The sequence below is a fragment of the Melanerpes formicivorus genome, unplaced genomic scaffold (assembly GCF_026170545.1).
Source record: "Melanerpes formicivorus ecotype bairdi unplaced genomic scaffold, bMelFor1.0.p_v2 SCAF_6, whole genome shotgun sequence".
NCBI classification, from domain to species: domain Eukaryota; kingdom Metazoa; phylum Chordata; class Aves; order Piciformes; family Picidae; genus Melanerpes; species Melanerpes formicivorus.
In genome coordinates, this window is record NW_027142358.1 from 22,908,219 (window position 1) to 22,980,307 (window position 72,089).

The 72,089-nt window shown below is 40.5% G+C and overlaps 2 protein-coding genes across 5 annotated transcripts; both read right to left on the minus strand.

Moving 5' to 3' along the window:
• Positions 1-1,948: 1,948 nt before the first annotated feature.
• RHOBTB1 (Rho related BTB domain containing 1) lies at positions 1,949-55,086 on the minus strand. 4 transcript variants are annotated; one of them, XM_068140090.1, is made up of 12 exons: positions 54,884-55,086; positions 50,278-50,373; positions 26,630-26,831; positions 26,184-26,287; positions 13,185-13,370; positions 10,506-11,473; positions 10,004-10,122; positions 7,130-7,280; positions 6,089-6,177; positions 4,692-4,797; positions 4,036-4,218; positions 1,949-2,550 (listed from the first exon to the last, which is right to left on the minus strand). In XM_068140090.1, exons 3-11 carry the CDS (start codon positions 26,819-26,821, stop codon positions 4,049-4,051), a joined length of 2,085 nt encoding a protein of 694 aa, XP_067996191.1. In that variant the 5' UTR covers positions 26,822-26,831; positions 50,278-50,373; positions 54,884-55,086; the 3' UTR covers positions 1,949-2,550; positions 4,036-4,048. The 4 variants fall into 4 exon arrangements, with proteins under 4 accessions (XP_067996191.1, XP_067996190.1, XP_067996193.1 ...); XM_068140089.1 differs by having other exon boundaries at positions 1,949-4,218; XM_068140092.1 differs by lacking the exon at positions 13,185-13,370 and having other exon boundaries at positions 1,949-4,218.
• A 3,204-nt stretch (positions 55,087-58,290) lies between these two features.
• On the minus strand, positions 58,291-60,323 carry LOC137442139 (ribosome-binding protein 1-like). Its single transcript, XM_068140487.1, is given in 3 exon segments — positions 58,291-58,996; positions 59,088-59,119; positions 59,121-60,323. Coding segments are annotated over 3 exon segments (1,941 nt in total).
• Between the last annotated feature and the right edge of the window lie 11,766 nt (positions 60,324-72,089).

Here is a 72,089-nt window from a genome sequence, read left to right on the forward strand (position 1 = left end):
ATGGCTTCAGCTGGTCTTCCAGTTCTTGTTACTGGAACACAGTAAAAAAATCCCTGCTTTTACAAATCAAACACTTTTAGGCATAAGTTAATCTTGAGGGATATTTGTGGGTAAGTCTCTGAAGAATTAGGGCAATAAAGCACTGTGCTGCTCTTGCCTTACTTGCCTTGCAATCCCACTTTCAGTGCTCAGAAGGGATGTCCGGATTAGTCTCTTTTACTAGGCAACCTTTCTAAGTACCCAATACTTAGTACTACCTAGCTTACCTTTGCACACTGAGGCCTGATCTGACTAAAACAGTGACAAGTAGGTCTTCAGTGAATGAAATTAGTGAGTTGAGGCTGAAGTCTGGCCAATCCCATCTTACTCAAAAAAACATTTCTATTTCTGGCTTTGGTGTGCTATGATTGGGTGGGAAGCCACAGAAACTGGTTTGTGTTGTGATGCAGAAATTCTGTCTTAAAGAACAAATAGAAAAACACTGTTTCTGAGAAATAAGCTGAATGAGACTCCCCAGAAACAAACAACAATCCCCAACCATACAACTTCAACTAAATGGTCACAACACTTAAAGAATGCCGTGAAAAGCAATTCTTCTGATTTGCTCCTTCCATGCTTCTGGTTTTATCATAATCAAGAGAAACATTTTACACCACCACTTTTCCTGCTGAGCCTGTTACCTTTTTTAATGGTAAGATCGAAGAAATAAAATTTTGTTTCCATAGATAAATCACTGAGTTATGTTATTCTCCTAAATGAGGATGTTAAAAAAATGTACACTGTGTGCTGAGTGTGCTTGCTTTCAACCACCTTGGCATTGCTTAAGAGCTTTAAAAAACAAACCCAGCACAAAGATGGCACTCTTTGCAAGACATCTTGCAGAAATGCATTTGAAGAGCACCAGCTTCCTAGCTCTATCAATTAAACAACCTCTATTCTCAGGGTGGTAGTTGCTGAGAGTCCACTAAGAGATAATGAGAGATTCTGTATAATGGTAGACAACTAAGGCAGTGAGAAAGCAAGGAAAACAGCATCTGTACAAAGGTTAGAGCATTCAGAAAACCTTATGGACTTCCTGCTGTTTACCTGTTTTTCTTACTCCCCATGTCCATCATGACTAATTAGTTTCATGTCCCTTGGGTAATATCATGGTAATTAAATATCAGAAACCATGGGGGAAAGAGGCAGATTTTTTTGCTATGAAGTTAACATTAAGTGACAAATACCAACCTCCTCCTATGTGTGTCAGGCTCTGGAGTCCACAACACAGGAACAACATGGACCTGCTGGCATTGGTCCAGAGAATGCCACAAAGATGATCAGAGGGCTGAAGCACCTCTGCTATGAGGACAGGTTGAGGGAGTTGGATTGTTCAGCCTGGAGAAGAGAAAGCTCCAGGGAGACTTTAGAGCAGCATTACAGTACCTGAAGGGGGCTACAGGAGAGCTGGGGAGGGACAAGGGCTTGCAGTGACAGAATGAGCAGCAATGAAGAGGGAAGATTTACGCTGGAGATTATGAAGACATTCTTTACAATGAAGGTTGTGAGATACTGGAACAGGTTGCCCAGGGAGGTTGTGGACACCTCATCCCTGGAACGGTTCAAGACCAGGCTGGATGAGGCCTTGGGCAACCTGGTCTAGTGGAAAGTGTCCCTGCCCATGGCAGGGGGCTGGAACTAGATGGATCTTTAAGGTCCTGTGGTGGGTTGAAAACTACCACAGATCCCTTCCAACCCAACCCCCTCTATGACTCTATGACAATATATATATGCTGTAGGATTTCCTTGTAATGTTCCCAACCATAAATCCTAACATGCCATGTGAGTATAGGCTCAGCAAAATTTCATGAATGATACCACAATTGGATGTTCATAAGCAGCACTATAAAGGGTGACACCTACTACATAATACAGGAAGCTTCTTCAAAGAGGTGGGAGACAATTTGTAACTAAACAGTTTTATTGACTTTTGCAAAATAAAAAAACACAAAATAACCACCAAGATTAAAGGCCATAGGCAGCATTAACCAAATGAACCAGCCACTTGGTTATAGTAGCTGATAACTAGCACAACTGGATATTATTGCATATACCTCAGGTTCATTTATATATCCATTACAGTTTGGCAAGATTACAATCATACAGCTTTGGTTGTGTAAAACCTAGTAGCAATACTTAAAATGTGACTGGTTAACATCTTATGCCAAAAGGTATTTATCTCACCTTAGTCTTGACATGTCTTCCATTATTCATTCTTCTCTACCACAATACACATTATCTCTGACCAAGAATTAAGATGTATTTGCAACCATCACTTATAGCCCTTCTTTATCACCATATGGTGATGAATCTTATGGGGGTGAGAATATGTCTCTTGCCTTATAAAAGTTTGTAAAGCAGCATCTCTTTCCATGCTGGCTGGTTTCTACCATCCTGTGGTAGCATCTGCCAAGAACAAGTCCATTCAGAATGCAAATATGTAGAAGTGTATATGGCTTTCAGTCCAAAGCCTTTCTTACAGTGCAGGGGTTTGACTGTACTACCTTGCATCTGAATACAGAAAAGAAAACAAACACAAACAAACAGTTTTTCACATTGTATGCCGAGCTGCCAGCACAAAACAGTATTAATGAACCTAACACACAATACTACCTTGGTTACAGAATTCTGCCTGAGACAGTACAGGATTGCATGTGTAAGTCCTACAGTCTACATTTTACTTTTGGTCTTAAAAAAAAATGCTCTCATGTAGTCTAGTGAAACACTGCAGCTTTAGAGTAATGGCTGATAAAAAGACAAACACACAGGCTACTTGAAAACACTGGAGGCTTTCCATTTTCTTCTTGCACTACTTGTGCAAAATTCCTGCCTTCTGCCATCACTTTGCCCCCAGCTTTCTGGGAATACCTACTTCCAGGAGAAATACTTAAAAATAATCTAACATTCTGAGTTTTACCTGGGAAAATCTTTAAAACAATTTTGAGCTAAATGAAGTGATCTTTTGTGTGAAGACCCTTCTTCATTTACAAAATGCTGTAACACTGGATAGCTCCTAGTTGGTTTTGCAGCCCTTTCATTTGCTTGCAGTGAAGCAAAAAGGAATTGAGCATGAGGAATGGCTGCATGCTTAAGATCTCAAAGAAGGTAACTGCCATACAGTAATTCAAATGCAAGCAGTGTAACTGCTTTTTGTATTCAGATCCGTACTTGTGTAAGGATATAAATTAATAAGCCCTTCTAAATGATTTTAGAAATATTCTCTTTGATCTAGACATATAAAACCTCTGAATACTTAGAATAACTAGATTTCACATGGCTCACATAGTCATAATTATTTGCACTGACATGGCAAATATTAGAAATACATTTGCCTGCAGTTGAACAGGTAATTATACTGTCTATTATTCAGCTGAGCAAAGATCAAGCACTCCTATATCTTGCAGTTATTGGATCTTATTCTAACCCTTTACTTTAGGAAGGGGAAATAACCATCTAATTACATTACCAGTGCACAGTACTTAGTTTAAAAAAGACAATCTATACTATGCAACTAGATTTTTTTCCTTAGATGACTTTTTATGAGGTACTCTAAAAGCTGTCTCTTATGACTGAAGATTGTCTATTTCACCGTACTCGCAGAGTAAAAAGAGTTAAAATCTAATTAGAAAGCTGCTACATGGTTATTTTGTGGTCTGTAAAATAAAAAGGTATCCAGAATTTCATCTGAACAAAATATACCACAGTATAAAAATATTTCCCAATTGGAGACTGAAATATTAATGCTGGATTTTTATTATTATTTTTTTCATTTTGTATAAAAAGAAATGTGATAATGGTAGATGCTTATCTGCTTACTAGACAAAAATATATATATATAACTTCAAGGACCTGTTCCAGGCTCACTTTTAGTGAGCTTGTGCTTTTGACCCTAGCAATAATAAATGCACACGTGGAACAAAGTTTCCTGAACACCTGAACTACATCTTTTGTTTCTAACAATAAGAGCAATTTCTGACACCGCCTATGGATTTCCACCTCGTCACTTTGTTCAGGCAACTACAGCAGAGGAATTCCAGAAGCACCACTTCCGCTTTGAATGGTGTTTGTTCAGTGCAACATCCTCCTTTTCTCTTTCTTTTTTAACTCGTTGGTAGTGATCTTCTTCTTTTAAATACCACACAGGTGGCCAGCGATGTCTCTCAAAATATTCTTGATTATCTGATTAAAAAGAAAATCACAAAGCCCCCAAACAAGCCAATAAGATACACAAATCCCAGAAATGTCGGAAAAAAAATATGCCACTTTTCAGTTATCCAGATTCTATGTTAGGTGGCCTATCAAGGATTCCCCCACTTTCCACATATACCTTACAGGGAGAAAAGACTATAGAAGAAGTTGCTCTTAGGACCTCAGTCCCCCAAAGAGTGTTAAAAAACAAGCACTTTGCAAAGTCTATTTTTCATTGTCAAACCTTTGGCATCACTGAAATAGGTATAGAATGCCCAGGAAACAGGCTAATGATTATGAACTTTCTTTACAGACAAAGAAAAATTTATGAATGCTAGTTGAGAAAGCACAGAAGTTCAATCTCATGGCTTAGCTACCTTAGCTCGTCTTTGCTTTCATGTTTAATCAACTGGAGAGAAGGAAAGGGAAACTTCATGAAAATTGGGCAGGAAAGTTGCCCATACCTGAAGACTTAGCTTTGATTTCCTTGCGAAATTTGGAGCAAACGCTGTTGTAATTGGTGCAAATGTAGTGCAAGCACCAAGCTGCCAGCTGGTTAGCATTGTGAAACTGCAAAGAAAAAAAGGGCTTATTTTATTTTCTGACTCTATTATTCATTTTGCACCCCCAAACAACAACTAAAGTCAGAGTGATCCCCAGCCAATTGCATTCAGCAGTACTCTCACAAGCATACAGGGGAGCTTTTGAGACTGAAGTAGCTTCTAGACGCCCTAGACCTTGCTGCACAATTCTGCTGGAACAACCAGTAGCCCAAAAGGCTCATAAATAGGTGTTTAGCATGCACAGCAGCTGGCAAACTGCATTCCGATATGATTGCACCAGTCATATATTGATATCTGTTACTGGCAAACCCTGCACTGAAGTAACTCCCTGGAAAACTGCTTGCTAACAGAATTCAAGCATTACTGAAAGCTACAAAATCTTGCATCTGTATCTGTTCTGGTATTCTGACCATCTACTGTGATCTTCTTGGGTTAGAAACACATCATATTTCTGTAGGTACTGGGCACAGATGGTATTCTAACAGCAGAGGGAAAAAAGGAAAGAAAAATTATCCTTAATAAAATTAATTTTTCCTGGAAGGGACTCAGGTCTGGTTTTGCAACAGCATTGAAGGTATTGCTAGACAGGGACTTGAAAGCAGCTGCAGGAAATCTTACTTGGTGGCCACATTATGTCATATTTCAGTTCTACTTAAACTCTAGACTTCAGGCCAAGCTGCAGCCAGACTTATCAGTAGTGTGAAGTCAAGAATAAGTCAACTGTATCTGGGAGACCGCTGTAGCACTTCTTTTAGAAAGCAGTGGTATGCAGTTTAACTGTGATCTGGAGGTCTCTTTTCACGGCTTCTGAGACTCAAGAAATATTCAAATGTGTTTGAACTTGAAGTAGTAGGATTTGATCAGATGACTGGCTCTGAGTAGCTAGCCTAAATGTCAAGTCTAAGAATACCTAAAAAAAAAATAATTACCTCTGCAATACAGGTCTAAATACATCTAAAAATACTGAATTGAAAGGAACCCAAGAATCAGTCAATACCACGAAGCTGAACAGCTTCATTACACTACATTTCACATTACTGAAACATGACCATGAGAACATGGTGCTTTAAAGTTCCACAATCAAGAAAAGCAAATATGTAGGTGAAAGCACCTCCCAGATCAAATAAAAGATGAAGCATCTATATAAGTAAATATCTTCACAATAGAAAACTAAATTCTATCATCAGTCACTCTCAAACCTACAGATGTCAAGCCACTTAGATGAATCAAAACCAGTCAGGTGCTAAAACCAAGTCCAGCAGCTGGCCAGAACCTCTTTAAAAGGAGCACTCACTGACCTGAGCCAGTTCCAGATAAGATAGGACTTCTCCATCTATTGCAACACCACTCATTGAGGCTTTGGTCAGCTCTTGTACTGCATGCTGTTCTGTTTGAGAAGAAATAGCAATACTCAGGGAAACAGGCAAAGGTCAGATCATCCACAAGTAACAGAAACGAGGAGGCATGATCTCCCTTCTCCTACTGTTAATTCTAGCCTACACTAGTAAGTGGCACATTCACCCAGACACCCTGAGCAACTTCAGATTTGGTGAAGTCAAATTCTGGCATTTAGAGTTGTAGCTAGAGATTCTACATCACAGATATAAACCATCTTGCTCCACGGGAGTCCAGTCCACATGAAGATTTGATCCTTTGCCCCAACCCAGACTATTTACTTCTGGTTTCATGCCAAATTCTTATATCTTTCTTGCAGAAATAAAACCTGCAATTAATACCCATCTATAGATGGCAAAGTTCAGAAGCCACTAGCCTCTTTCTGGCAGAATGGATGGGTGCAATATTCAACATAAATTAGAAACATGGATCAGCTCTCTCTTTTTAGACAATATAAAAGCAACAGTGAAGTTTTTAAGCAGTGGCGTACTTGTCATTGCATTGGGGCTTTATTGATAACTATAACCGCAGCACTAATAGAGAAAAATTCACTTCAGGCCCTCATCAGTTTCTCAGATTAGCTGCTCCTAGAATTCAGATGAAAGCTAACTAGTTACCCCAAAAGTAATTTCGGTTCAAGACCCTCTTTAACCCTTTCCCAGAATCATAAATATTGTGAAAGTTTGAGTGTTTCTTGAGAAATGTTGTCAGCTGATTTGATTCTTTCGGCTCTGGCTGTTGGTGGTAGCCTTTGGACTCAGCAAATTTTCAACAAGAACTAAATGGAATGAATGTCAATGCTAAAGACAAGGTTTGCTCTTTCTGACTTTAAAGCATAGAATACTTCAGTGTTGTAAGCTGTTTTAGCACAAAACTAAAAACCATCAAAACATGTTTCAGCCATTACAGAAGACATTGAATTGGACAAGGCCGGAAATTCTTACCTGCTAGCGCAACCAGGTGAGGAAGGCAAAACCTATTTGCCAAAGCAATTAACTCAAGTGTGTCCAGTTCCTGACTGGAGGACAGTTGCTTGGTATACAAGTAATCTAAAACTGCTTGCATGGAAGTCTTGTTTATGTTGGGAAGAACTACCTGGAAAAGAGATTTAAGAGAAGAAACTCTAGTAATTAAGAAATTTTCATACAGAGGCCATATTTCACTTCTGTGGCTTTGCTGGACTATGTCTTTTCAAGCCATTTTAGAAATATAGGGAAAGTATTTTTCAAAACATAAATTTCCCATTAGAGTTCAAGAAAACAGTTAACAGCAAAGCTCCAAACCTATTCCTCACCAGTTTACACACTAGCAATTTGGTACCGAGTTCCTAGAACTGGTTCTCTGTCAAACAGTGAGTTAGTTCCATGCTTTCTAGTGTGCAAGTGGACAGCTCTATGCAATACATAAAAGCCCCTGAGCCCTTCACATGCCTTTGGTAGATTTCCTGAGGAATTCACTCTATCTGCTCTTGGCAAAGGGATATTCTGAAGATTCTGAGAATAACAGAAACTTAAAGATAACAAAACCCCCACCTCCCTCAGTCTGTCTATAAACAATGAAATTATCCAAGTAAATGTTGGTTGGGACAGGACCAAGAATTGAAGAAATGAGGCAAAGAAAATGCAAACCATTTCTGTCACACATATAATCAGTGTAACCAGCATATAATGAAACTACCAAGACTAGGATAAAAGCTGTCTAATTTCTCACCAGCACAACCCCAACTCCATTTTGCTGTAAAGAAACCTAACAGAGAGGAAAGAGTCAGAAGACCTCACTGTAACCTATCACTGTAGCATCTCAACTACAGTTTGCACACTATCAGCCCTCCAAAGACAAGGTGAAATTGATTTTTGCAGAGTGCAAAGCTGTGACAGGTAAGTCTGTTTCCAATACCTAGACTAGTTAAGCAGCAGTTTGTTGTGCACGTAGAATCCTAGAATGGCTTAGGTTGGAGGGGTTCTTGGAGATCATCTACTGCAACCTCCCCACCATGGACAGGGACACCTCTCAACTAGACTCAGCTGCTCAAGGCCTCATCCAACCTGGCCTCGAACACTCCCAGGGAGGAGGCACCAACAACCTGCCTGGGCAACCTATTCCATCATCCCACCACCCTTGTACTGGAATTCTTCCTCCTAAAATCCAGTCTAAACCTACTCTTCCTCAGCTTAAAACCATTCCCTCTTGTCTCTATTGTTAAGACACCCTTATGAAAAGTCCCCCTTCAGCCTTCCCATAGGATCCCTTCAGGTACTGGCAGCTTAGGTCCTCCTGGAGTCTTCTCTTCTCTAGGCTGAACAACCCCAGCTCCCTCAGCCTGTCCTCACAGGAAAGGTGTTCCAGCCTTTGGATCATCTTTGTGGCCCTCCTCTGGACTCACTTCAACAGTTCTATGTCCATCTTCATAACTCAACAGATGATGAAACTTCAGAATGCATTGTGGTATTGTGAAGAACTTGCATTAAAAAAAACAGAAGTTGCAGAGCAGAATAATAAAGTCATGATAAGAACCTAGAGGACATGCAACTCAATCTGGCTGCTTTCAGGCAGTCATCACGGACGTCTTGTTAGATGAGGGTTAACTGTTATCACAAAGTGGGTTGCTAACCTCAGGGGCTTGTGAATCTTACTTTCAGCTCTGCTTGGATGGGTGCGATTCAGACCCAGATTTTAGAGTGCAAAGTATGAACCCACTTACAGGTATCAGCCACTCTGGGAACTAGCTCAGTTCTCCAAGTAAGAGGAACTAGTTGTGAAACTTTTAAATACATTTTAGCTGGTGCAGAGAACAGTAAATTTCAGTGAATAGGTTTTAAAAAAAATATTGTGTTTCAAATACATACTAAAACCAAGTAAAAAAATGGATGATTTGATTTTTTGGTGAGCCAGTCAAAGGTAACAATTCAGTTCATATCTACCTACATTTAAAACTTCCAAAAGCTTTAGTGAATGCTTTAAACTCTACAAAATGGAAGCTATTTTAAAGTGGAAAGATGAGCTAAGACTGTTAAGTTAATCATTAAAAATGGGCTGGTAGAAAATAAATATACTTTTCACTGTCAAATGTTGCTTACTAGACCCAAACAATGTATTTTTAATGAACCACTTGTTGAGTATGCCTCTGGGAAAGGAATTATATTTACAGCTGTAGAAGAAGCAAGAACAAAATAAATCTAAGTAGAACACAATCTTCCAGTATTAGTAGAGCATTTAGAACTTGAAAAACAGATTGAAAAGGCACCTGAAAATAACAAGGCTTGTGCTGCAAAATCTTAATTCAAAGCACTGAAATATTTTATAGTGCACTTCATGCCTGCTTTTTGCAAAAGGACAAGCAGATTCACTAGAGAATTTGAGCTTAGTTTCCACTGAAGTACTGTCAAGCCAGCTCCCTTTTCTAGTGTAACACTATGTTCTTGAAACCTTTCTTCCCTTCAGTTCTTTCAACAATACCCCTGCCCCAAGAATTCTTTGCAATTCTTCTGACATATATTCATACAACTTTAAAATTTGTATTAAAGAAATTTACAAATCCCTTTTTAATTCCCACCACCCTTTGCCCCTTAGGAGTTTAAACCCATGTTCCAGCATTGGAGGAAGTCTCATGCCTTCAGAAAATGTTATCCTCCTAGGCATTCTAACTTCCTAATTTAATGCCATAAGAAGAAAAGCATCCCAGGTCTGCAAAGGAAGAATGAAGAAGCACAATCATCCCAGGGATTATTGCAACCCTTCCAATAGATACAGAATGATGCTTCCCATCATCCTGAATCCATCAGATGTTACAAGCACAATGGACAAAAATGGACAAATACCTCACTGTTTGAGCTTTCAATAAATGATCCTCCAAACATAGCTGACATCCATTCACAGCTACAAATCAGCAGTGGCTTGTGGGCATTTATGGTTCCGTCATCCAATTTAAATGTCACATCTGCCATGGGAACAAAGGAACAAGCACACTGCAAGTTTGCACTTAAAAGTCAAACCGTCTCAAGAATGTACATTTCACTTGCACATTGCTAAGCAAGGACTTTCCCACAGCCCACTCTGAAGAGAACTCTCTAGTTTTACACAGCTAAATAAAAGGCCTCATTTAAAAAGTAGACATTAGATGCTCAGCACCTTGGTTACTTATTTAAAAGCTTCTGTGTAGATTTTGAAATTACAGTTAGCCTCAAGTAACACTATAAATTTGAGCTCATCCCTCCTCTCAGAACAATGTAAGATGTCCCAGTTGTTGAAATCTCTGAAGTGACAGGAACATGAATGAGAGCAGAATTAGTGCTCTTCCTGTTAAAGCACGTATTTACTCACCAGAAAATGTCCCTTTGCAAAGGCACTCTTTTATCCGATTAGCTTTCCTGACATGAAATGCTTTAGTAATCTCTTGATTCATGAAGGCTTCTTTATTCATAATATTCTCCACCATCATTCGCAAATCAAATACTTCCAAGATTTCAGCAATCTGAGCCAGTCTTGCAAGATCTTTTTCATTTTCATCCAGTTGTCCTGTGTATAAGAACTGCAAAACAGTTTTAAAAGGTCCAGCCTGCACAGATGAATCCATTTTTACCACAGTTACAGGACACATCCTATTGGAGACAGGATTCACTTGCATTTCCTTATGCACACTAACAAACCCCTTACCCCATGATGACAGGGACCTTGATACAGAATTTGTTTCACCGAGCTCAGGCTCTAGCATATTTAAAGAGTCAGTACTTTCTGGTGGGGGAATTTTAACATCAGCAGCTTTCAAGGACATCTCATCACTGTCACTAGTTGTCTCAAGGTGACTTGGCAGAACATCCATGGTTTTATTTTCTTTATTACACTGTGTTTCATCCAAGTCTGGACTGTCCTCACATTCCATTGAGAAAAGGTCATAAAACTTAGAAGAGGAGGTAGCTAGGTATATCTTGTGAGCAAAAATATAGTCCTGCTCCTGGAGAACAAACATAACATCTGCACACAGTGGGCTGTCCAATAAATATCCAGCTTCATTCATGCTTGGTAGGGGACACTCGGGAATTTTGATGACTGGAGGAGGAGCTTTTGGAGGTAGGAATGGAGCCTGAAGCAAAGGTTTTTGGACCTTCTTCAAGTGGGATTTCCAGAACTGCAGGTGCCTTCTGGAGATCAGGGCAGCTCTAATTGCATTGTCAAACACATCTTTAATCCCAAACTGATCAAATACACTGGTTTCATAGTACGGTATCCCAAGTTCCTTGGCAACCTCTCTGCCTCTTTCTGGTGGCAAAATGTCTCCTCTTTTTATTGGCCTAAGATTAAACAAACAGAAAACAACCTCAAACACAACAATCATCACAAAGTTTCTTTGGGAAGCATGGAATTTTACAAAATATCTCTGCAACAATTCTGAGATAACTATCATTCAGATGAAACACAATATAAAATTAAGCCCACAAAGCCCTTTGGAAGTCATGACACCATAGAGTTTTAGAATAATTAAGTCTGACAGTGTCTTTGCAATGTTACTTAAATTATCTAGAAATTATTTGCACAAAATGAAGCACTCCTCCTCTCTGTTCAAGAGAAATTTGCTGTAAAAGAAGTTGATGAGATGCTTGATAGACCTCCTAGTGTCCTCTTCAACTCAGGTATTTTATCAGTATCTTTCTTTGTATTCATCATTTAAACTCAAATGGAGATTCCCAGGACATGGAAATACCACAATCATAGCTAAAAATGAAATTAAAAGTATGTCTTAAGCTTATGTTTTTTTAAGTAAATCTTAGCAGCCTATGACAAAATCATAACTGAACACACACTTCAGGAGCTAGGCCTGCATTTTGGCTGTAGAAGCATTATGTGGGAAATCATGAATTTCCAGAGCAGCTCTAGGGTAAACAAACCAGAAAAAGAGTCTGGGCTAGAATCCATTTTGCCAAAAAAAAATTATTTCACCAGAAGACATGATCCAACAGTGCATTCTCTGAGAATGCCATATTGGACAGACACAAGCTGGCACAGATTAAAACACACTCCAGACAACAGCTTGCTCTAGTTGCCAGATAATAATCAGATCAGGTGGCAGAAGTCTGTGCGAGACAGGCAGAATACTGATTCAGACTGGTGAAATCAGAAAGGAGTATTAGGGCAGAAGAAGAGTTTTGAAAATACATTTCCTTTTAAAGAGTAAACCAAAAAAAGCCCACCCCACTTACACAACAAAGAAATATTTAAGAAACAAACAATCATATGAAAATCCCTCTTGCTGAGTCAAATGGAATGCAGTGCAATTTCTAAGAGCCCATGAAACAGTAATTCAAACCCTTTATGGAAGTCTGTTACAATACAGCCTTTAATTAAACAGGCATGGATACTATTTGCATGAATCTGGTCTCATTCAAATTCACATGACAGGAAGAAATTAGAAGTGAGCAGGCAACTGTGACACTGTTTTGGCCAAACACGTGAATGCTTATTTTCTGAACTAGGAGAAAAACAAAGTTTATCCAGAATGACCTCAAACTCTATTTTAATCTCAGAATTTTTTCAAAAATTAATTTGCAATCACTTTATTGTCTTCCATGATTTAGGATTACATTCACACACACACACACACACAAGAAAAGAGCATTACGAAAAATTGAGTAGAATCTGTCAGTTTCAAACAGTACCTGACAGAAGTGACAGGGTAGGATGAGACACGTGTTCAGACCAAAAAGGACATACATGAAAACTCCTGGTGATCATTATTATCTCTATATTATCATAATGTTCAGGCACCTAAACAAGTTCAGATGTCCAATGTGCAAAATGACTGTGGGAAACATAATACCCTCTGTGTGTGTATGTGTGTGTTAAAGAACTAAGACAACAGAGTTGAAAAGATAGTACACAGATTCTCAATTAACAACAAAAAATTAATAAAAGAAATGAAGCTCTACCATGTCTCTTCTGAAAGCACTATACCTGATTACCAAGGTGGGTTTTTTTTTTCCATTTTTATTTTTGTTTAAACTTTACCTTGCCAAAGGGCGTCTGGCTCTGTTAACAGCCTCAAGATCTGCATAGCGGAGATCTAGTTGGCAGCCCACCAGAATGACAGGTGTGCGAGGACAGAAGTGCTTGATTTCTTGATACCACATTGTTTTCACATGATTCAGTGAATTAGGATTAGCAATTGAAAAGCACAGAACAACTACATCAGACCTAGAAAGGTAACAGGAAAATATCCAATTAAAACTTGACAAATAGGCGTTTCTGCTTCAGCTTAACCTATTTTCATCACTCCATTTTAAAGCACTCCACTCTATAGTTTGAAAAATGCACTGACACCCAGATGTCAGAATACATGTTTTTCATGCAGCGGTTTGATAGAAGCTACACATCTGGCCACAGAAGCATGGGAACACAAAGCCACACACCTAGGAAGCACTGCCCCTCCCTCCATGCCAAGATGATCCCTGCAGGTACAAACAGAGCACTGAGAAGAGAGGTAGGGGCTGCCACTCTCTGCTTTTACACTACAGTTATTCACAGGCTGTCATTGCTCAAGAAATAGTTCTGCTGACTGGACACCTAAATTACAATTCAAAGATCACTGGTGCTTAGGAATTGGACAGGAGTTACTCAAAACTTTAGAACAGCTACACAGGCAAACACAGATCCCTTCTGAACTTCTCATGGAGAAGTATCTTTACTGCGCCATTTTAGATACTGGGGTGCTCTTCTTTGCAATGCACTTTGCACAGCACTTTTCTAACATCTTTAATAAATAACCTGTTAAAAGGGCAAATTATTGCAGACTGACCACTTCTACAATATTAGCAAAAATAAACATTACAATAAAAATAAGGTCAGGAAAGTGTAGAACAGGACAGTGATTTAATTCAGAGGAAGTATGACGTTATTTGCAGGCTTTTAAAGGTTTTAAGGATACAAAAAGTACTTCACTAAATAAACTTGCTTTATCATTTATTAGTATGAGAATTAAAGTTGACAGTTCATCCAGTAAACCCCCACATAACTCTTGTCAGAGCTAGCTCCCTAAAGCAGAGAAGTACTTGAATATTTGTCTCAGGGCATTCCTAATTTGAGGCAATTTCATTATTTATAAATTGGGATGGGATGCTACAAGGCAGTTTCAAGCTCTTAGGCCTCTCATGGGAGAAGATAAAACAAAAAAAAGAAAACAAGTTAAATTGAAATTCTTACAAAAGACTAAGAGGAAAGGACATTTAGAGGCAGCAGCTTATTGCTGCAGAATTGTCAGCCAGATAAACTCAGCAACACCATGTCTATCTCACATCTATTATTCTTTAATTTAGCACAAATCTGTTGTGTCTGCAGTTTGTGTAATGTATAGAGCAGCAGCAGTGAATCCTAACATTCACCTCTTAAATAATGAAATAGCTCCACGGTACTGCTGCTTTCTACATTTCACAGAGGGCAGAGACATATCCAGCATGACTGTTTCTAAAGATAGCTTCATACAGTGCAGGTACTGCTGTGAGCATAAAATTTAACACAAGAGAAATGATCCCGCTCCAAGTTTGTATCTTATATAAACTGCAACATATCTATAATACCTAGAAACAAGGCTTTTTCAAACTGGAGTTATCTGCTAAATCATGAAGTGGTAAGCAGCTAATACACTGGTCTTGCACATAACTGAGGCAAACATCCTTTAAACTCAAACTTGCTTTATTCAAAGGTCATGTAAGAGCAAAACCTGGGCCCCAGCAGACATTCACTTAGCTCCCAGAAAGGAAAAACCAATGCACAGCTAAGATAAAAAAACCAATTGCATTACACATATTGTAATCTGGTCAGTCATTTAATTCAGGATCATCAGGACAGGCAGAAAGGCAAGTGTTCCCTGGCTGGCTGCTCCCAACTACAACTAAACATCTTAGAGAGACAGATTGTCTTGTGTCATTCAGAAATTAATACCTAAGCCAAGTAATTGCAGTCATGAATATCCAACCCTCCTGACTCTACAAACCACAAGACACACATCATGTCTCTCAGAAAACCAAATAGAAACACAGCTCCTCCAGGGTTTCACAGGCAGGAGATGCAAACAGCTCCCCCAGGGTGCTGCTGCTGCTGCTGAACATCAGTGCTGGGCTGGCTCCTCAGAAGCACCACTGATGGTCTGTTTCCTTGGAAAGGACAGGCATAGACTGGACCCAGAATAGCCTTGGCATGCACTACAGCCCTTGCCAAGGAAGTCTCCCACTTTTGCCACAGAGATGCATGTGGTTCTTAGCAGTTAATCACCTCTAATCTTTCCTGGGCAACCATAAAACTGATCTGGGGAAAGCTGGTTTATATTTCTGTAACTCACAACACACATAACAATGCACTAACAGGACATTTCCATCTTCCAAATGAAGTGAAAAACAGAATTAAGAGGTAAAACATATTGCATATTACTCAGCCTGTGTCAAAATGTAGACTTCCCCATCCTGAGACTTCTGTACTGAACAGGGAGGGGAAAAATGGTCCTGTGCCATAAACAGGACAGATGGGAAATCACTGGGTAGTGAGAGAGTTCACATGCTGACCCAATACCACAGCTGAATCCGCGAGCTCACAAAATACATCCACCTTATCATAATAAATTAAGTTTTCATCCAAGTCATAACCATGATTTGTACTATGAGTACAAACTGGAGACAGTAATATATAAAGATAATTAACTGTCTACACAGAACTGTGAATATTTGGAGAAAACTGTCCTTTGGAAACTTTAATTAAAATACCTACGATTCCTTTCCATGTCAAAAGGCTTTTACAACCTGCTAACACCTCAGTATAAAGTTTAGTTTGACATTTGTTCATAAATGCCAGAACCTGTCAAGTTAAAAGAATGCATTAATATTTCCTAAACATTAAAAATTTACCAGTGCTATTTTAAGATTCTCAGGGAACATAAAAAGATAGGATGAAAAAAAAAAGTCTAATTTATTCCCATCTTCGTGTGATTTGATTACTTGAAGAGTGAGAAAGGATGAATCAAGTTTACTTCTGCTTTCCTCTTTCTGCAGCAACACATTTAATAAATACATTCTGGTTTGTTTGTTGTTTTTCTTTCTGAAAAGAAATTTCATTATGATTCAAGGGACATTTCCATAGCCAGCAGAAAGTTGTTTAGAACTTCTCCATCACATTCCTCTTAGAGCACCATCCAAATGGCATGGGCAATACATAAGGTACCGTGTACATCACCTTTTGCTAAATACAACTAAAGCAAATGATCACCCTTACTCAAATACTAATGCTTGATAGTGAAGTATCACAAGAAACAAAGAGAGCAATTACAAATAATCTCATAGATTCAGTGGGACATGTTGGAAATGCATAACTGATTTATTTTCACATTCTGCTTTTTTAGGTTTCTCAAAAGAAACTGCTAATCGTATACTCTTATTTGAAACAACTGAACATACTAATAATTTGTGTGACTTGCTATAGTGGGTGATCAACCTGAAACACTATATCAACAATATAAGAAAGCAGGTTTCTTTCTACTCACTGGGGCTCCAAGCAGAGGAGAAGACAATGTACATGTATGAAACTTGGCCGATGGAAAAGATGAGCAGATTCTCTCAACTGTAGAAAACTCCACATCTTAAGCCCAGCTTGATCTAAATATAGTTATGGAGGCTCCTGTGGCCAAAGACCTAACCTTACCACCATTTCAAGCAACACATCTACCTAATGTAGGTACTACCTCAGTGCATTCATAGAATCACAGAATGTTAGGGACTGAAAGGGACGTCCAGAGATCACCTATACAAGATCACAGAGGAATTCATCCAGGCAGGTCTTGAATATCTCCAGAGAGAGAGACTCCACAACCTCCCTGGGCAGCCCATTCCAGTGTTCTGTCACCCTCATAGTGAAATAATTCTTCCTCCTGTTTCCATGGAACTTCCTATGCCTCAATTTCCACCCATTGCTCCTTGTCCTGTCATTGGGCATCGCCAAGAAGAGCCTGGTTCCATCCTCTTGGCACTCACCCTTCACGTATTTATAAACATAAAGTCACCCCTTAGTCTCCTCTTCTCCAAGCTGAAGAGACCCAGTCCCTCAGTCTCTCCTCATAAGGAGGACGTTCCACTCCCTTAATCATTTTTGTGGCTCCACACTGGATTCTTTCAATCAGTTCCCTCTCCTTCTTGAACTGAGAGGCCCAGAACTGGACACAATATTCCAGATATGGCCTCACCAGGGCAAAATGGAGAGCAAGAAGAACCTCTCTCAACCTACTGACCACACCCCTTCTAATACAACCCAGGATACCATTGGCCTTCTTGGCTACAAGAGCACATTGCTGACTCATGGTCAACCTTCCATCCTCTAGGACCCCAAGGTCCTTTTCCCCTTCACTGCTCTCCAGCAGGTCAGTCCCCAGTTCAACAATATTTCCCCAAACTTGGATATTGCATAAGAACTTTTCATGGAAACAATTATCCCTTTTCAGAGTTCAGAGAAAGAAGGGAAACTCTAGACAGCCAAATCTCTGGCAGGAATCAGCACACTGTGTGCTCCTAGGGTGTGTTATGAACTGCATCAAATGTAAGGAGAGCAATCCAAGTCACTGCTGATAGGCAAGCAGTATAGCACTGACAAAGACAAGACAACACTGAAATATCAACCTCCAGCTTTAGCAGTAGTCAAGCTACAGATTAACTATTGTAACCACCTGGATGTTGCTCTGCAATCACTACAATTGAGAATCTTGTAAGGTGGGGGAGAAAAAGCAATATATTACCTATGTAACAAGCTTTTCTGCTGGAGCAGTCAAAAGCAGGAGACAAGTTAATGTTTTCTAACTAGGGCTGTTTTGTGTAACATTGGGACAGATTCTGAAAGACTTGCTTGCTTACACGTTCTGTGTGTTCCAGAGCTGGTGTAACAAGCTGCACTGCAGATGCGCCTACATATGACATCGCTGATCTCTCAAGGAGAAACCCCTATATATTTTTCATCTTCACTAATGCCCTTACAAGGAAACAGCAATATTAAATGATAGCTCACATATTCTATGGCAAGTGTGTTTTTATGTTTCATAGTCTGAATCTAGAGCTATAAACTGGCTGCAGATATGCTAACACAACTTTATGTCTCATTAAAGAAACAGGGTGTCTTCTGAAATGTACATGCTACATTATCTAGGAAGAAGTTGTTCCATCTAGTTTATAATTCATAAGTTACTGAGAAAAACTGCTGCATGAAAGAATTGCTGGTCATGTGTAAGTGGCATCATGGAGTAATACTGTTAGATTCATAATGGGGAAGAAATAAAGCTGTGAATAACACAGAATGTGAAAAGACATGTCTCTTCTAGAAATCAATGCAGGGAATGGGAAAGAGGAAAAGGAGGAAGAGTGAATTGTATTGCTGTGCTATCTTCTCACCTGTCTAGAATTAGAAGTACATATTTTGTTTGAGAGAGCTAAACGAGATACAAGAGTTAAACCTGACAGAATCAGTTTAAGGATAGACAAATTATATCTTGGTCTGTTGCACATATTTAATCAAATGAAACTTGCAAGAATAGACTTGAGAGGGAAAAAAACCAAACAAAAACCAAACCACCAAAACCAACAGCAGATTTCTCCTATTAGAGTCTTTATTTCTCCCTATTTTCAGACAGAAGCTTTTCTCAGAAGTAAGGTTGAAGTAAAGGAGGCTATTAGGCTATTTTACAGAGCAAACAATCTGGTAGAGGTACATCCAAATTGTTAGACTCTCTTGGCTTTATCAGAACAGCTAACTCTTAGACATTTATTTAGCAATATATAGTTGGTTTGCTTTTTCTCTTTCTTCCTTCATTATTTTTCCCTTCACATTTTCCATAATTTTCCCAAGATTCCTCAGAGATCTGCACCACAGCTGAACTTATCACACTGGAGACCAAGACCTGCACATTCCTTCGACCACTTGGAAGACTGTGTGAGGCAGCAGCCTGACCATAAATCCCAGTTCCCAAGGTCACAAAAACAGTAGGTTCAGGCAGGAGAAGGCCATCTGAGAATTGTGAATCTCATTTATGGCTAAGCAAAAACCCTGCTATATCTCCATGTCCACCTAGACACATTTTGAAGGGATTCACTCAGTTATACAACATTTTTCATGCATGCATCTTGCTGAGCTAAAAAAAAAATAATTTAAAAATTGTGCAGATAAGCAAGGCTGATAATGTTTTAAATGGACACAGTTTTTAGTAAATGCAGTTGCAGCCATCACATGAAATGAGAAGAAATTCATTAAGTGACAGGTCAGCATAACAAAATGACCTGAAGACACAGAACTTATGTGCACACACTCAAAACAGATGAGAAGCTAGGAAAACTAAAATGCAGGGGGTGCCTGGCATGTGAAGAACTGAAGATACCCAGATAAGGCAGGGCAAGTCCATGCAGTGCCCTGGATGTGAGCACGAGAATCAATTAGTTCTATACTTTACCGAGAGCAGTGAAGCTTCTTAAGTACTGCTGTAATGTGCGAAACTGTCAAAATGCCCTGAAATATATTCAGATGTTGTGGTGAGTAGCATGCACATCTGTAACATCATCTTTAGTAGGAAACAGTAGTAATAAAAAGAAGATAAAGCTACATTTAAGGAAACTGCGAATTTCAAGACTGTGCTTCCAAAGTGGGAAAAGTTTTCCCATCCATTCCTTACAAAATACATAATTCTTAAATGTTAGGCATTTTTAAACCTCTTCTATTTCCTCCAAGGTACTCATGGGAAAACAGTGGTGCATTTACAGAGAGTGACAAAAAATGTTTTGATATCACAAAGAATGATTAAAATATTTCATTTCCATTGCAGCAATCTGTAAGAGCTACCCTTAGTGTACAAGTGCCTGACCAGTAATAGCGCTAAACTGAATGGCAAAGTCATGTGGAATAAACTAACACAAGGAAAACAATTTTACTGTTAAAGGACTGCTTACAGAAATTTGAATTTGGTTCATCTTACTGCTGGCTATCAGAATTAAATTCATCCATAACTCTGCTTCAGTATTTACTTATGAAAAATTCCATCTTAGTGCTACACACAGCTTTGCAGTTGAAACAGGATTCCTGTAAGGTACCCTAGCATGATTCTAGGCTAAATTTTGCCAGTAGTGTCAGTAAAACTCTCTTTGGAATCAGGTAGTTTGCAGTATACACATCCACCATAACATACCAATACAGGCCTTTTTTCCTTCCCTGGAGCTGAGATCTCAGTTCCAGAATTTCTAACACAGGAACAAAAATTATATTATGAAGAGAATTCCTAGAGTTAGTTAATTGAGACTAAAACATTGAAATATTCTGCATATTTCTGAGACATAAGAAAATAAAATTCATGAGAAATATACTGAGAAACAACAGAGAAACAAGAAACATAGGGAAAGGTGGGCTTTTGGAGCTTATTTGCCATTATTGTAGGGATGGTAAGGATGCAGCTCACAGATGAGAACAATATGCTGTCTCTACAAACTAACTTTCAAAGGCACTGCAAAAGAATAAATGACAGGAGAAATGAATCCTCTCTTTACTCCTGCCCCCATTCTCTGAAAAACCTCAGAACCAATGATCAATCAGAAAAACATTGAGCTTAAAAGAACATCATTTGAAAGAACATGTTTAGAAAAAAGAAATTATTTCAAGTAGAGGAGGGATGTAAGGACAGAAAAGTGGGGGAAAAAGACAAGAAAAAGGAAGATCCAAGCAAGGTCCCAAAATTCAGTAAGAGCATGATTCCGTATAAGTACTGATGAAGAATAGACAGGAAGCCACAGGAAAAAGCAGCAGGTAAAAATCCAGAAGAAATGGAAGAATGATAGGGTTTGTTTTGCATCCAAAAGAAGTCACTATGAGAGTGACTTCTGAAGCCACAGAAGACATAAAACTGAACATCAACAGATGCTAGAAGCATCCTTTTCTCTGAGGAGAAAATACAGACTTCCATGTTTTCTGCTTTCTTTGGGCTATCACTGAAACCAATCTCTCCTCCTCTTTTTTTTTTATTAAAAAGTCCAGAAATTTTAACTGGCATTTAAAGTGATTTCACAAAAGTATTGATAAGAACTCCATTTTACAATACATGTATTTCGTCGGTGAGAGTGGTTTCCATATTCTATTGTATGTATGAAGAAATCTAGACTGAGATCCTGAGACCCTCAGAGTAGAAAGCAGCATAAAAAAATCGACCTAGTACCTATTCAGATAAATAGTTCACTAAGATCAAGATTTTGATGGAAAGTCACTTTCCAGGTTTAGCATTTCCAAATATTTTGATGTTGCACTGCAGCAGAGACCCCAAATGCCCTCTTTCCACCCAGCAAGAGACTTTGGCAAGCAAGTAAAAATGGAGTATTATGCAATACCAGAAGTAACATTTGACACATTCTTTTTCACTCCAGTCAGGGAAGGCTTAAAGCTCTACAGGTCTATTCTCCATTATAGACAGAATCATAGAATCATAGAATTGTTAGGATTGGAAGGGACCTCAAGGATCATCTAGTTCAAACCCCCCTGCCATGGGCAGGGACACCGCAAACTAGATCAGGTTGCTCAGATCCACATCCAGCCTGGCCTTAAAAACTCCAGGGATGGGGCTTCTACCACCTCCCTGGGCAACCCGTTCCATTGTCTCACCACCCTCATGGTGAAAAACTACTTCCTAACATCCAACCTGAATCTAACCATTTCTACTTTTTTCCCATGCCCCCTAGTCCTATCATTACCTGACACCCTAAAAAGTCCCTCACCAGCTTTCTTGTAGGCCCCCTTAAGATACTGGAAGGCCACAATTAGGTCTCCTCAGAACCTTCTCTTCTCCAGACTGAACAGCCCCAACTCCCTCAGTCTGTCCTCATAGGAGAAGTGCTCCAGCCCTCTGATCATCCTCGTAGCCCTTCTCTGGACACATTCCAGCACATCCAGATCCTTCCTGTAATAGGGGCTCCAGAACTGAACACAGTACTCCAGGTGGGGTCTCAGCAGAGCAGAGTAGAGGGGGAGAATCACCTCTCTTGGCCTGCTGGCTCTGCTTATCTTGATGCAGCCCAGATTGTGATTGGCTTTCTGGGCTGCAAGTGCACACTGGTGGCTCATGATGAGCTTCTCATCCACCAGCACCTGCAGGTCCTTTTCTTCAGGGCTGCTCTCAAGCCAATTGCTGCTCAGCCTTTATCGGTACTTGGGATTGCCCTGACCCAGATGCAGGACCTGGCATTTGGTCTTGTTGAACCTCATGAGGTTGTTATGGGCTTACCTCTCCAGCTTGTCAAGGTCCCTCTGGATGCCATCCCTTCCCTCCAGTGTGTCTGCTGCACCACATAGCTTGGTGTTTTCAGCAAACTTACTGAAGGTGCACTCAATGCCACTGTCCATGTAGCCAACAAAGATGTTAAACAAGACTGGTCCCAGTACTGATGATCTCTAAACATTTTAAGGGGCTCTGTCAGCAGTCTCACAGCAAGGCTCATTCACATTTGTAAGCCATGAGGAAAAAGATGCTTTGTGTCCATGCGGTATGAACAGATTTTGTTTGGTCTACAGCTCATATTTAAGTTGCAAGTAAACAAACTATCCTGGCTGAATTAGCTGACTTACCACATCTATGGTATTTAGAATAAATACTTGATTGGGACTGAATTAACTCTTTGCAGATTTGCAGTCATGTTTACACATACTAGAGCTGCATGTATAAACCAGGATACATAGGATATTAAATCAAGATGTAGTCAAACATTTCAACCTGAAAGAAATAAGAAGGATCTTTAAAAAAAAAGTACAAGCCAGTCTTTTTCCCTCTTTGCTTTTAGCACTAGTTTGAACATGATGACATGCTGACACTCATGCAAAACCAGACTGGACAGAAGGATAGAGAATCCTGACAAGCTGAAATGTAAATTCAGATGTTTTCATGTCTTTATACACAGCTTTGTGTCTCCTGGGGAAACTAGTGTGTAATAACAACTTGAGCTTTATATGAAGTTCGCACATTATTTGCAGGCTTTGAGAATACAGTAACACTTTGGCCACTGAGGTGGCCAGGAGCTGGAAATCAATACACTAATTATAACAAAGACATTGTCATTTCACAGCATTTTAGAGCAATTTTGCATTAAAGCAAACCCAGTAGTACAATATCAAGAAGCAACTGGCATCACATAGAACCAAAGCTGAACTGATTAGGATACTTCCAAAACTGAAGCACACACTTAAGGAAAAAACCCAACACGTAACGCTATGAAACTGAAGGAAGCCCTCCTGCCAAGTCCAACTACATATCCACCTCCCCCCCTTAAGCTGTCAGGCACTGTTTCCCAAAGCACCCAGAGGACTGTGATTATTAAACTAAATGCCACACAGCAGAATGTGAGCTGGCTCTCACTGTCCATACTTCCATTTTAAAGGACGGCAGTAGAAATAACTCTTCCATTCTCACATTCCTTTTGACAGTCTCATTTCTTGTTTTGCAGAATCACAAACTCCTCAGGGTTGGAAGAGACCCCAAGGATCACCTAGTTCCAAGCCCCTGCCATGGGCAGGGAGACCTTCCACTAGATCAGGTTGCCCAGAGCCGTATCCAGCCTGGCCTTAAATACATCCAGGGATGGGGCTTCTACCACCTCCCTGGGCATCCTGTTTCATGAAAAAGGAAGAATTAAGAAGGATTATCTTTGCTGCAAGGCCTATTAACTCTTCACCCTGTCATTCATAGCATAATCTATTTATGTAACATTTTGTGGAACTGTATGGAACAATCTATTCCAATGAGCAGCAGGTGAATTAATGACCTGCAAGCTCTTCTTACACCACATTTAGGACTATTAGTGGTTCTGGATGAGTGTTTCACTGAAATAAGCCTTCCCCTGCACAAGGGGCATACACATAAAAATTCCAAAGGCAGCAAAATGTTATATTATTATACGATCCTTCAGACAATTAAAAACACCAGGCACTTGTAGGTATAGCCTTGAGCAGCTTGCCGTAAAATATGCCTTTCACTGTACTGCAAGACTTGACTCAGCTATGAGGAGACTGCAGTTCAATCTACAGAAGTGATTGAAAATGAATTCTGTAAAACAAGAATATTCAATATAAAAATCTCTTTTTGAAGTACTAAAATAGATAAAATACTGAACAGCTGCATTTTAATAAAACATAAACACCTTCCAAAACAAGGAAGAAGGTAATCAGTGCTTACAAATAGGAAATTTTACTACTGGATTTTTATTTATAAAATAGCTTCCTTACAGTTTGCAGTTACTTCCTGCATTAACAGACTTGCAGAAAAACCACTAACAGAACAGCATGTTTCCAGAACAGCCTTTTTTAAGTTAATCAGGGTACAGCAAACCTGATTCTACACAGGTTCAGTTCTGCTAACATCACAAATGAAGCACTGTGTTATATGCTTAATCCCACAAGCTCTGAAGTTATTCACATCCCCCTTGATGTTTGAAGGATTAGAATCTAAGTATGCTGTTTCCCTCCTCTCCCATCTCGTCAGTAAACATGGGATCAGAGTTCAGAACATGCCTGATTTTGTTCTCCTAATCTCTAGTAATCTTCTCAGTGACACAGTATCTGTTGCAGAGTACCAGGAAGCTACACCAAAGAGGAACAGTTAATGGAAACACTAAGTTATATACGTATTTATCAAAGCAAGCTCCACATTCTGCCAACAAGTGAACTAATAACTACTCATACATTCAAGTAGCTCTAAACATTAGGGTCAATACTATCTTAAACCTCCATCACTTACAAAGCTTATTCACAAATGGTACAGATTATGTAGCACAGATGTATTGCCGCTTTAGTTCCCAACACAAAATTTAAGGTAATTCATGACTGTAAAAACACAATAATGCAGTGCTGTATACAATAGAAAGTCTGTATAAACTGCCACACAGAGTTTTACACTGTGAAAATTTAACTGATGGATTCAACAAATAGAACCCTCTCCAGTGGTTCCAAGGGGCAGAGAACATGAAAGACTCAACCTTCAAAGACATTTGTTTCATTGAGAAGCACAGAGAGAAAGAAAACAGTAAGACGGTACATTTTGGGAACACGGAATCCAGAGCTGCAACAGACATTCTAACAAAGAACATTCCCACACATAAAAAGTAACAGTCTTTCTAAGGGAGTTTAATCATCTCCAGTAAGCGAAGCAAGTATGAAAAGGACACAAAAAGTTCAAGAAGGTGTCAAAACATGTGAGGATTGACTCACTCAAATGTCAGTTATAAAACTATATGTCCAAAATCCATCTTCAGCTCAGTATTTGTCCGATACAGGTAATCTGTTCTCTTTAGATGTGCATTCAAATACCTGTTACTTAGCTGTTCTGCTGTCTGTACTGCCACAAGACCAGATCTCATTACCATTAAACAAACCAGAGAGACTATCACTGGTTTTAGCCCTTGTTGAAATTATGCTGATGTTATATCACACATGCTGGGGAAAAAAATTTACAGCTTTAAGAGACGCACTACAAGCCTCGTGGTATTTATAGAAGAAAAACCTTTCTTTTCCTCAGCTTTAAGTTAAAAAGTACCAAAGAGGCTCACCTTTCATGAAACTGGCTCTGCTCTCACCATATAATTATTTCATTGGGTAAGAGTGATGTTTCCCAGCATCTCTCCTTCTTAGTATCTTGTTAGGCAATTATAGCATATACTGTTTATCTGTACAGGGACTGACAATGTAGTTCTGTAAAACTACAATCTGATTCTGGGGCATGTTCTTTAAAATATGAAATAGGACAACAGTTGTTGATAGAGCTTAGCAGGCTGCTCAAGGAAATGTAGTGTAGTAAAACTATGCTGCTTTTAAAATATTTATATCTTTTTAATCCTTGCAACACATAATCTTCTCTGGAGTAGACAGGAATATGAATACCCTTGATTGCTTTAAGTCTTTGCTTTTGAAAATTAAGACCATTTTCTGCCCTAAAATTTTACTACAAGTATTAACATTTTGCTTGGATTCATTTACCTTCCATAAGCAAAGCGCCTGTCTTTGTGGTGGTCCCCAAACGTATCCCACAGCCTGAGAGAAACACTCACTTCATCCACAACATCTCTTGAGCGTTCAAGGACCTAGAACGGAAGACAGAAAAACCCATTCTCTTTCCCACCAAACATGTACATTTCCGTTTTGTCCCATACGAAGGTTCAAAACATACTACAGCAAGTGTATACAGTTTCCAGCAAATGCTGTATTTTATGAAACAAGCAGAATATGCATTGCCCTAAAAATAGGTCTGATAGAAAAAGTTACTTTGGAATGAGAGACTTGGGGAGATGCAATGGATGCTGTACAGATTGTACATAAAGCACTTGTGAGCTCATTGCTGCATCCTGACGGAGGAAGGCTTGCCAATAAATAATAGTATGAGCTCACAGCATGTGCTTCCTATTTGGTACACCTGCAGTCCTTACCTCTTGGCAGACACGGTACTGATCAATGGCCCAGACAGTTGGTACATGAGTTGCCAGCAGCTGATACTGAGTCAAGGTGGTATTGCATGCTCTTGCACAAATTAGACGAGTCTTTCCCACTGCATTATCTCCAACCACCACACACTTGATAGTTTCAACGTTGGGTCTTTCGTAGTCCATGTCAGTGTCCATGTATCAAAAACTGTAACAAGACAGCCAAACTTGTTTTCTACTACTGTGCAACGTCAATGCTATTTACAATCAGAGCCTTCTAAGTCCACTTCTTGAAAGCTGCCTCAAGCAGACAAACTCTTAAGAAAAAGCTTGTAGTAAAGTGGCCCAAAGTAAGCTTCCTTTAAACACCACACAGTTATGCAAATACACAACTATTCTGACTGCAGCAGGTTTGTGCTGTTCACATGCTATTTTCACTTTGGTTTCTGTAAACAAAAGCCTGTTTGCAGAAGACAGATCTTGATGAAACAAGGACAGCTCGTACAAACTTACCTCTTGCTAATACTTTTTATGCCAAGAAGGAGAAAAGACTGGACATCAGTGGATTTAACCTGAAGAATGCCAGTATAAATGCGCCTTCTGTAATCTTGCCCATTCAGAATTTGATTGAGGGCTGTCCAAACAATATTTCTAGCAGCAAGCCACGCAGATGGTTTTCGTTATAGGCACACAATAAAACTGACACGTAAGATGACTCCAGAGACTGTTCTCTGCAAACCACAACTCCCATTATATCCTGCATCTACCACACGCTCCTAATTTCCAGGGAGAAGCTTGTACAAATCATGGACTAATATGAAAACAAAAACCCAACCTATTAGGAACTTGTGAATATACTTAACTATACCCACAAATTCTTTTTCACACAACAATGGAAAGCAAATAGAAAACAATTTTAAGATACTCTCCTTATGGAAAGCTATTATTGATTTTTTTTACTTAAATATGATGTGGCAACACATTGAACAAATGCCTGCATACAAATGGAAAATGGATATTTGAAAAGCTAAAGCCAACTACTGCATGTACAGCACAACCTGTTGTTTTCCTCTAAAGGAACTTGGGATCATAGTTTGATATATCTGATTTTGGTTTTCCACTGTCTGGCAGTCTCTTGAGCAGTCTGGTATCTACCAGGGAATAGTAATCAAGGAGGGAGAAAAGGGGAAATGCAAAGCACAAATATGTTCAGGAAGGCTTGCCTACTGATTACTTCAGAAAGGAAAACTACAGCAATTTAACTGACAAAACATAGGTCATCATCTGAATTGACAGTGCCCTTTTTCCTGAGAAGAAAGCACTACAAGATAAAGAAACCAAATTGTTTATTTTAATACCCTTTTTTAATATTCCCATCTCATTTGCACATAAATATAGAATATACATTAACCATCAGGCTGTTTAAAATACTAAATACAAGCTGTTTTCATGTCCATTTTTGACTGTCAGAGCACTGTGATCTTATTCAAGAAAAAGTATATTTAGTAATTACTAGCCAAACACTAGTTTTAACAGCATTCTTTCATTATTTGAAGTGATGCAAACCCAGAAACAAAAATCATTGTCAGAACTTAGTGTAAGCCATTTCTTTAAAATTATTATAAATAATAGTGATTTTGCTAATAGGTATAATGGCTATGGTACAGTTACAATCTATTAACATGTAGATGGTAAGAGTTAGGGACCACACAGACCACAATGCGCAAAGGTGTGTCTACACCACTGTGTCCTATTATAAATTTTCACAGACACTGATTGATTCTGGAAGTGTTACAGCATGGACTGGCATGTAAGAATATGTTTTAGAGAGGTCCTACATTAAACTGAAATGTAAGCCCAGAAGCTCTTCATCCTGGCATAAGTACCACAGAATGGCTTAGGCTGGAAGGGACGTTAGAGATCATCTACTCCAACCTCCCCACCATGGCAGAGACACCTCTCAACTGGACTTGGCTGCTCAAGGCCTCATCCAACCTGGCCTTGAACACCCCCAGGGAGAAGGCATCTACAGCCTCTCGGGGCAGCTATTCCAGAGTCTCATCACTCATAATGAAGTACTTCTTCCTAAGCACATGGCTGCAAAACTAGAGCTTTGCTCTATAACTACATTTCAGTATCTGAAGGGGACCTACAGGAAGGCTAGGGAATGACTGTTTAGAAGGGCTTATGATGATAGGATGAGGGGCAATAGTTTGAAACTTGAGCAGGGTAGATTTAGGTCAGACATCAGGAGGAAGTTCTTTACCATAAAATACTAGAACAGGTTGCCCAGGGATGTGGTGAAGTCCCCATCCATGGAGACATTCAAGGTCAGCCAATGTGGTGGTGCTGGGCAGCCTGATCTAGTTGGAGGTGTCCCTGCTGACTGCAGGGGGGTTGGAGATGATGACCTTTGAGAGTCCCTTCCAATCCAATGCAAACTGTGTATCTGTCAAGCCTAATGGCCTTGTGATATCAACCTGCTGTGTCGGCACAGTTGTTTTAGCTGCTAAGGAAACAAAGCTATTAAGATATGGCCTTTATCCCTTCATCTGAGTTGCAACCAGCATCCTGAAAAACTACAGAGAAGCCCAGTTGCCTGTCTGCAATCCAACCACTGATGCTAATTGGATGCCATTGTCCATGAGTCTGATAACTGGGATGGCCCACAGGCCCTGTACCATCTCCAAGAGTCCAAACAGAATTTCTCTCTCCTCTTCCACATCCATTTAAAAAATTTAGTCATGCTACAAATAAAAGTACAAAACCAGTATGGTTTTTTTTCCACATTACAGAGACTGAGACATATTTGGACACCACAGTCTCAAAGGCAGGACACTGAGTGGATAGCAAAACCCCAAAAGGTTTCAGTATGCAATCTAAAAATGTTATATTTCAAGTCTGAGAATAAACAGCAACCCCCCTGACATAATACATGGTATTAAATTACTTCATATTTTATTCATGCATGGACTAGACATCACAGATGGAATGTGGAAATGTTTACAAGGCTGGAAAACAAAATGAAGGAGTATGGCTAGCCAGTGTGTCTGGTTGCTTTTAAACTACCATGTAGAGAGATGCCAAACCATTTTTTCTTCCAATATTCCATTAAAGTGCTGTTACACAGATTAGCTGAAAGTTTTGATAACATTCTGATTTCATAAGTTCTTAAATGATAGTTCTGCAAAAATGCACTTCAGTCACAAAATATTTATTGAGTACAGAGTCTGAAATTTCTAAGAGGATAACGACCTGAATCTAAAATTAATAGGCAAACCTAAAAAGTAACAAGAGAGATCAATACATGTATTTGAGAATACTAGAAAAGAAACATATGGAAATAAAATGTAAGACATTTGGTTTTTTAGATTTCCAATATACTTACTAACTTCATTAAAGCAAAGCTATCACAGAACTCAAACACAGCCTGCCCAAATGCCCTGTTGTAGATCAATGGCAGTCTAATGCAGATATTTTTAGCATGGCTCATACTGTGTAGGACAGATTAAAATAAACTGGAATAAACACAAAGCTAGAGCTTTGTGGTTATGTTAAGTTCTTAAATCCACTAAAGTATATATACAGCATCTTTGTACCAAAAATGCAGATCATTTAAATATTATTCACCAGTTTGCAGAAAGGATTAAACCAGAAATAGCTCCCGCAAAGACTGACAGACAAAAGCTGGGATGGACATCTAGAAACCTCAAATAAAAGCAGAATCTAACAACAAATTACAGTATAAATATTACCAAAATGTGTGGATTAAAATGCTCACAAATGTAGACAGAATCATTCTGGCCACTGGAATGATTAAAGACAAGAATAAGTACAAGGCCTTAAAAATACAGCCACAGGTCGTTTTTTTTTAAGGTACTGTAGGTTAAGCTTGTGCTAACCCTATTATATAATCACACTGATTAAAAATTATAAACATATATTTACAAAACTTAAATAAATAAAACCCAACCAACTAGATTTGATCTCTGCAAGTCGCATAACATCTGGGAAAACCAACTGGAACTGAAACAAAACTGGTTAGACAAGAGCAGACCAGCATACATAAAGCACAAATAAACTAAAATAAATAAATAAATCAGCATGTCATTCCAAGATAATGAAAAACCTTCTAAAGCCAACATATAAACCATGATATCTTAGTTTAACATCAAAGCAAAACAGGATAAAGAAAGTTACAGGAAGTGTGACCAATTTCAGAGGGGACACTCAAAAAAGCTAGAGAAAGACAGAAAGATGATCAAATGAGAAGCAGCAAGAAAACCTTCGAGTGGAAAAATCTGATCAAATACTACCTTTCCCAAAAGAAAACAGTGAAAGATTCAGCTGCTTAATCCAGTTCTAAAGAAAGACAAGCAGATGGATCGAAATGAAAAAAAGATACCTGCAAGAGTAACACAGGATCTCAAAAATCTCTTAGAATGTTTCTATATTTACATTGTCACCTGTGATTTTTTGCAGACGAAGAGGACACAGAGGCAGTCACAAATCAGGAGATGTGAGTAGACTCAAGGTCTAAGATAAAGCCATTTCACTACTTCACATGGTTATGAGAAAATAACTATTTAGTAAGTAATAAAGCTGATGTATATCCAAAGTAGTATATAAAGTTGCTGTTCTGAACCATGGCTTGCAGATGGTTATGGACATTTTAGTTTCTCTGTTGCTTCACCTCAGATTGGTGAAGGGTGCTTGGTTTTTGTTTAGTTTTCCCTTGTTGCTATATGAATTGTTATTACTACCATTAAAAAACAGTTGTGGTTGGCATGACATGTGGATCCTTCTGACTAGCTAGCCCCAGTGCCTTTCTGGAGAAATTTTCTAAACCACATGGGATGAAGCATACCCCTTGGTTAACTAGTTCACTAGTGCACAGATTAAATGCAACAGACCTATTTCTCTCTCTTTCTCTGTATTAATGTAGGTGAGTTCATATACACTCGATCCTAACCATGAACTTGTCCTAAGAATGCATTTGAATATAGTTAAAACTACAATTGCATTTTTCTCAGCTAGAAAGAAAGTGGCTGAAGATCCAAACTCTACAGTGATTGGATTCACACCTATGCATCTCACTGCCTTTGCAAGTAATTGCCCAATTTGAAATTTCCAGATTTTAAAAAATCATCACTCAGCATATACAGAACATAACCATGGTTGGGTTTTTCTGTTTCTTTGGTTTTTTCCCCCCAAAAGTAGTAGCTAATTATCAACCCTTTTCAGCAAAACACCACAAACAAATCACTAAGAGCATCTACATTAATCAGCGATTACGGAGTAATCCAGCACCATTTACTTCTTAGCTGAGTACTTAAACACTTCCCATAAGACTGAGATAGCACCTCTTAGCATAAAAACAAGCAAGTATGTTATATAGTTCTTGTGTTAAGAACAAGCTATTAATCTGAAGGTTCAGAGTGACAGCATCTAAGGATATTTTTCTATTGAAAAAATAATTAGCAAACCTTTCCCAAAGTAATCTGACCAAATATACAAACTAGGAAGTCAAACAGATTTCCAACCACAACTATAATATCACAATGGAATCTAATGGAAAGAGATACCAGAATCTACCACTACTTAATATGAATGGCCACCAGCAAGTTAGTAAGCCCATCAATATTTATCCCTGAAACCCATACTCTTTAAAACTATATGAAAGAGCACTTTTAGGTACTCCATATTTCAGTCTATTCTGGAGATGTATTTTTGAGTATAGTCTCCTTCAGAGAGCCATTATGCAATAACAGTATATTAAAAAAAACCCAAACACATGACTATGCAATTGTCTTACCTCCATCCCCATGTAGCAAAATTACTGCTTGCAACCATGGAAACTGAAAAAAGGAGATGCAAAATGCCAAATTCTTCAGATTCTGAAGTCACTACCTTAACACTGCAGAATCCCAAGGCACCAGCAAGAGCACATGAGCCAGAGCAAGCCTGTGAAATACTTGCTCTCAACATGTCACCTGCCATTTGTTTTTTCAGAATCATAGTGGATTAATACATATATGCCAGGAGAAACAGAAACTTACTGTTCAATTGTTGAAAAGCACAGAATCCACAGACAGCTCTCTGATTTGGGGAAAAATCAAGGGCTAAAAAGCTGGTTCGTGATTTGCAAAAAAAATCACACCATGGTATCAAGTAACAGATACACTACAGCAACTGCTGAAAGACCATTACAAAACATTATTCATAAGCTATCAATTAGTATTAGTATTTCATTAAGTTGCAGGGGGGCCAACAGGGAGATTGTTTTAAAAGGAAAAGCTATTCCTTGTCAGCGTCAAAGAACCAGCTGGTGACAAAAGATAAAGACTCAAGGTGGGCTCAGACTACTTGGTCACCAGGGGACAAAGAAGGGTACGAGGCTGGATTCTCACCTAGAATGAAGAGGCATTGCCCTGCTGCTATTATTTAAAGTTTGGGCAGTTTATGTGGAAAGACTGAAAATTAAGAGAGTGACATGGGAGGAAGAAAATCAAAATTAACTCTGGAGCTTATCAATTACTTGCCTTAGCAGGCCCATTGACAGAAAATATCAACAGATACAGCCAGTGACCAGGAATGGAGAAAAGCCATTATATTCTAAAGTTAATCTGTTCTCAAACATGAGACCCTTGGATTTACCACAAGCAGAAAGGGAAGAGTAGCAGACTGAAATACTTCACTGCATGAGGTGATGAATAAGATAACCCTGGCTGCTGCTGCCCACAAAAAGAGAGCGTAGGTCAGCAGGAATGCCTTTATCATCCAGCTTTTCCAGCTCTTCTGGAATAGTTGGGGTGTTTCAGTTTAGAGATAGTATCAGCAAAGAAATAAATCCCACTGGACAGTGTTTACATTTGCTACAGCTGGAGAAGGTAAGTACTGAGGTTGTCATTCAAAACAGATTCTGCTTGGCTTGCCTGAAACAGCTTCAGGTTGAAGCTGTTCAGGTTGGAAGAGACCTTTGAGATCATCGAGTACAACCTATCATCCAACACCATCTAAGCAACTAAACCATGGCATCAAGCACCCCATCCAGTCTCTTCCTAAACAGCTCTAGTGATGGTGACTCCACCACCTCCATGGGCAGCCCATTCCAATAGCCAATCACTCTTTCTATGAAGAATTTCTTCCTAACATCCAGCCTAAACCTCCCCTGGTGCAGCTTGAGACTGTGTCCTCTTGATCTGGTGCTGGCCACCTGGGTTCTCCCAGGATTAATACATATATGCCAGGAGAAACAGAAACTTACTGAGAACAACCCCCACCTGGCTACAACCTCCCTTCAGATAGTTGTAGACAGCAATAAGGTCACCCCTGAGTCTCCTCTTTTCCAGGCTAAGCAACCCCAGCTCCCTCAGCCTCTCCTCATAGGGCTTGTGCTCCAAACTCCTCACTAGCTTTGTTGCCCTTCTCTGGGCACGTTCCAGCAACTCAACATCTTTCCTAAACTGAGGGGCCCAGAAGTGGACACAGGATTCAAGGTGTGGCCTAACCAGTGCTGAGTACAGAGGCAGAACGACCTCCTTGCTGCTGCTGGCTACACTATTCCTGATACAGGCCAGGATTCCATTTGCCTTCTTTGCCATGTGGGCACACTGCTGGCTTTTGTTCAGCCTACTATTAACCAATACCCCCAGGTCCCTTTCTGCCTGGCCGCTCTCCAGCCACCCTGACCCCAGCCTGTAGCACTGCATGGGGTTGTTGTGGCCGGTGTGCAGAACCTGGCACTTAGATGTGTATGTGGCCCTCACCACTAAAAAGCAAGCATTCAGGCCATAGGATCAGATTAAATGTGATCTGAAGCAACACCCTTTGCTTCTGAAATGTGTGCAGTGTGGACCTTGGGTCCTCCACACCAAATTTTTCATCCCCAAGTCCCATGCTACTGCATCACATGACTCACTAACAGAAATTAACATCAGATGATCTAGCTCCTTATTTGTTATTTGGATGAACACAACTGCGGCAACAGAGCCCTTGGTGACTGTGACACTTCAGAGTAGTTGGGATAAGAAAACTCAAAGTTAAAGGGAGAAGTATCACTGGAAAAGCCTGACATAACATTACTGGGTTTTACGGTAACAAACTCCACGAAATGCCTGATTTTTCTCTTACATAATTAAGAGCATCAGAAGCTTGCACAGTATTAAACAGCTGACACTGTAGCATAAGTTGCGACTGGTTTTACTCATTTATAACAACAGGTGCTGACATTGAATCCACTGTTTGGTAGGGACACTATTCTGTGCAGTGTTCCCAACAGTACAGAAAGGAAAAAACCACCGCAGCAATAACCACCAAACAAGGTATTCTCCCAACTTTTATGCATTTCGGTGGGGAAAGTATTTTTTAAATTCTGCTAGAGCTACAAAGAAAGAAAAATATTCCTGAGACACTCTGACCTGTTGAATTCACTTTCTGCACTTGATTTCCTTAAAAAAAACAGAATCAGGCTCTTGTTTCTTGAACTTTAAGTGACATTTCTCATATATTCTCCTCTTTGTTAATCAGTGATGTCAAAAAAGGTACTCTATGTGATTTCACTCTCTCCCACTAGTGATTGCCACAAGGAAACTACACAATGAGAGAGACCTTAAAACAACAGCAGGCAACCCCCCCAGAGACCTGACTACAATAGCAAATACTTTAGGCTAGCAAATACTTTAGGCTGGCAGACTTCAGATAATTGTTACTTTCAGATCTTGGGTCAAGCTCTGCATTTATGTCTCAAATGTAAATGCAGTGACATTAGTTGTGCAGGAGGACAGTAGATGGGGATTTTACTTAAAATGTCTAGTGCCACATAGAGATTTGTGAATTTAAAAAAAAAGAAAATTCAAAAAGAAAAGTAATTGCCCTCTTCTGTCTTTCAAGTCAGACAAAGGAGAGGAAAAGCAGAATGGTGTTGGATAAGAACCAAAGGGAATATGTATTTTCATTTCACGAACCTACCCTCAGTAACAATAGGGCCCAGCTATCACCATACCTACTGCAGGCTTCACCACATGTCTAGCTCACACATGGTGTCACCACTCCCCTCATCACAAAATTTTGGGCTCTTTGATGGAAACCCAAATAGTGACCCAAGGGTACCTTCACACCAGTCTAACAAGCCTTGCTAAGAGCTGCTCTGCAAGTCTGCTGTACCAGCTCAAGACTGCTCAGCTTCTCTTTTCTCTTTCTTACAAACATATACTTCAATCTACATTTGCATACTCTCCTGGCAGGACAGATGGGACCATGTCAAACACCTGTTGTTTCTCCTACATCAAGGTTTCTCTGTCCTTTCATATCCAGCACAGGGCAACATCTGGATGCAGGACTTAAGCATTTTTCCAGCAAATAAAATGTATTAGCAAAAAAATCAAACATTGGGATTTACAGGTCAAGTGACTGGCTCTTCCCCTCAGCCTAATACTCTACAGTATTTGTGAAGCTTGGGGTTTTAAAACAGCAGGAGTTTTAAAAAGCTCCCCAGAACTAAAATTGATGTTTATTTTTGTTTAGATAAAAAAACTTCTACACATCTGAGCCTGCCCCAGATCTGATGCTCCTTGACCATTCACTTAATGAATACTGGTACAAACATTGAATTCACCAAGCTATTTTTTCCCTGTTCATAGTGTATAGATTCTGTATACCCAAGGCATACAAATCCAACCTGCATATAAAAGAAAGGCCCTTTGGGAGAAGACCTCAGAAAACCATTGAAAAGAAAGTAAGTTGTTCTGTTACCCTTTACTGTGGCTCCTAAGACTGAAATACAGCCTGTACAGAGACACACATGCCATTCAACTGCTACTTACACTGAGTGCTTGTATCACAACTCTTTTATGTACTTCAGCAACAGTGTTTTTCTCCCCACATATTTTATTTCTGCCTAGAAAGACCAGGAGTGTAAGAACTCTCCTTGAGCACACTGAACAAACTGATTTCCACCTCAGCTTTATTACAGCTCAGGCTGTACATTTGGCTTTGAGTCAGCTGTGTGTCCTGAAATAGTACACAAACTCAGGGTGAACAAAGTCATTGAGAATATTCTGTCATTATTTCCTTGCTCTTGCTGTGACCATATGCAGAGTTTTGAGGGCATTCTTTCATTATTATACATTTTTAAAGAGGTATATTGCTGCTTTCAGAAGCCTGAGTTGTGCCCTGACCAACAGAAGGCAACTCGAGGCTCTCTGACGCGCATGCCTCAGTTTGTCCAGTGACTGATTTCTCTTTGCTCTAGATGTTGGATGCCACAATACCCACTAAAGGAAGGTTGACTTCACAAATTAAATCCTCCTGCTGTTTGTCTCTACAGCCCCTTTCTATGACTCCAAAACAGGTCTGGATGCAGAAACCTGATAATCTGTGCTGCAAGACCCCCAGCAGCCTCCTGCTGTTGTCACAGCAACCCACAACAGACTTCACAGACACAGCAGGCCAAAGAAGGGAGGAAAGAAAAGTGGGAGAAATCCTTCAGGTTTTTAGTAAATAACACTCAGAAGTACCAAGTGCCAGGAGATTGCTGCTTCCCATACACATCGTACCCTCTGGTTTTGCCTTGCACCTTGTGGCCTTGCTGGAAGAAAGACAAATATGCTTCTTCAAGGACTCAGACCTCTGTCCTCGGGGGAGGGGATGACACCTCCCTCCCCGACGAGGTGGGCAGGCACCTGCAGGGGACGGGACTAGCGGAGCTCCGGCACCCGCGCCCTACCGAGTCGCTGGCTGCTGAGGCTGCCGTAGCTGCGAAGGCTGCGCACCGGCAGGTCAGAGCACGACCGCGCCCGGGCGACGCGGGACCTACCCGGGAGGGCGGGATGCCAGGCGCACGGGGTACGGGAGGGAGCGGCAGCTGCCGCCGCGCCCCCTTCCCGCGGCTCCTCACAGCGACAGGGCAGCGCCGGGAGCCAGTCCGGCCGGGCAGCGCGGCCGCATGCCGCCGGGGCGGCTCTGACCGCCCGGCCCCGCGGCGGGATCCCGGTCGGCGGCTCCGACTAGGGTGGCGGGGCCGGCGGGAGCCGCGCGCATTGTGACGTCTACAGCCCCGCGCTATTTTTAGCGCGGCGATTGGATTTCATTCATGAAAACGGGGCCGCACGTAACGGGGCGACTGCTGCAGCCGCGCCCGCCGCCTCCGCGCGGCCCGGCTCTCGCCAGCAAGCCGGCGCTGCGCCCTGCTCCCCAGCCCAGCACTGGCACGCCGCGGGGCTCGCTGCGGCGGGCTCGCGCGGGAAAAACTCGGACAGGAGACTAGTCAAAGCCGAACGAATTCCCAACACATTCAATAAATGCTGTGTGTGCATGAGCCACGCAAGGTCCTGGAGGTCTCCATACACAAACCCTGAGCTGGGTGAGCAACGTCTTAGTGCAGGCGCTGCTGCTATGTTTTGAAGTTACTTCTATCCATTTAATGAATATTGTAACCTTCACGTAAAACAGACTCACACAATCAAACCACAAATCCCTCTTTGAAAATGCCACTCTAGACCAGTGATAAAGGGCTCAAGGCCCTTACTCTAACTGGGAAAACTGCTCACAATTCAGGCCAGGCTCCCGGCTAAAACGCTGACTCTCCAGCTCTTTCATGTACATTTGACACCACCAAAAATGTTACTAACCATTAAGGGGCATGGGCACAACTGCTGTAGCTAGGGGAACATTCTTGGCACAGGTTTGTCTGACTGTTGAAAATACTCCATTACAGCAACCTGGAGTCACACACTGCACAGCCCTGCAGCAATAATACTGTGGGTTTTGTTGGTTGGTTGGTTGGTTTTGGGTTTTGTTTTTTTTTTTTAATGTGTTTAAAAAATATTTTTAAAATGCCACTTCTGGTTAGCAGTACTGTGATGGTTAGGCACAGCCCAAACTATCGCAAGTACCAATAACAGGTTAAGAGCACCCAACTGCACTTGCTTATAGTCAATTAGTTACATTTTCTAAACACCCAGAAGCCACACTCATGGTAACCAGGTCAGACAGCAACAGTTTTGAATGAAGTACATCTACATCAGGAAAAATTACGGTTTGACACTTCGTGTCACAGCAGGCAATTAGGTACAGAAGAACAATGTGCATCACTGCAGATATTAAGCTTCACACAGTTTGGACGGACAAGACAAATGTGTCAGAAACTAAAACTCTCACTCGGATATCTGCCTAAAATCAAAGAAATATCAACTTGATAATGGAGGCAATAAAAAGATGGCAACAGATGTAAAATTTGTCTTATAATTATGTTCCATTTCTAAAGCTTCAGTCTCTACGTGAACTGGTTTTTCTCTGCAAGTAAGGGCTAAAAAATTTCATTCTATGTTCCTATGTATTCACTTCCTTCTAGGACATGCAACTCTTAGGAAAACAATAAGGTACATCCCACTAATTCAAGGGTAGAGCAAAACAGGGAGTTAAAAAATGCAGGATGATAATAAAAGTATTCCTTTTACTGGACTGCTTCAGTATAGCAAACCTTAATTCTTATTAGTACCATTGTTTTACAGTCTAAAAGATCAGTTTTTGAAGACAAATCACAGCGCTAGAACACATATCTATTAAACATACCCAGACTATCACTGCTGTAAACAGAGGGAATGTTATTATGAGAACAGGTAAGTAGCACCATGTGGGAGAAAATTCATGCAAAGCAGCCAGACTTGCCCTGATACTAACTCAAGTAGTATTAGACTGCAATGAAAAACAACCCCACACCTTCAGATCTGCTTGCAAAGATTGTCACAGAGCTTTTCTGCAGGAATAATGGAAGAGGGCAGGAAGAAGGGATTAAGTGTTATTTTTAGTGCATAATAGTAAATTTAGCAGAACACAACAATGACAAAGATTAGTCAGATGGTTCAACTCTGAAAAAGAAACAGTTTTGCTTTTGATGGAGATCAAAGTCTCAAGTTTCTCTAATTTTTTGTTTCAAAGGGTGCCCAGAGCTACATCATAGTATCATAGTATCAGTCAGGGTTGGAAGGGACCACAAGGATCATCTAGTTCCAACCCCCCTGCCATGGGCAGGGACACTCCACACTAGATCAGGCTGGCCAGAGCCTCGTCCAGCCTGGGCTTAAACACCTCCAGGGACGGGGCCTCGACCACCTCCCTGGACAACTCATTCCAGGGTTTCACCACTCTCATGGTGAAGAACCTCCTCCTCACATCCAGCCTGAATCTCCCCACCTCCAGCTTCATTCCATTCCCCCTAGTCCTATCACTACCTGAGATCCTGAGAAGTCCTTCCCCAGCCTTCCTGTAGGCCCCCTTCAGATACTGGAAGGCCACAATTAGGTCACCTTGGAGCCTTCTCTTCTGCAGACTGAACAGCCCCAACTCCTTCAGTCTGTCCTCATGTAGCTTCCATTTTAATGATCATATACAACAACAACTTTCACCATTCAGTGCTTTCATCCCAACCATTCAAGTTCTTATATAATTCAGATTGCAGCTTTTCCAGCAAAGTATAAATTCAAATCCTAGGGTACTTGATGCTCTCTGTTCTCTGACACATCATCCTATTGAATTGTATTTACATTTTTGCAAACTTTCAAACCAACATTTGAGATTTTACCATAAAGTTGAGTGACACACCTTGAGAAGTAACTGAAATGCATCTCTAAGAGGTTGTAGAGCAACCAACAATTTCTAGGCTTTGATACAGGAAAGCACAGTAATAAAGCCCAAGTACTTCCACTTACAGCATTAAAAATAGATGAGTGGTAAAGCTTTACTCAATTAGATGTTTAACCATTGCAGGAAGCCAGCTTGAATTTTTCTTATTTGTTTTCAGGGGAAAATAACAGCTAGAGGAAAGGGGAGAAAGACAGATGTTCAATCTTTGCAAGCAATCCTAAAGGACATGGCACTGGACCATGACTAGCATTTAACTGCAGTCTGCTTTTGACAAGTCCATACAGCTTTCTAAAATGCTGTTATGGGCTGCCTCAGCATTGCACCACCAGTATGTGTTTTGAACACTATCACACAGCTTAGGGAATAACTGGGTACAAAAGAATAAAATAATAATTAAAAAAAAACCCACGGAGAGTTCTACTTACTCAGAACTATTTTAGTTTTTCTTAATCACAAAATGCATTTGGAAGTGCAAACATAAAGGTATATTCCCTTATGCTCCAACATATTATTTGTTACTCTGGGGCTAAATTAACCTTTTGTTTTTCAGAATATATTTCTCAGATGATTAAAAAAAAAAAAAAAAACCACATCAGGAGAGAGCATCAGTTATGCATAAACCATAACTGAATTTACAAATAACCTTTCCACTCCTAAATCTAGAGAGTTAGTTTAGCCTCAGAGGCTATTCCAACATGCAGTGTTAGCAGAACCCCTTAGAGGAGCTTTCTGTCAGGTCAGAAACGCTGACACTCAGCACCCTTAGGCATTTTCATCCTTTGCACTCCTGAGACACCAGAGGAGTAGATAGGTGGAAAAAATTCCAGTCAAGGATAAGAGGAGGTACTGTAAGAGGGGACTACAAGCATTTAGCTCAGTTTCTTTGTCAAAACTCTTCTGGAAGAAGAGGATGCTTCTTGCTACCCCATAATAATGTGAAAAGCAATCTTCAGCAGTATCTGTGGAAGAATGATTGTAAAAATGGTAAGCCAGGGGTTTAGTTTTTATATTATTTCTTTACCAGCTATCTGATACAAGTCTACATCCCAAACCCTCCAGCCTTGAGCCCATGTGGAAGCAAGAGGTTCTCTGTATTAGAGGTCTAGGTAGGGTCTATCACAGGTGCCTGCTTAAAACAAACCTCTAGTGATGCGGCTCTGCTCCCTCTGAGGACCCACCCATTTGTTTTAATCCAGAACAAATGAGACTATTTTCCCTCTGGCTTAGGTAGTAATACCCAAGCACAAATGCAGTTTCCTAAGACAAGTTACACACACTGACAAGTCAGCATGATTACAGGAATGGGAGCATGCACTAAGAGAGGGCAGATCTGACATTGCAGAGGCAGCCTGGGAGAGTCTGAAACCAAACTCAACAGTACCAGACAAACTAGAGTTACTCTCTATTACCCCTGAACACAGAGGTCCTTCATACTAGAAGGCTTTATGAGCCAGTTAAGATTAAAAATAATAATAATTGGTAGTGGAAATAAATTCAAATGCACAAGGAATCAAGCAAAACAAAGTAAGAGGCTCCATGATGCATACAGTGATCTCACAGGGACAGAACGTGCTCTCTTCAAGTCCATGAAACCTGCTTTCAACAATGCAAATGAATGTGACTGAATGCTGCACAACCAAAATGAGGCATGTGGTGCTTCAGTTTTGGACTCTGCCTCCTGCTCATTGTATGCAATATATGCAGTATCAGCCAACTGGCAGGACGTGAATTAAAATATCAGAATTATCCAAGTCCTGTCATTGAAGTCTACTTTTCCCCCATAATTAGGCTTAGAGGTTTTAATTATGTGGGTAGATCAAAATAATTTCTAACTACTACTGTAATGGATTAGGATATATTTCATTAGATTTTTATCCATAAAAAATTCATAAAGCGAATAAATGCCTTGAAAAGAAAAAAAAACAAACCAAAAACCAAACAACCACCACTATGTAAATGCATGTTCTGTACACACTGAAATAAAATTCAAGTAATTTCCTGTCAATACAGTTTCTGTACTAATATTTACATCCAGAACTGTAATATACCCATGCCAAATGCTTATGCATTCAAAATTAGCTTTCTTTTCAACACTATTCTATATTGTATGCAGTTCTTTTTTTCACCTTGGTGACAGAGTTCAGTGTTTGACACAAGGGGCTTCAATTTAGTGATGTCAACATCTACTGTGCATGTTGATTAGGGCAGTTGCCCCCCTTTTCATCCTATCCCACAGAACTGTCTCAATTCTCAGACTTGCAGACCTATAACGTATACAATGACACCTCCACTGTGTGCATTAAACTAACACTATGCATTTGGTTTTTTCCCCAATTATTTAATTTATTCACCAAATGTTAAATATAGTGCAAGACCATCATCACTTTAGAACCCTGCAACACATCAGATCGATTAGAGCATTTTGTGAATTATATATAATACCAGTTGTTTGCCTTATGCATTTTATTTCCACATTCTTTTCCACTAGCAGAGGAATATAAAGTGCATAATACATGCATATATTTTAAACAGCTGGATAAAAGAAATGGGACTATATAGAGAGAAAAAATGCCAATACTTAGAATTAGATACCTACCACTTTTTCAGTTATATTTCAACAATGCTTTTGGTCTTAGCCTAAAGGTCTGGAGGATATTGTCTTTTGTCTTTCTTTGCTTCCATATTTAACCTGTTAATGATAAGACCCCACTCCTCCCAACTCATCCTACAAAGGATTGTAGTTCAGGTGGGAAGGGGCCTCTGAAGGTCATCTAACCAACATCAAAGTTTGATTAGTCAAGGATGGTAAATCCACAATCTCCAACTTGCCTGTTCCATTGGTTAGGAAGTCACTATGACTATGACTGAGGAGAGAGACTTGGGGGTGCTGGTGGACAAAAAGCTCAACATGAGCTCTCAGTGTGCACTTGCAGCCCGCAAAGCCAATCAGATCCTGGGCTGCATCAGGAGAAGTGTGGCTAGCAGGTCGAGGAAGGTGATCCTCCCCCTCTACTCAGCCCTGGTGAGACCCCACCTGGAGTACTGTGTCCAGTTCTGGAGCCCCTATTACAAGAGGGATGTGGAGGTGCTGGAACGTGTCCAGAAAAGGGCCACGAGGATGATCAGAGGGCTGGAGCACCTCTCCTATGAGGACAGACTGAAGGAGTTGGGGCTGTACAGTCTGCAGAAGAGAAGGCTCCGAGGAGACCTAATTGTCGCCTTCCAGTATCTGAAGGGGGCCTACAGGAAGGCTGGGGAAGGACTTCTCAGGATATCAGGTAGTGATAGGACTAGGGGGAATGGAATGAAGCTGGAGGTGGGGAGATTCAGGCTGGATGTGAGGAGGAGGTTCTTCACCATGAGAGTGGTGAAACCCTGGAATGGGTTGTCCAGGGAGGTGGTCGAGGCCCCGTCCCTGGAGGTGTTTAAGAGCAGGCTGGATGAGGCTCTGTCCAGCCTGATCTAGTGTGGGGTGTCCCTGCCCATGGCAGGGGGGTTGGAACTAGATGATCCTTGTGGTCCCTTCCAACCCTGAATGAAACTATGAAACTATGAAAATGTTTTTTCATTACATTGAGTATTTACCTCACTGCTACTTGTGATTGCTACCTCTTGTCCCCTCACTGTGCAGCTGTGAGAAGGGTCTAGTTTCCCCTATAACCTCTTGTCAGGTACCTGAGATAGTAATTTGATGGCCTCTTAGCCTTCCCTTCTCCAAGCCAGATAAACAGATTCCTCATTCTCTCTGTACAACTTGTGTTTCAGTTCCCATATCATATTAGTGGCTCTTCATTGCACTCTCTTCAGTTGGCCAATTTCACTTTGGTACTGTGAAGCCTGAAACTGGACACAGTACTTCAGAGGCAGCCTCACAAGCATTGACTATAGTGGAATAATCACTGCCATCAACCTCCTCACTGCACTCAACAGACCCACTGTGTGGTTAGCCTTTGATGCTAGAAGGGTAGTTTGTTGACTCAGGTACACATCAGGCTGTTCACTTGTGCTGTCAGAGTGTCATGAAACTTTACAAAACTCTATTACTGCCTTTGCTGCTGCACTTCTCTTTCAACAGGCTTTTATAGTCCAATCTTAAAAGGGAGTGGATTAATTTGAAATGTTTCCTTGTGCAAAGTTAGGTGTGCCAGGATATAATGCAGCAAAATACAACTCTGGCTTAATATGAAGAACAGCAAGAGAAACAGCTGAGCAATTATGTAAGAGTCTCCCAAGGGAAGAAGTGGCAGAGTTATGGGTCGCTGCATTCCCAAACCAGAGAGGACAAGGCTGCGTTAAGAATTTATTGTACAGCACAGTTTTGTATTAGATGTGTAAACTTTTTTAAACGGTAACAAGTTTGCAACAGCTTGTATTTGCTATATTCCTGCTCCTAGATCCTCAGAACCACAGCACGTGTAAGATAGATTTTATCAGCTTACAATGTAAGTTCCAAACAGAAGCTTAATGGGAGAAACTGACTAGGAGGAGGATCACTTCTTAAACGTGTGTCACTTTGCTGTTTGGCAAGTGAAGGAAACTGGAAGTGATTGCACCAGCATCATAAGACTTTTACTAAACTACCCAAAGCATGCCTGCTGTATCAGCTATTTTTGGTATTTATGGGGTTTTCCAAGGTACAGGAGATTAATCTTCAAAACTAACTGTTTGCCCTCTGTAGCAATCTCTTCCAAGTGTTACATTGTCTAAAGCTCACTAACCAAAATTAAGGGTAATGCTATGCTTAATGCAGCAAAGTCTGACAAACTGGAGAAGAATCATTCTAATCTCTTGACAGTTTCGTCCCTAGCTACTGCCTCTGTTCAGACTAGGATGTAACAAAAATATATTATCATCCCAGAATAACTCTTTATTGCCACATCACAAGACAACATTAACACATATATGAAATGCTAATCCCAGGAGCAAATTCTCACCTTGAAGAGCTGATTTCACGTCTGTATTTGTGTTACTCCCCCTACAATCTCACCTGTAACACTGGGATCTACATTACTGTTTAGAGTTTCTTGAAATGTTTTTGCCATCTCATCAGATGTTAATACAATCAAAATAACTTCTTTGTGGAGTGACACGAGAGTCATAGAATCAGTCAGCTGAGGAAGATTCTTCTGTCTGTCTGACCTTCTGACTAGCTGTAGATCAGTCAAAATGCACTTCAAGTACTGAATTTCAAAGAGACCATGATCTCTTGGAAATCCTTTAATACTACAAGAGGAAGTTTTCAATGGCAAACAGAGTCTTTGCTTCGTACTCTTGTTCCAAGATATCAAGCTTTGAAAGCCATATATAAGTGTATCAACTCTCATTCTTTCAAGCATTATAAATGCTCTCCCTGCCTTTCAAGGCTTGTAAAATCACCTAATATACGAAAAGCCTAGTAGCTTTATATGCAGAAGGATACCAAACACAGACCAAATTTTAGAAGCTGAAATATTGGTCAATGATTGCATGAATTCTACAGGAGCAATGCATATACATAAATAGAGATCTCTGCAATGGCATGCCATTACTGCTCTAAGGTGCTTATACTGCTGCTATAGAGATCACAAGGACAAGTCTGTTCTTAGAGACAAGAACACAGATCTCTAGTTACAGGAACTGGAAGGTGTAGGATAAGGGTGGTAAGAGGAAAAGAAGCAAAGTGGATTTCCTCTCCTTTTTCAGTTGACAACAACTGTTTGATTACTAGTCTCTGAATTACTGCTTATATACAAGAACAGCAGCCAACAGCCATATTCTGATCTTTACAGGTTGTCAAATCAATAGAGCAGGATTAAATAATATAATAAAAGGCAGCTTCATCTCACCATCATTAATCTTTAAGAAACAGCCTTATTAGATACAAACTTACTCCTATTCACCTCTGTGCAACAGTTAGGTAGACTTGAAAGTAAAAGCCCCCATTTATAGTTTAAGAGCATGATATAAATCCTACTGAAACTAAGGGAAAAGCTTACATTGACTCCACTGGGCTTCCATTCAGGTGATAATTCAGGAATTCATCCATAGAATTATTTGCAACATGCCTATCTTTAAAGATAACACATTTACTTTAATGTAGCTGAAACAAAACACCACTGAACGAAACACCTCGCCAACATTTCTCGCACTAGGCTGTTCAAAGAGTGTACTGATTTGGATTACAATTCTGTATCACCCCACCCCAGATTACAGTGTAATTCTTCACTTATTTTGAATAGTGTGATTCTACACAGTAGCAACACTGCGGCTTTAACCATCCAAGATCCAACTTCAAAGCCTGTAATTCCTGTTAAATTCTGCATATTCTCTACTTCTGAACCACATATTTTTTTAAAGAGAAAGCTTTTCCAGGAAGGTAAGACCTTGTGCCTCTTAGAACCATTTACACCAGTTTAATGATGCGATTTAGTTACACTAGCACAGATTGTCTTTCAAAGACTGCACTTTTGCAACACAAACTTACACTTGGTGGGTTAGAATGGATTATATCAACACAAGGTTTCTACCATCCAAATACTGTTCCATCTCTTTTTTTGTAGGTTTTTTTTTTTTTTCAGTATGTCTAAGACAATCTAGCTATCACTTTGTTTCCCCAGTGAGTGTAGGCCTTAGTTTATAAACAGAAAGAATATTACCAGGGTTGTTGCTAAAGGACATTTTTCTGCCTCTGAGACAGCAAAACGTTGTAGAGTAATGGTAACTGCAGAAATTGCAGAGAAATACATACAAGTGATCAGACACAAATGATTCCAAGTCTAAGAATCAGAATAGAGACAGAACTTGCTTGTTTCATAGCAGATCATTTGATGAGATCTTTCCAAATTATATTTATTAGAAATAGCTACCAAAAGTATTGTGTTCTTCTTCACTGCTACTATTCAGAAGCCTTCAACCACAAAAACACATCTTTCCTGCACAAATTTGCAGTCTTACAGAGTGTGGAACATACTACCTCCAGGAGCTGTCAAAGTATCATTGTTACAAGCTTGCAATACAGATCAGGCAAAAGACAGGGAGCACAAAGGATTCAAGCGCCTATGTACAGTGTGTGATTTACGAAGTACAGAGAAAAAGACATCACTTTCCAATTACATATACACAAACAGATAACTGCAGCAGCTAAATAAGTCAGGAGCAGAATTTATCTTTGTAAAATTAAAACCAAACTGGAACCACAGGAGTGGTTTTAAACTTAGTAAGGCATTCAGGACACTTTAACAAAAATCAAAGTATTCTAGTGCCTTGAAATTTCTTATCACGTGCACATTGCTTGGAAACCATATTGCCAAAGCATCATGAATTCTACTAACAGCATTTTTTTTGTATTTCAATGAAGTAGTAAGACATGGAGCTTTCTATTTTTAAAGAACCCTTTAGTCTTTTTCTGAGGTAAGGACAGAAGAGGAGAATTACAAAGGTATAATCTTCTTTGCTCCCATACATGTATGCCTAAGCACATATGACAATCAAATATATGTATCTGGAATAGAAGAGCCAAAATTAAGGAGCTCAAGTGTTAAGCAAGAGCCATAAGTGAAGAACTTAAACATGGAGAGTCATAAGAGCCACAAACACAACACTGCCCTTTCCCCCACACCCTAGCCACAGACACACAGCAGTTTTCCAATTTTCTAATCTCTGCTCACAAGCAATTATAAATTTGCAAAGAACTACCTTAAGCAGTTTTAGCATTTGCTCTGCCACAAGGTTACTGTTTCACACACACCTCTGTTGGTTTTGCAGGGTCCAGAACTTTGTTTTTACCTATCTGAATTGTCAGCTAAATTAAATTGCCATATTCTGTGCTGTAGTGGCTAACACACACATACCTATTTATATTCCACTGACTGTGGAGTAGGTAATCTCTGAGAGAGCAGTAGCTTCCTTAACCAGAGAGCTAAATTTACCACTGCTCGTCTCATAATGCCTCAGGTGACACAGAAGCCCATCAGCAAATAAGCTGTGCCCAGGATATTAAGAAGCAAGTAACACCTCTCCAAAGAGATGCCTTCTACAGATGCAGCACTTTTTGACTCAAACACATAACTCAAGTACACAAGTTAACTTTTGTCCAGACCTGCAGATAGGCTCTCTTCAAGAAGTGAGCCCCAGTCATAGAAGCAACAGAAACTAATGTGGAAACAGTGAATTTCCAAGAACATTATTCTGCAACTTGCTTACTTAAGCTATACACGTTACTCAGAACTTCATTTAGAAACAGAAAATCAGGCTGGGAAATGATACCTAATATTGGAAGTAGAGATGGAAAGAAATATTTGAGTTCTTCAGTGTGTCATTTGCCTTAAGTATTTTGTGATGCTCAGGTCTCTCAGTGTATATTAAATAATTCAGAGCATCACAACTTGCATACATGTAATACTATATACTGGCTTTCAGAAACTGCATTATATATAAAATTACTTCTATTTTTGCTCACAAAGTATATGTTTGCCTTTGATAATGTGCTGGAGGGAACTCATAAAATTACTAATGTAACTATTAAAGCTATTAAATTTCCAGTTTTGAGGGATCAGTTCAAAGCACATTAAGATAAGCATAAATCCAAAGCAAACCAAGTGTCTCTTCACTTCATTGACCCTCCTATCAGGTTCTGAATGCAGAAATCTCTTTCTCCTGACAGCATTAACCCCTACTTTGTATGAACCTCCCTGGCCAAAACACTGAAGTAGTTATTCCTAGGGCTTACAAAACATTCTGTTTGACAGTACATAATGATGGGGAGGGAAGGCTTGATGTTTACTTTGAGAGCCCAGGGGAGAGATTGCTCCCTAAGCTTCCTGACAAGATGCTTATTTTTATTCACATTGTCACTATGTTTTCCCATGAACAAATATTTATACTTCAGAGGAAATGTTTCAGTAATATGTATCAGGCAGGATAAGCAATGTGTTCACTTCCCTTCTCTTTATTATGAGAAAGCAATTTTGTTTACATGAGAAAGTAAACAAATAGAGTCCCTAGAGATGCCTGGGAAGGGGTCATTCTTGCAGGGATCCTGCCTTGAATTTATTGGCAGCACATCACTGTGTTAGATGACCTATAGACATTTCATTTGTAATTACTAGAAGTCAATACATAGAAGATATTTCATTCCCTTTGTTCAGAGAACCGAAGTATTTTTGTACAATCCAATCTTAATTAAAAGTATTTTCCCTTCTGACAAATTTTAGTAGCATGTTATGTCCCTACCTGCATTCTTATAATTTATATTTAATACATATGGCAAGGTATAAATCCACCTTTTCTGAATGCTTCTGAACATAGACTGGAATAGCCAAAAGGTAGAAACAACCTAATGTCACTGAGTACTCCAAAATCTGAGCAAGGAGCTGGACTATATGACTTCCTGAGGTTCCTTACCACCTAAATTTTTCTATGACCCTAAATTTAGGAGATGTATTAGGTTTTACTAACTCACATGCTTACTGTATGAACTTGAAAAGATCTGGGTATGGGACCTGGAAAACACATGATTAATATGCACCTGTAATTCAGGCAGGCAACAGCCCCACCTTTTCCTTGGGTTGCACAGAGCAGGAACAGAGAATGCTGCCTGGCTGCACAAAAGAGTACCTGCATATCTGTGGTAAAAACTCTTTCTTCATCCTAGTATCTCACCCATTTCCTACATCTGTAGTTAGTCTTAAGTATTCGCTCTTCAAAATTAGACTTAGCAGCTTCCATTTCTTTGATGCTTTGAAGAAAAACTTGACGTGGGTCAAAATCTGCTATATGCAGAAGCCACCCATTACACCAACTCTACAACAACACAGATCCTTTATGGTTCATGTACTGGAATATCAGAACAAAGCTAACTCATTCTCTCAGTGAAAGGATTAATTTTCAGTTAAGACTTTCAGTACAAAGTTCTCCAAGTCACAGATGCTACAACATTAAAATACTTCACCAAAAGAAAACAGCAGCAGTGACAGGCAACACTAAGTGAAATTAATCTGTTGTGGGGTTTATTTCTCTCTGGGAATACTTACCTCACAAGAGAAAATGTTCATATCCATTTTTAACAGCTTGATCAAAAGCAGAATTCCATTAAAGATACTTCATGTCTTTATTTTACTGTGGCACTCCTGACAGGGAAAGATAAAAAGAGACAATAAGCCATGCTATTTTCAACATAAAATTACAACACATGCAATACCAAAGACCTCACATGATCCATTTGACTATATAAAACACACTTTCTTGTCCAACAAAACAGTCTTTCAAGGTTTGATATGGGTAACGTGAATATCTGCATTAAAATACTAGCTCTTCTGTTTACTCCAATGCACTGAAGAAATCATGGCTAGAAAGATGAGCTTTTGAACATAACAAGATTGACACAGCTCTGTCAAATAAAGCTTACTCTTGAACAATTTTCCTCAGGACTTTGACTAGAAAAAACAAAAATCACCTTATGTGTCAGAATTAAATACTGCTGTATCACAGCTAACCATCTCTTTATAGGCTAACTAACAGACTCTCAGGAGGGGTACTTTTGCCCACCTTCAGGAAGGTGACAAGACCTATTACTCTAAAATCAGCTGACAGCCTGATGACAGGTGTACTGGGACATTTGTGTTGCTTCCACCTTTAGTCCCAAATAAAATTAATTATAGAAGTGCTTCGTCTGGTTTGGTAAATGTCTGCACTACTGTGGCTTGGTTCCCATCCAGGGGAAAGGCTGAGCTTTTCCAAGAACCTAAGGTGAGAGTAACATTGATTTCACCTCAGATGCTGTCCTAAAAGCAATGCTCAGTGACACAAATAGCTTTCAGAAGTTTCAAGCTAGTTTGAAAAGCAGAAGTAAAATGTTCAGATGAAGAGACTAGTGGCCTGTTTAGCTTGACCAGGTATTTTTCCCTCCTTATCAGCAACATTTCAGAGCTGAATTTAGGACTGATGTTAGTTTCTCACTGAAATTCTCACCTTCTGTAGATACACTGCACAAGACAACGCTTGAGGACAAACACAGAAAATGAAGTAACACCTCATTACACCTTTGTGGCACAGGCAAACCCCTGGAATTGACATTAGAGCTAGAGGCATGATCTTTAAACCCCACTAGAAGTCCCTTCCTTCCCAGAAGCACCTTTGCTATTTACCCATAAGCATTTTAGCAGCAAAGATGATATCAGTCTTCCTTAACTGCCTTGTTTCATGCAGTTCCAACTGTCGAAAATCTTCTTACTATCTGTTCAACTGTCTTCACCCTGACTTTCTCCAAGGCAGGCCCTTACAGCCTCCAGAGCTCCCTGTGAGCCCTACAAAAAGCCTAATCCCACAATGAAAGAAAAATACAATGAGCACACACAGAGCTGTCCAACTGTTTAAATACCTAATTAGGTGCTACTGTACCATCCACAATTGTTCATTTGTCTTCTCAGTACTGATTACAGATTAGAAGTTATTTGCAGTTTCTTTCAGAACACCTCTTTTCAAAAAGAGGGGATCTGATTTATCTGATTCTAAACTCAAGAGCTTTCACTGCTTTTAATTCACTAAGATCTCTTATTTTTCAACCAGCCTTTCTCTGCTTTGCTCTCATTAAAATCCAGAGACATGGCCTCCATGGATACATTAAGATCACTGCACTCTGAAACAGACATGCAAAGCCCTTCCACCAGCTCATTCATAGTTCTTTTCTAGAAATAATTAATTATTTACATTATTTTTCTATTAAAGGCCACATTGAGACCCTCCTACTTGCTGAGATTTTTTTTTTAATTGTTATGCTGTAAAGTCAGACAAAATAGGTATGATAGAAATGCAGTTAAACTTGATTTTCATCATTACTACAGCATAAGTCTTAGAAGTTCCACTTCACGGAAAAAAACATTTCTGGCCTCTATCCCCCTGCCCCTCAATCTTCTGTTTTCTGATTTTGAAGATAGTTGGTACCAAAAAAGTATTACTTTAATCTCAATTATCATTGTGCTACCTGATTACAACTCCAAATTACAAACATCTTTCCTGACATGGCAGTGAAGGTAGATCTTCTATTTTTTTGATGGTCTTCACATAGAAAAGCAGAGCAGCTAAATATTACATGCAACTTCCTTACCTGAGTTTTGAGAGGCTCACAGTTGAAAAGACAGCTTTCTTTATGTGACTCTTACTCTGTGTGCCTGCACCAGAGACCATCAGTTCTGGCTGTGGCAGTGCAGTTCCTCCCCTCTCCCATCTGCTCCTGACCTGGGCAGGCACTACCTGAGCTAATGCTCACCCTCAACAGGAAGCACACTATGGTGCTGTCTGCTACACATGTAGTAAGATGAGGGAAACTAAAGCCAGCTGGAGCAAAGAGTAATTCAGTGAAAGATGTATTTATATAGTCTAACTCTCTTTTAAACATTCAGGAAGGGGAAGAGCAGGTGGTTGTTGCTGCAGATTGGGAAGTGATACAATCACAGCGGAAACCAAGCCCTGAAGGAATACAGACAAGACCATGTAAAATGCTGTGCTCCCTGGATGGCTTCTTGGGGCCAACACATTAACCAGTCATGTGTGATCTGTCCGAGGAGCTTCTGCTATGGACAAGCCACTTCTTTAATACAATGAGAAAACTGAAAGAAAACTCATCCCACTTTTGTCCTCAAATCCACTCCAGCTTCACCTTTGGGTTGTTCAGTAGCCTAAGCTGAGCCAGTCTTTTTTATTCCCCGCTTTTGAAGGGGTTGTAATTTTTTGTTGTTGGTTGGGTTTTTTTTTGTAAGATTATTACCAAACTAACAGCATCACAGAATTTTATTGTCTCAACCTACAAAAGTTCCTTTTGCTAACCTAGCATCTCTATGTATTCCGGTTTCTGTAACATCACACATTTTCAGTACATCTTCATAAAATATCTTCAACAAACTGAGGAATTATGTGGAAGAAAAGTAACTGCTTATAAGCATGAAATTGCTGCTTTGTTTAATATGGTCTTACTTCAAACTTCTGCCTTTAAACGTTCAAACACTGGAAGGTCAAGCAAAAGAAAGAGCAGACCTTTAGGTCCTTGTTTTAACCTTTACTATGACACACCTCACTGTACATTACATGGTTGAGCAGACAGTAGAAATTTTACCTCCTATTGATACTTAAACCAGCATTTCCTCTCAACATTTTCAAACATTTAATGTTCTAGAATCCATAGTCTACACAAGTGTTTTGCCTTTTCTAATTCAGTTTAGACAAGTATGCTTTTTCTGGCATCTCCCATCATGATAAAGGAATTTTTTCTTGCATTGGTTACATAGACAAAAGTAAATGAGATGCGATGTAAATATTTTTGTTTAACTAAGCACAAATGATGGTATATGGTGAGAAGTTGACAAACGAGTTCTAAAAGATGAGATACTCAGATTGCCTCTAACTTTACCATAGGAGCACCCACAATGTCTCGGTTAAACAGCTGCTAAATAGAAGTGTATGTACTAAAGTTCTCATTTCCAATGCTGCCCAAGTAGGGAAATTATTTTACTTTTTCTCATTCTTCTTTTCTGATAGCTGCAAGAGAGCTGGGCTGGGTATGGCCCACTGCTTCTTCCCCAGAGGTCTTCACCAGCTGCAAGGAACAGGAGGGGTTCTCGAACTTCATCCTCATGCTAGTCTTTTCAGAGACACATCCTTCACAACCAGCACACCTCTTGTATCCAGTTTTCAACATGCACTTGCACTCTCTGCTGATTGCAAGTTTCATTCATGTAATGCAGAAGCCCATTAATCATTTAAGATTAAAAAGGAACCCAAGGGCAAGAATATTCCATTTTTGCTCATGCAATCGATGCTACTTTGCTAGTACATCAACTCAAGTTATCTTTGTGCATGCTATGTTAATTCAGTAAACTTCTTTTCAAACAAAGTCCATTCAGAAAGTGCCTAGAGAATCCATATACGAAGAAAATTCGATTTTCATGGTGCATGTGCCAGATCAATATTCAGAAAAAAGAGGTATGAACAGATTTTTGTTTTGCCCATTAAGTTTGTAGTCAGAGAGGGTAGTCAGAATAAGCCGTATAAAGAGGCCCTCTGCACGAACAAGTCAAAGTCGCATTCGCCAACTATTTACACCGAGTAGAACCAGAGAAGTAATAAATCCGTCTAACGGTATTTAATAGCTCGGTAGCGTTGCGGCGGGACCGCCTGCACACCCGAAGGAGCCGTCAGCATTTTCAGCCTTACAGGGCAAAGGACCGGACACCAGGTAGGGTCAGGAAGGTGCCGGCTCTCCCCCTGCGGCGGGACGCGGCCCAGAGGAGCCAGGGACTCCTGTCAGCACCTGCCCTCCAAGAGGGGAGGCAGCAGCGGCAGCTGGCGCCCCCGGCCCGCTGACCGGCGTCACCTCGGTTGCCGCGGTGCCTCAGCTCCGTCCTCCGCGGCCAGCGCCTCCTTCCGCAGCAGCTTTCCGCTGCCCCCGGGGCCAGTGGAACTTGCCTCCCACTCTGGCCCCGGGCCCGCTAGGTCACCTGCGACCCGACGCGCCCAGCCCAGCAAAGCACCCTGGAGAGAGACTCAGGCAGCGCCTGACATCGGCGCCTGGCTACTTCACTCGCTGCCTCACTCCCTCCCTCCCTGACCATCCCGCGGGAGCGCGACCGGGACCACGCTTCTCACCTCAGCGCGGAGCCGGACCGGCTGAAGACAGGACAGAAGTGCTAGCTGCCGCCGCGGTCCGCAGCTCTCTGCACTGCGCGGCCCGCCTCCTCGGCGGTGCGGTACGGCTCGCCCTACCCTGCTTGCCTTGCTCAACCCGGCCGGCGGGGAGCAGATCGGCCGGCGGCGAGCGGATCGGCCGGCGCGCCCCACCAGCCAACCACCCCCTGGGGCGGGCTGCGCCGGGCCGTCACGTGAGCGCGCTCGAGCACGCGGGGCCGTTACGGCCGTTACAGCCGCGCGCGGCGGCAGCGGGAGGGAGGGGGCGGGGCAGTGCGGGGCGGGATTCAGAGGTGCCGCGCGCCGCCGCTCAGGTAAGGTCTGACGGAGCCGGCATGGAGGCAACTGTGGTTCTCACGGGGATCTTCACCCCTCCGGCGGCGGGCAGCGGCGCGTCGCCCTTCCTGCCCTCGGGAGAAATGGTTTCCAGAAATTGAGGGGCTGCTCAGTTTCCCCACGAAGAACTGTCATGCTGGGTCGTAGTTTAAAAGCAACGCTAAGCCCGTTTTCCTACCAGGATGTTTCCCATTTACACTGCCCTCAGGGTGTCTGACCTCTGAATCAATACTACACTAAAAGAATTCTTTAAAGAGAACAATAGTGGGAAGTCATAAGCAATCCAGCACCATACAGGGTTGTAGAGCATATCGGTGAAATGCTTCAGTAAAGTTAGGGGAATGTCCTGGTAACCTGATATTAAAGGAATTTTCTGCTTGCTTGGTGCCTTGGACTTGATTTTACTCCTTGTGTCTTTCGGTTTGTGGGTTCAGGAGTTTGCAGTAGTGTGGAGACCAGGTACTCAGGCTTTATGTGGTTGCCAGTGTTTCATGTCACTTAGCAGTGACATTTAGTGTAGACTATAGAGAGGTTTTGACAACATGGCTCTTCTGGGCTAAAGAGAAAGTGCTACAGGCCCTAAAGACAGCAGGAGCTGGCAGTGTTGCAGAGAGGCAGGCTGGGCTCGGTGTCCAAAAGCTTTCTCTTCTTAAATGGCAAACATCAGGTATCCCGTTTAAGCTAATGCATCTAATCCCCAGATCACGAAAAGCAGAACAAAAGTGAGGTTTGTTGAATTGTTTTCTTCTTTTGATGATTTTTAGCTCATACACTTCCCTGTGGAATGCAGAAAGCACAAAATTTACTTGCTGTAACCTGTATCAGCAGTGCTCTATACACGCGTGTGTTATCAATACATGCTGCATCAGTTGTGCTGTATACATGCATATGATACCAATACATGCTGTATCAAAATACTGAACTGTGCAGCAGGGTGAATTAGCCTGCATGGAACTCCATGCTGCCACAAATAAACTGAACTGTCTTAGCACATAAATCAGCACTTTAGAGTACTGTCAAGCCCAAGCAATACCCTGTGCTTTAACTTTGTAAAAGAAATGTAGCAAGATAATTACAGGATTCCATGAGCTGGCCATTTGAAATAAATGACACTTGATATTGTAAGCCACTCATTAAGGGAACAGAAAGAAAAAGTTAACAGCTTGATCAAATATTGAGATTTTTGATAAATCCTGAAAGTATGATCTTTGTTGCCTGTGTGGTACCAAGGGCAAAGAAGGACTGCTGGGCCATAGTTACTGCCTAGGAATGGACAGATATGTTGTTTGGGAAGAGTTTATTCAGAGTTCTGGTAACTTGTACTTAGAGCCCTAGTGAGCAAACCTCCACAGTGTTTCCATCACATTTGTGTGCAGAAGTGTATAGTTGTGCAATTTCAATTGGTATGAACAAACTGTCTAAATTCCTGTAACTTGTGCAGGAAACACACTATCATTTACAAGGTGACTGGAGCAGACAGCTGAGTTCACAAGGTTATCTTCTCTGTCCATTCAGAGGATGGCCTCAGATTTTGTATTGAGTAACATTTTTAGCTCTGCTAACTAAACCCACATGAGATAAAAGTCAGCTCATACAACAGGTTATATCGTTGGCTGAATTCTGAATGATTTGCTTCTACTTCATGTCCTTCCTTTTAGCACTGTAAAATGAATTTAGGTTGTGCGAAAGGTTCTTGACTGACAGTTTTGGAAATTGTCTCCCATGTTTAATCCCAGACTGAGTCCAGCGCAAGGAAACATCTCAATGCTACCAAAGAGGAAACTTTGTTAGGCTGAGCATAGTCCCTTTCACTTACTTTCTTATGCCAGCAAAGGCAGGATTTCCCGTTTCTTCACTGCCCTGTAGTTTCTGGGTCTAGGATATTTTTGTTACCTTAAAACTTTGGCCTAGATACTAAGGCTGTTTAACTCAGGAAAACCAAGTATTTTATTATTAGTCATGTGGTTTTAAAGTATGATTATTCACTTTCAGCCTTAAATTAATTAGGCAGTAGTGTGGGAAGCTAATGGTTGTTACAGCACATTGGTCTGTTTTCACAAACTTTGATTTGAGTTTTGCAAACAGATTTGTTCATGCTTTTAATATGTAGCTTCTTTTTGTGCAAAACTGCAGGTGATGAAGCTATAAGCAAAGATGGAGAGTGTCATATTACCCTTCAAAGTGTACACAGAACTGATGAGGAAAAGCTGTGTAAGTTCTAAGCTTCAAGGAATGAATACAAAAACGTTTTTTTAAAATTTGCTGTTAAGGATAATTCTTGTCAGACAGTTGTGTAACTTTTATAATGATATCTCTTGAACCTAGCCATAAGACAGACTGATACCAATAATGATGTCAAAACTTGTGATTACATTGCTTCCCATTCACAGAAGATACTGTGGTGACAAAAATATTTGAGTCTTTTCATTGCTGCACCATTGTAGGTGAGCTGCAGTTACGTTATTCTGACTATAGTAGCTCCAGATGAGTCATGTCTTTGATGACATGTCTGAGTTCTTAGAGGATAACAGATTTTGAAGAGGTTTTTATTTGCAGAAAAGTGATACAAAACCTATTCTGTGCTGCTTGGTCGGTGCATTTGTCCTCTCCAGCACCCACTAAGCATATAAGATAGATCTAGAGTGCCTGGACTTTCTGAAATTCCTACTGTCTGTTTTCAAACATGTCTCAAAGCATTAGGTCTCAGTGACAGTTAATAGAGCCTTGACCTTTGGTCTGTGGTGGAATAGGGAGCGTTCATGCACTTAGTTCTGTTCACTGAGCTCTGATGACAGGGGACGTCATATGTAAGATGGTGATCAGCAGGTCCCTGACCTTTCATTATGCTACAACCTATTGAGATGTTTTTAATATTTTCCCCTCTGATATCACAAATTGCTGGTTTTAATACTTTGCTTTCCATTGTCTTAAAATTATGGCTATGGTTACTGTAGCCCTTTACTGCCATGTCAGACATGAACAGGTTTCACATCATGGCACTACATTGCTGAGTATACTTTGACTGCCATAGGTTACATTCTATTCCCTGTTTTGGCCATTTTTTTCCAATTTTTTCCGGTTCTGGCCGGTTTGGGCCGGTTTTGGCTGGTTCTGGCCGGTTTGGGACTTTTTTTTCCGGTTTGATCCGGTTTTGGCCGTTTTTTTTCTGGTTTTGGCCGGTTTGATCCGGTTTTGGCCGGTTCTGGCCGGTTTTTTCCGGTTTTGGCCGGTTCTGGCCGGTTTTGGCCCTTTTTTTCCGGTTTGGTCCGGTTTTGGCCGTTTTTTTTCCGGTTTTGGCCGGTTTGATCCGGTTTTGGCCAGTTCTGGCCATTTTTATCCGGTTCTGGCCGGTTTTTTCCGGTTTTGGCCCTTTTTTTCCAGTTTGATCCGGTTTTGGCTGTTTTTTTCCGGTTTTGGCCTGTTTGATCCGGTTTTGGCCGGTTCTGGCCGGTTTTTTCCGGTTTTGGCTGGTTCTGGCCGTTTTTTTCCAGTTTGATCCGGTTTTTGCCGGTTTGATCCGCTCTTGACCGTGTTTTTCCGGTTCTGGCTGGTTTTGGCCGTTTTTTTTCCGGTTTTGGCCGGTTCTTGCCCTTTTTTTCCGGTTCTGGCCGGTTTTGGCCGGATTTTTCCGGTTTGATCCGGTTTTGGCCGGTTTGATCCGGTTTTGGCCGGTTCTGGCCGGTTTTTTCCGGTTTTGGCCGGTTCTGGCCGGTTTTGGCTGGTTTTTTCCGGTTCTGGCTGGTTTTGGCCGTTTTTTTCCGGTTTTGGCCGGATTTTTCCGGTTTGATCCGGTTTTGGCCGGTTTGATCCGGTTTTGGCCGGTTCTGGCCGGTTTTTTCCGGTTTTGGCCGGTTCTGGCCGGTTTTAGCTGTTTTTTTCCGGTTTTGGCCGGTTTTGGCCGGATTTTTCCGGTTTGATCCGGTTTTGGCCGGTTTGATCCGGTTTTGGCCGGTTCTGGACGGTTTTGGCTGGTTTTTTCCGGTTCTGGCTGGTTTTGGCCGGTTTTTTCCGGTTTTGGCCGGTTTTGGCCGGATTTTTCCGGTTTGATCCGGTTTTGGCCGGTTTGATCCGGTTTTGGCCGGTTCTGGCCGGTTTTTTCCGGTTTTGGCCGGTTCTGGCCGGTTTTGGCTGGTTTTTTTCCGGTTTTGGCCGGATTTTTCCGGTTTGATCCGGTTTTGGCCGGTTTGATCCGGTTTTGGCCGGTTCTGGCCGGTTTTTTTCCGGTTTTGGCCGGTTCTGGCCGGTTTTGGCTGGTTTTTTCCGGTTCTGGATGGTTTTGGCCGGTTTTTTTCCGGTTTTGGCCGGTTTTGGCCGGATTTTTCCGGTTTGATCCGGTTTTGGCCGGTTTGATCCGGTTTTGGCCGGTTCTGGCCGGTTTTTTCCGGTTTTGGCCGGTTCTGGCCGGTTTTGGCTGGTTTTTTCCGGTTTTGGCCGGTTTTGGCCGGATTTTTCCGGTTTGATCCGGTTTTGGCCGGTTTGATCCGGTTTTGGCCGGTTCTGGCCGGTTTTTTCCGGTTTTGGCCGGTTCTGGCCGGTTTTGGCTGGTTTTTTCCGGTCCTGGCTGGTTTTGGCCGGTTTTGGCCGGTTTTGGCCGGATTTTTCCGGTTTGATCCGGTTTTGGCCGGTTTGATCCGGTTTTGGCCGGTTCTGGCCGGTTTTTTCCGGTTTTGGCCGGTTCTGGCCGGTTTTGGCTGGTTTTTTCCGGTTCTGGCTGGTTTTGGCCGGTTTTTTCCGGTTTTGGCCGGATTTTTCCGGTTTGATCCGGTTTTGGCCGGTTTGATCCGGTTTTGGCCGGTTCTGGCCGGTTTTTTCCGGTTTTGGCCGGTTTGATCCGGTTTTGGCTGGTTTTTTCCGGTTTTGGCCGGTTTTGGCCGGATTTTTCCGGTTTGATCCGGTTTTGGCCGGTTTGATCCGGTTTTGGCCGGTTCTGGCCGGTTTTTTCCGGTTTTGGCCGGTTCTGGCCGGTTTTGGCTGGTTTTTTCCGGTCCTGGCTGGTTTTGGCCGGTTTTGGCCGGATTTTTCTGGTTTTGGCTGGTTTTTTCTGGTTCTGGCCGGTTTTGGCCATTTTTTTCCGGTTTGATCCGGTTTTGGCCGGTTTGATCTGGTTTTGGCCGTTTTTTTTCCGGTTTGATCTGGTTTTTCCCGTTTTTTTCTGGTTCTGGCCGTTTTTTTTACGGTTTGATCCGGTTTTGGCCGTTTTTTTTCCGGTTTTGGCCGGTTCTTTCCCTTTTTATACGTTTTTTTCCTGTTTTGGCCTTTTTTTTCCGGTTTGATCCGGTTTTGGCCGGTTCTGGTAGTTTTTTTCCGGTTTGAGCTGATTTTGGCCGGTTCTGGTCTGTTTTTTCCCGGTTTTGGCCATTTTTTTCCAGTTTGAGCCCTTTTTTTGCGGTTTTGGCCGGTTGTGGCCGTTTTTTTTCCGGTTTTGGCCAGTTTTTTCCGGTTTGAGCCGTTTTTTTTCCGGTTTTAGCCGGTTGTGGCTGGATTTTTCCAGTTTTGACCGTTTTGAGCTGGTTTTGGCCAGTTTTTTCCGTTTTTGGCTGGTTCTGGTCGTTTTTTTCTGGTTTTGGCTGTTTTTTTCTGGTTCTGGCCTTTTGTTATTTTTTTTTCAGTTTTTTTCTGGTTTTGGCCGTTTTTTTCAGTTTTTTCCGATTTGGGCAATTTTTTTCCCAGTTTTTCCGGTTCTGGCCGTTTTTCCCCGGTTCTGGCCGGGTTTTTTATGTTTTTTTCCAGTTTTTGGCAGGTTCTGGCCGTTTTTTTTCCGGGTTTTTCCGATTTTGGCCACTTCTGGCCGTTTTTTTTCCATTTTTTTTTTCCGTTTTTGGCTGGGTTTGACCACTTTTTTCCGATCCTGGCCATTTTTTTCCGTTCTTTTCCAGTTTTGGCCAGTTCTGGCTGGTTTTTTCCATTTTTTTTTCTGGTTTTGGCCATTTTTTTCCGGTTCTGGCCATTTTTTTCCAGTTTTGGCTGGGTTTTGCCAAAAAAAAATGAGCATAGCTTGCATTCTATTCCCTGTCATTTGTTGTTAGGGCAGGTGGAATACCTATTCCCCATATCTGTGTGGTAAAGATTGTACTGGCCTTGTGGCTGCTTTTTTGTCTCAAGAGACATCAAAATCACAGTGATTTAGCTACCTACAGCTTTCAGAGTCTATAAGGCCCTATTATGACTTCAAGCTTTAATGCAAGAAGTCATTCCAGAGTAATGAACTTTTAGTTCTTACCTACAGGGTTTTGGCAAGCCCATACCTAAAGCACTGCATAGTTCAGTGGGCACTGGATAAAATGTCTGAAGGCCCACTATTAGCTTGTGCTGAAGGCTTACGTCATCTTTATAGGCTGTTATAAAATTAGTATTCTAAACACTGAAGCAATGACCACTGTGAATCACTTTGTGTTCATGCTAGACAAATCTATATAAGACTGGTGGGGGTTTGTGTGGGTAAAGATATTGGCTTGACAACTACATGTAAGAGAAAGGATTTCACTGGCATTGTTGTGACAGTGAAACATTTTATCCTGAAGCAGGAATACTAGTTAGGTTGTGGAAGTGTCAAATCTATAATATACAAAACTCATGCAGAGGAAATCCATTCCTGGTTTTGGCAAAATTATCTGAATATGGTGTTGCTTTGGGGCTCAGAAATGGCAGGGGTGAAATGTTGGCAGAATTCGTGAGGTCTAGTGGTACTAATGAAGAAACTTCTGTTAGCTTTGCTTTGACAGACAATTCCGATAATCAGGTTGGACAAACCTATGACAAATACAGTCCAAAGAATACAGGAAAGGACAATAGTGCTGTAGAAGGAGGATAGAGAAAACAACACTTTTCCCTCATGAATTTCCACATTTTCATTAAACATAATCAGTGAATATTTAGCCACACTGAACTAGTTTTTTGAAAAGCACAAAATTTGGCAAAAAAAGCTTATATGACTTTATAATTAAATAACATTGATCCAGGGAAAAGGAGTTCATAAAGTAATATAGAATGTAAAATTGTCTGAAGATTATCCATTCTTGTGTTCAGATGTAAAAGTGAGACAGAGGAAGAACTGACCAAAAATCCCTATCCTACCCTTTTTCTACACTGCAGCTACAGAACTCAGGGATTAATTTGCTATGACCAAGAGACTAAGAACCTCCGCTTGCATGGGACAATGTGCTCCTGCAACATTTAATAGAAGGATTGTGTCCATGTAATCTTCCCCTGCCTAGCCTGAGTTGCAGAATTTAATCCCTTCTTGAAACTAAGGTGGATTGCAACAATGCATAGTGTGCATAATTGTTTATTCTTGTAATACAGAGGATTTGCATCAGTGTAGCTGTATTCCTAGGAAATCCTCTGTATAACAAGCCAAGGCCCATGATACCACCTAGACTTAGTTCTCAACAACCTTCCACCATAACCTTCCACCATGCAGTGCATGTAAAATGTTACCAAACTAAAAGAGCACCATTATACTCTGCTTTGGAAGGCACAGGTGATCAGAAGAAACTAATGGACTGCAGGCCCATTGTGAATTTAATACTGTTTAGCTGAAAATGTACATTGGATTTAATCAAATTATCTGTCTGCCAGCACAAATTCTTATGGTGACCATCAGTTTCCACCAAAATAAAACCAAACCCACATAAAAACCCACACAACAATTTTATCTCTCTTCCTAGGTTGAGCATAATTCAAATATCAAATTGTTTTATGTTCTTTCACTCCTGATCTTGAAATCAGGGACCAGTGAGAGGAGAATGAGAATGAGGAAGTACACTACCTTCAACCCTTCAGATGCTGATTGCTGTAAAAAAATTCTGGAGCAGATGCCATGCTTGCTTCCACCCCCCTATTTGTCCAGTTCATAAGTTAGAAGAAGCAACTAAGGGTATGAACTATGTTTCTGCACTCATGAATACTGCTGACAGTATCAATGGACTTTGACTAAAACAAACTGGTATGTATAATTGCAGGAAAACCAGTGCCTTCTGACATCTCAAATTATGACATGCGTGCAAAAATGGATACACATATATCTGAAATGGCAGACACCATTTTAATGGTTCTCAGGCTGGTAGAGTATCTTGCTGTAATTACATTTAGTTGTTGAATGTTTGAAACTCACATAAACATCCTTTTCAAGACCTGGTAAAATAGTCTGCTGTCCATTGAAAGAAACTTAACTATAAATAGTATTTCTTTATGCTGTTTAATCTACTTACTGTCTGTTTAACTTCTTTGTTCTGTCTTCTATTTATTGTAGATGTCTATATACAAATTTTTAAAAATAAGTTACTTGCTATTTAAATGGCCCCAAACTAAACCTCAAGTTTATGTAATAACTTTTTCCATGGGCTGTTAAGCATCAGAGTTCCTCAGAAGCCAAAACCAACATAGTCACAAAGTTATCTCTGAGCAGGCAGAGGACCTGAGTGTTGAGTAGGCATTCTCTGTTGTTGCATGTGCAGTTGGAATCCCTAATTTACCATTAGCTTATGAGACCCTAACAGAAGCCTTTGGTTGAGAAATCACCTCACAGTGTATCATGGAGACCAGAGCTGTATTACTGTAAATAGGAAATGTTTGTATCAACATCAGTTTCAGTAAATATCCCTTGTGTCTGGCTTCAGATTCTGACCTCTCTGTTTCTAGCAAGATATTGGATCAGATGAATGTCATAGAAAGGTTTCCTGAATACATAACTAGCTCCTGTAAACACTGCATGTTGTACTTGTAGATTGAAAAAGCATGAAGACATTCTTAGTATAGGCAGAACATTTTGACAGCCTCCTTTGTTTCCTTACCAAGTACTTAATCTTTTCAGACTGACTGCATGTACCACTAAACTCAAGAAATTTTTCCAGAGCCCTCAGTGAGATCAGTCACTGTTAAAGCGCCATCACTTGGAGCTTTCTTGATGTTGACTGCTACTTTTCAGAAAACATCAGAGTGTTTTAGGAGTCATAGTTTGAACTAGTCCAGAAAATGTAATTTAAAGCCATAACCCTTTGTCTTGTTGCAACATACCATGCTAAAAAGTCTGTCCCTGTTTTTCTTGTAAGCATCCCTTAAGTACTGAAAGTGTACAGCAAGATCTCCCTGATTCCTTCTCCTCACTGGTCTAAACAACCCCAACTCAGTGTTTCCTCACTGGAGAAGTGTTCCAGCTCTCTAATGATTTTTGTGCCTCCTCTAGACCCGCTCCAACTGGTCCATGTTGTTCTTACACTGAGAAATGTAAAAGAAGTTTAGATGGCAGCAACGAGAGCTGATAAGAGATGTCATTACCATTTATGTGAATAAACCTCAGTTATTCCAAATTTCCCTAAATAAAACTTCTGAGACACAAGGCCTCAAGGTTTTAAAGCTCTCAGTGAATCTTCAATAGACAGTCAGACTCCTGGCTTCAGGAATGAAAGCCTGGCAGCCCTGATAATACAATCACTGGCGGAGCCTATAGAGCATTAAGATTCAGTTCTGTCAAAAAGGATTTGAACTTGCAATGGTGCAGTGAGATGTACTTTCTCTCCCTAGTACAGAGAAGAAGCATTTTTGAAGGGTCTTATTTTGAGACCACTCTTCTCATCAGTAGGTTATAGACTGGGCTACTGGTAGCAAACCAGTTGCAAAGCCCTACCCTAGCAAGTCGGTCATAGACAGGAAATCAATGTCAGTATTTCTGACTAGATCAAGTTCTATTCCTTTCCACCTCTGAAGCTGTTTTTGCTCTTTGAAAGTTAACATGGCAATCTGTCCTATCATCTGTTCTATCACAGCACTTGTACTGTTATATATGGTGGCTCCCAAGAACAGAAAATACAGTGGAAAAACTTTACATAGTTAAAAGCCAGGTTATTTTTAAGTTTTGGGTTTGTTTTGTTATATATTATCTGGGCCAACAGAGACAGAACTAAGAAGTGATTTGTGACTGGCCTCTGTAAAATTGACTAATAAAACACATGCCTTTGTCTGAAAACATTTTAGTTCTTAGGATATATTTTTGAGCTTTCAAGCACTCTTGTTAATTATTCATTGATAATTGATCCTGCTGGGAGTTAAAAGCAAAGATCACTGCTAACTGGATAGTGAGAATAATATATATTCATAGCCAACTTTTTAGTGGCAGAATGAGGCAATGAAAGTGAGAAAGCCCATGGCACAAACTGGTGGAAATGTGAGAAATTCTGCGGCATGGAGATGTTTTTGTCTGGAATAAGTACCTTTCATAAAATTAATGCCTTCAGTAGTTGCTGTATCACTTATCTGGAGAAGAGAGCTGTAATTTTTACAACTAGATGGCTACCAGGAAAAGAAGTGAGCGAGCACTTTGGTGGATCTGCCAGGGCACCTTGTCTAGTTTATATGTCTTGAATTACAAATAGTTCTGTGAGTAATAGAACTAAGCAAGATCCAATTTCACATTTGATTCTTCTGGGGATCTAATTGTGTCTGTGCCATGTTGAAAGTTTTCTTCCCACAGTTGAGATACTCATTGGCTGAAATGAGCTAAATATTAGGAATGGTCTGGATGTGTGCATATAAGGACTCAAACCATTTGAGTGATTGTTTTTCTTTTCTTACTAGTCTGTTTTTCTGTAAAATACGCTGTGTCTTACTTCTCTACTCTGTCAAGTAGTTTAGGTATCAATAAGGGTATCGCCTTAGGCTTAAACTGCCACTAACTTAAATGATGGTTTGAACTGATGTGATTACATTGCTTTTGTTTTGGGGGCAGTGCAGGCTTCCTGGGTATGTGTGGTACTGACCTTCTGTCCATGTTCTGTGGGAATAACTAACCCATTGTTAGGGCCTTTATTTATATTGATACACAGTTACAGGCGTTGTCTCAGCCCTAATGCATTTAACAGGACAGCTTCCTTAAGGAATGGTATACCAATAAATGAAACAAATTGTGCTTGTAATAATTCATACTCAGACTTTACAAATGAGGTGTGATAAGGTCACTGTGTTGAAGGTAAACAAGGACTTTGCTGTTTAGCAATGCCTCCTTATATGGAACAGTTCATTTCAGTTAATTTTAAGCCCTGTGTATTGCTGCCTCACTGTTCAGTTTTTCCCTACCTATAAATCATAGGTGACTGAATAAGATCATGTGTCTTAGATTGTATGGGTGAATGAAAGGTTAAACATTTTGTCTGGCATCCAGGTGACTCTTGTGTAATCAATCCCAATGATAGGACATTCAAGTCAAAAGGTCAAAAAGGTTGACAGTCATGGGGAATAAAAAAGGGAGGAGGAAGATGAAGGGGAGGCTCCTAAGTATGTCTTCCAATGTTACTTAGGGAAAAATAAGATTCTTGACTCTTGGCTGCAGATGAGTCCCTAGCAAGTGTGAGGAAAGTGGTGACTCCTTGCCCAGGTGCTCAGCAACACATGGGAAAGGGTGGGAACTCAGAATACCTCTGTTCACATTCTTCCTATGGTGGCAGGCACAAGGGAAGAGCCAAGACTTTGGCTGTATCCTATAAAATAGTGACTGTTTCCTCATATATTTGCTTTATGTATTTTGTACTTTCTTGCAAAGAAAGAGAGTTTAACAAGAAAGAAAATATTTTCCTTTTTCTGCAGTAAGATGCTGAAACTTGGCAAAGATTTTCGTCTTCCTAAATACACAAGATATCCAATGTCTAGATAGTCCGAAGATGATGATAAGGGTGATTTAGAAATTCTTTTCAGCACAGAGCTCAGGGTTTAATGGGCTGGTTTGAGCAATTGTATCCACACAAGTATCATTGCACAGGAGATAAAAGAAATTAGTTTAAACCTTAAACTGAAAGGCAGAGAATCTCTGCATTCTTTTCCATTTCCTGTTTCAATGAAGTTCTCCCAGCATGTTGGTAGCCACTTAATGGTATGCACAAAGTTCATAGGCTTACCATTATGACTGGAAATATTTTTAAAATTTATTTTGTTTATGATGCTCTGGAGAAGCACCAGGTCAAGTGCACTTACAGTTACAGGTTCATCCATAAACAACATTTGCTGGCTCATTGTCAAAGTTTTGTTCTGGTGCTGGATCATTGATTATTCTGAAATGACTGAGTTTTACCCAATTTCTGTTATGTCTGGCTGCCCTTCATGTAAAATTGGAAAGCAATATCCTTTTTTATAGTCTTGTACTTCCATAGTGTGTAGGTGAATGCCAATTTCTGTTACCTTGGATTAAGTGCTTTTAGTTAGCAGTAGTCCAATCTTGAATGTCTAGGCTGTTATGTATGATAAAGGACTGTCCATTTTCAAGGGGCAGGAACTGCATGTCACATCACTATGTAGAAGATACTTAGGCATAAAAACATTCTTCTGGACATCTTGGATACATATTTGTGCAACCTGACAGTTACACATCAGTACCAGAATGGTAGAAAGGAGCAGATCAAGTAATTTTCTACAACTAATGTTGACAAATGTATACCTGATTGGAAGAAAAAAAAAGGTCTTTCTGAAGGAGAGGAGGCAGTGGAGTGTGTTAATAGAAGGGGCATGGGACATGAAGCTTCATGTCTCCATAGGATTCCAAGAGTAATTTAGAATCTGAGGAGATGTGAGGCAGCTGTGGATGGCAGTGCATTCCTAAGCAGTTGTGCAGTTCTGTGTGAAAGATACAAAAAGAAAGGCACAGGGGCAAAGGGATGTATAATTTGGTGTGTTATTCTCTTAAAAGTGGAAGCTAACCTGTGCTCTCCTTTGCTTTCTGGCTTTCTGCAGTAGAGAGTGCAGCTACCCGAGCACTGTTGCCATTGTACCTGACAGTTACTGAAAGAGCAGTCAGGCTGCAAGGTCACTGCACCCCAGACACTGGGGAAATGTAAATACATTTCATCTTAGAAGGTCATTAGAGGTGGCTTGCACTCTCCCCGCCCTCCAAAAAGCCACACACCTTTTTAGTACCAGGTACCAACACAGAAGGAAATCTTTGATTACTATTTTTATTTAGTTGCATCCAGTAACTGAATGCAGCATGGCAAAAAGCAGATATAAACTGATTAGTGGAATAGCATTGTCTTCCTCTGTACAGGTCCAGTGACATCTGCTATGTTTGCTGCTGTATCACAATTCCAAGGCAACTTTTATCAAAAGTTTTGTCTAGTCCAATGGACACAGCAAGGGAGACAGTTTTCTCCAAATACAGAAGCTTCCAGCCACTAATAAAGGTATCTTATGTAGAATTCAATTTAGGATTTCGTAGTCATCAGTTTCCTTACATCTGCCTCTTCCTGTACAGTCATAAAACTGCATGTTTTACAGATGCTGGTGGGATTTTCAAATGCCTAATGCAAACAGAAAAAGGACATTTGCCCTTAACGTAAACAATCTTTGTTCTCAGAATAAAGAACTTTTTCCAAGATTTGCTGGCTCATTGCTTTCAGTAGCACTCATGCTGTTTTCTTTCTGAAAAACTGTGGAACATCTCTCCTTTGAAAAAGGCAGCCTTTTCAAGATGTCTGAAATCTGACATCCCAAAATCAAAACATTCTTCAGAATCCTGATTGTTATCTTTACTCAGCCCAGATGACCCTGCATTGCACAACAGGGGATTTCTTTATCATGAATTTCTGTTAAGTCTTAAATCTCTTTCAGGCAGAGCTGTTATTATTGTTCCTTTTCATATTAAAATACAAAACTATGTTAGCCAAACCCAAGGCAATGTTCCTGAATCTAGAATGAACATAGCAAGTTGACTCCATAAGCTTGAAATTACATTCCAAATCCGTTTTTTCCCAGATGGTACTCTATAAAGCAGTATGCAATTTCCTTACACATTTTGTACTTTGTGATCCCAGGCAGAAATAATGTTACCTGGAAAGAACCTACTTCAGAAAAATGAGGAAAGGGACTTCTGCAATAATAGGTCAGACAGCACTTGTCCCTGTGGGGATCTCTTATCAGCCTTATTTCTTCTTAGTGTTATTAATCTGGATAAAGCTAATTAAATATCTTAGATGCACTGGAGGTACATAGCACATGCTTATGTCTTGTACCTTTAGTAGCCTTACCTATCTCCTCACTTAATTACTGATACTAAAATATAAACCTTCATACTCATAAGGAGCATTTTTATGCAAAAGAGAAAATTACTTTGAGCCTAGGAACAGTCCTGTTCCAATAAACAATGGTCCTTGGGATCCATTTGGAGCAGGAATGTTGGACTGAGAAGATAGCTAATACTTTCCTTGAGATGCAGGTCTTGCATCTAATTCTGTTAGGACTTAGGATGACCATCTTCTATCTCTGCTATGGTGAACAGGCCATTTGAAAGAAGCATGCCGAATATAGTCAAATAATTTTTCTCCACCACAAATCCTGGCTGTGTGATCTCTTGACGCTGACAGAATCACTAATTCTTGGCTATGCTTTTTAAGGTGCCTCCTATACGCCTGGCTCTGTCAGTCTTTGTATATGTACAGACATACTCTATGTATGCCTGTAGGATGTATTAATTTGTTCTTCTACTACATACACTGTTATGTAGAAGTGGGCAAACTGTAAGATCCCAACTACATTAGGCCTGCAAGGGAAGTTAAATGGAAAGACATAGGTCAGTGTACATACTGTGGAAAATTGAACTAAATTATTGGATCAGAATTTGGGCTTTGTGAAACGTAGTGTGTAGCTGCAGATGGCAACTTGAGCCAAAAGACACTACATTTAAAGTAACTGTGCAAAGGAAAAACATATCCACTCAGAGAGAATCAGTTGCTTCCTGGAAAAAAAAATACCAGTGATGCCACACTTTCCGTGTGCAGATTTCTATCACTGTACTCTAGCTGTGCAGGTGTGCCATAAATCGTTCTTGACAATCCCACTTACTGTGATGAACAGTGACGGAGTATAAAGAAGAACTGGTTATTTGCCAACTTGCACAAACAGTGCAGCAGCAGCGTAGTCCACAGTCTAGTGAAAAGCTCCACTCTGTGACTGCAGATCAGAGGCCATCACAATGTCAGGCTGGTCACTAGCACATGTGGTAACAGCCTTGGTCCTTGGGACACACACCAACAGAGTGCACATTGCCTTTTCCTGTCTGTGCCTCTTGTGATAAAAGAGGGCCCTTGGAGGAGATAGTGAAAAAAGCTACTTTGGCAGCTCCATGCCCTCTGAGAATTTCCTCTGTACAACAAAGATCATTCACATAGTCAAATTCAGCCGACGTAAGGGTGCTTTGAGCATCCCAGAGAACAAATTGATCAGTGACCCAGTTCTTCCATTCCATTTGATTGCTTTATTGAGCCAGAATTCCTGATGCCAAGGGAATCCCTGGGGTCTGATAAATTTGGTGTGAAAAGAGATCTTTGAATTAACTTTATGGACATAGAGTGCACAACAACTCAAAACAAATTTGGCTATTCCTGCCTCCATTAATAAATTACAGTAATATGTGGAATCTGCTTGCAGATTTTAAATGGAAGGATCTCCTTTCTCTGCTGTAGTGTGTCATTTAACACATAATACATCATAGGCATACAATGGGTTTCTGGTACTGTTATGTCTAAACTACCTTTTGTATGCAGAGCTAAATACTTCCAGGCTTGTAATTCAGTGTTAAACACATAAGAGCAAAAAAACAATATGCAGGCCTCTGAGTGGAAAGTAGCTGTGGGCGTGTGCCTTCCACATATGGGATGGGATTTGAGAATTGTAATTTAAAATTATTTTTTTTAACTATGGAAGGGGTTGGAAGGGAGATCTAGAGATCACCTAGTCCAACCCCTCTTGCCAAACTTAGGGCAGGCTGCAGAGGAATGCATCCAGCTGGGTTTGTAAACTTTCCAGAGAAGATGACTCCTGAACGTCTTTGAGCAGCCTGTTCCAGGGCTCCATCACCTTCACTATAAAGAAGTGTCTCCTCTTGTTGAGATGGAACCTCCTGTGTTCTAGCTTGTAGCTGTTATTCCTTGTCCTGTAACTGGGTGCCAAAAAAATGAGTGAATTATAAATCTTTGAACTTGTAATAGGTGATGTCCACATTTACTGAACAGTATGTTTACTGGATTTATTTCTGATGGCAAATATTTGTGTCTTATTGTTATATCCCCAAGCACAGTTCATTCTCCCTCAGTTTGTCAACAGCTCTCCATATGAAAGGTTCCATGAAAGCCTCTGTCACAACTGCTGCTCTAAGGAATTTCTGTTTCTTTTATCTTTCTCTATTGGTACTGTTCCCAAACACTTAACTGTGCTGAGTGCAAACTGTTGCTGGTATGATTAGGAAGTAGCTACAGTATTATGAGTGCAGGCTATTCATTTCAGTGACTCCTCAATCATTCAAATGCATCAGCAATCTTAAATATTTAAGATAAAAGTAGTGTCAGCTGAATCAAAATACGAAGTCATAAAAAGTAAGAATCTAGTGAGGTTATTCACACATATAAAGTGAACATGGTTGTGACCATGCAGAACCCCAGCTTTGTCAGAACTTCATGAATCCATCCATAGTGCTGCAGCAATCACTATCAAAGACAGCAGTTTGGCGGGGGGTGGAGGGGGAAGTGGCTGAAATGCCCATTCTGTATCTTGGGAATGTGAGAGATTACATCAGTTTGGAGGTTTCTGGTGATTGCACTTAACAGTTGGAAACCCAAAACTTGAATGTTAATGCCAAGTTATTAACAAATCACAAATGCTCATTGTCAGGCTTCTCTGTGTATTGCTTACAGCTTCCTCTAATTCTTCAGGACTTACTCATGGATGACTTATAACTCACATTGGAATGAATGCCATGTACAGTAAATTATGTAAAAAGATTGCACAAGGTGCCTCTCCCATGATGTAACTTACCTGAAATTGTTAATCATAAACCTAGGGCTTCTCAGCTTTAAATAGC

What these genes read in the sequence shown, in the direction of transcription:
- RHOBTB1 (XM_068140090.1), bottom strand. Translation starts at nt 26,821, where the DNA reads ATGGACACTGACATGGACTACGAAAGACCCAACGTTGAAACTATCAAG. An exon ending in GCCAGACGCCCTTTGGCAAG is followed by an intron (nt 11,474 to 13,184) that starts GTAAAGTTTAAA and finishes GTTTAATCTTAG; the next exon opens with GCCAATAAAAAGAGGAGACA. An exon ending in TTGAAAGCTCAAACAGTGAG is followed by an intron (nt 7,281 to 10,003) that starts GTATTTGTCCAT and finishes TCTCTTTTCCAG; the next exon opens with GTAGTTCTTCCCAACATAAA.